This window comes from Bombus vancouverensis, unplaced genomic scaffold (genome assembly GCF_051014615.1).
Source record: "Bombus vancouverensis nearcticus unplaced genomic scaffold, iyBomVanc1_principal scaffold0051, whole genome shotgun sequence".
NCBI classification, from domain to species: Eukaryota; Metazoa; Arthropoda; class Insecta; order Hymenoptera; family Apidae; genus Bombus; species Bombus vancouverensis.
The window spans coordinates 423,574-495,662 of NW_027468942.1; the positions used below are offsets into that span (position 1 = coordinate 423,574).

Sequence of the window (72,089 nt, forward strand, 5' to 3'; positions counted from 1 at the left end):
TGGTTTTAAATGTCTTATAGTAGACACCGAAAAGATTATTCAGTTGGATATCTGACTCAACATCAATATTTTACTAGGAGATAACATGTTAAGAACACGTTGGTGGATGGCATGGGAGATGATGAATGAAGACATACTTCTGTGAGATACATAAAATAGTAGTCAGAACGTATTTTGGCGCTTGGGGACAGCAACAGCTGGTGATACTGTCATACACCTCCATTTATAAACTTTCGAAAATCGATGTGACCTTCAAACTTTAGTGTATTCTGTTTCACAGCACAAAATGTTTCCGAAACGTACGTTTATTGTTACAATGAACTTGACTAATGGCTCTGAAATACTATCCTTGAAAAAACAATGGGGGAATTAGAGCAAAAAAAAGAAGGAAATAAACAAAGACCTTGTTGGTTCGTAAAAATAAAATATGCTACAGGAAAAACTTTTTCCAACTGATTGAGATGCGACAAGCTTTAAAAGCTATGACGCGAATCGAGCGTTTGTCTACAAGAGCGCATTTTCGGTGGATATATAGATATACATGTATATGTGACGAAATATACTAAAGCAATATTGACCCTTTGTCGCTGAAAGTATCAAACTACAAAACTTCCTTTCAAATTTTCAGAATAAGGAAATCAGGATCATGATAAATAATTGGAACATAATTAAAAATAATATATCTTCTCTATAAGATAATGAATACATTGGTTCATTTAATTTTTATGGATATTCAAACGCTTCTGTGAAATAAAACGTCAAGATTATAGAGTATAAAATTCATAGCTATGAAATAACTAAAACTCTGATGTATTATTAAAAATATACGTTAGGTTCTATGTAGTGATACATACAAAGATTACATGTACAAACCCATAATTAACACAATGCTACCGCAACCATTCTGCAATCTACCTTGCCCAAAACACTCTTCCAGTCACCTCCAAACTCTTCAATTCTCTCCACCTAACCACCCACAAACCATTCACAAACATGCAATTCTCGACAAAAGAAGAACTTGTCGTCAGTTGTCCTTAACATCTCGTTCATTCATTTGGTCCCTATCCCCCTATTTCCTCCCACTGCGATGATCGCACTACATTTTTCCACGTCTCTATTCTATTCTCTGGATGACCTGAATTCTCGAGCAGTCGAGTGACGATTGATCTGTACAATTGATCGATTTCTGTTTACTACAGCCATGCAGGAAATTTCGTCTTGGAAAGCGATGTTGTGATTTCGAATGCTTGGACCATGTAAAAAACATTACCGGAACCGGTGAAATTTATGTCCTTGAGGATGAGAAATCCTCCAGCTCCTCGACTCACCAACAAACGTGATGAGCTCAATGGTGCTGTTGCGGCTATTTGAATTTTTCAACAAGGATCCAGATGGCGCCGTGGACGAAATTCAATCATTATAAACGTCAACGATCAACATCAGCCATCAGGCAATTTCATATTGGTGACTTATTTCTTCTGTGTTATTTCTTCTAATTTTATTGTTAGTTCTTCCATTTGTATTCCAAAAGATTGAACTCTTTTTACGTGCGTGTGTGTTTTTCTTTTTTTTGTAACTCGTCGAGTTGCAATTCTAATTTTTGCACTTCCTCCTTCATGTCCTCTATGTGCTTCTCGAACTCTTGTGTCGTCCTGTCTTTGTCGGAACATTCTACTTGAAGATCAGCGAGTTGATGCTCGGGATCGTAATTCAATTTTTGGTCATTTTATTGCTGTCATTTTATCAACTTCTTTCTTCTTCTTTCTTTTTTTTTTTTTTTTTTGAACTTAAAATCTTGATTTAAGGTTTGTGTTTCACTATATGATTTATTATTATTAACTAGTTCAACATTATTTTCAGTAGATTTTTTTTTCGCGTGATTTTTATACTTATTTAAATAGTTTAACATGAGCAAATGCATCGTACGTCAGATATACCATTTTTAATAAATTGTCGCCTTTACAACTCGAGTTACCTCTGAACGAGTCGCATGATTGATCAATAAGCCATGAGTAATTATGCAAATTCAGTATTTTTTTCATCTATCTATCTGAATATTATAACAAAGACTTTACATTGAATATTTTATTAAAATTGTAAGTTTTTCATAAACGCTTCAAAATCCACAGTCTATTGATCAACTCCTCTATCCTTTCTCTTTCTCCTCACTAAAATAGATAAATTCCTAATGTAGTTTGTGGATAATATTTTTTTTTTTTTTTTTTTCTAAAGCAAATCACATTTATCATCTGATATATTTTTTGAAATAATTTCTGTCTGTACATTTTCTTCTTTCCCCTTACTCCTCTTTCTCTTTCTAATGAATTCTTTTTATTCCGTAAAATAGTTTTTGTATATTCAATTTTGTTAAGTGCAATCCTTATTTCTGATAACTTACTTTTATTAGATAATTCTTGTGAATCTTCTACTACATCTTCCATATCATTTTGAGTGCGGCTTCTACCTTCAGTAAATTTAATATCTTGAACCGTATCATTAATTTCAATAGCTCTTTCGGTATCAAGTAAATCGCACTTATTATTTAATATACCTTTTGAATTGACTTCTGTCTCTGTAGTTTCTTCTTTTGTATCTTCTTCGAGTTTTCTTCGTTCTTCTAATCCACCCTTCTCATTTTCTAGGATCTTCCTTGTTGTTACGCCGCCTAAAACATCTGCACGCCAGCCCGCGCCAGCTCGCGCCACCGGACAACAACCAGCCTGCGTAACGTCACTTCGACCCTCAATAAACCTAAGGACCCACCATAACTTTCACTTCCCTGTATTGTTTCGCCATGTGTCTTCAATCCGTTTGTCTTGAAGAATTTCTAAAGCTTAAAAATATTCTCGAAACACAGTCGGTTTTTAGAGAGGTCTTTGGGTTTATTAGGCGTACTTAAAACACGGAGAAAGCGGGTATGCACCCATTAGGAAAATCCGAATAGCCCTCTAATAAAACAAGCTATGTTTTCCTCACGCACACAGTCATCTATCCACCACGATGGTAGGAGACTTCCTACTCATCCCTTCGAGCAGTAGTGCAGGTCATGACCAATCGACACCGCGGTTCGTTACCCTCACTTTTCCTAACGAAAGTGGGAACAACGAATCCGCGTTCTTTAGGCACAGGGGCACACCCACACCGAACTTTTCTTCCGTATTAGAAAAAGAGCGACAGACAGTCTAAAAACTAACGCCTAACGCGGCAGTCTACACATAGCGCGAGAGTCGCATACTTCACGAAAATCTTTTGTCGGTTCTCGGTGTTGTCGAACATACATCTTCTCTCCTAAATATATTATAGTGCTAAGTCCATTAATACATTAATTTCCATTATAAGAGCCCTGCTCTAGCGTACATATCTATCACATCTTCGTGCGACAAGTTGTTAACTATTTATTTCTCTACGTCAGTGTAATCTAAGTGTTGGAAATATATAATTTATAATTCAGTGAATCACAGTGTTATACAAACTCAATCACCCCTATTATCTCAACGGAAATCAGTCGCTGCTTTAATAGTCTCCTTTAACAGTTTTCTTAACTTGATTTCGTTCTGCTTCTGCATAGCGTCTAGTATGGCCCGAATACTTGGATCCACACCAGTAGCCATAGCCAAGCCGGTGAAAATGATCCTTTGTTCCGTGGTATATATAGGGTAAAACGAATGGTAGACCGCAGCATAGTGGTTTCCAACGATCCACACTTGTTCTAATTCCTCACTCAACGTCTTTCGTGTCCATTGACGTAGAAAAAGGTAAGTTATTGTAATATCGGAATATATTAAAGGTGTAATTTTGTCCGATTAATTATAATTTATTAATAATGGATTGAAAATACAGATATTAGTTAGACAGAGAAACGATGTTTGATTAACAGGAAAACTAAATGCAACGCTCGTATTTTTTATATTTGGTAACTCTCTCTCTCTCTCTCTCTCTCTCTCTCTCTCTCTCTCTCTCTCACTGGCAACTCTAACACTCGACAATTCTAACGACTCTATGCTTCGACGTCTCGATCAACTCTGACCCTCGCCAATGCATTCCTGCTCGGTCGTGCTCGCTCTTGCTCTCGTCCTCTCTCACACACACACACACACACACGCACGCACACACGCACACGCACACGCACACGCACACACTTTCTGGCTCACATGCTCTGGCCTCTCGATTGCCACTCCTTGAAATATGAAACCGTACTTCTGTTTTGACGCTGTTTATCTTTTCTCGCGTCACTGTTACTAGGCGCTCTTGGATGTAAACAAACTACAAAAAGACGACGTACACGGTGTTTTCTAATTTCAGCCGATCTTCAATCAAAGCTATTCTACGATATTACAGAATTATATTTCCCCCTTTTTAATTAATTATATGTCGGAGAAGCAGGGGGGATAGGGTTGTCGGTATTTGAGGAGTCTTCGTTGAAGGTAGCCATCGTTGCGGTGTAACGAAGATACGATTTATTGACACAGGTATGAATAACACAGGTTTGACAATCTACCACGGCGGTGAGACGTCCGCGGCACTAGTGACAGTGGTCTCCGGTTCAATAACGAATCCGCGGCCAACGGGATGACAGATGGGCGTTCTCGCTGAATCTAAGTCTGACTCGTAAAAATAATTGCTGAGCGTAAAGACGTTACTCTTTGGTCGACGGGAGCGCGTCAAAGAATGCCCGTCCCGTCCCGATGATGCCACAGAGGAAAACTATAATGGGGTGTGTCTAAGGACACGAGATCATCGGATTCGTCGAGGAAAGCCTTCGTTTAGGAAGTAAGGGAAATTGACGTTGCTGCTAATTGGTCAATCTCCATATCGGTGGTTAGAAAAAGATGCTAGCCGCCCTCGAGGGAAAGTTGCTAGTGGGAGACGCCGCTCGTTGAAAAATATGTCTCCCCTATCTTCCCGTAGTTAGGACAAAGACTGTTTGTCTGTTTGAAGGACTTTAGTTAACTAAACCTTAAGATTTATAACGGGCCCTCGGGCTAGCCGAACATGTACTGTGGAGACGCATCGACATCTGGCAATCATCTTACTCGAAGAATAGGCTCTGCGTGTGGCGAGCCACGGGACAGAAACCGTTGGAATGTTTACTGTCGCGTGTCGCCACGAATATTTCTTTTAAGGAGAGCTATAGAATTACTCCATACCTTTGTTAGGCAAAGCGTTCATCCCTTGACCGCGGCTACGTTGGGCGACAGACTGTCACCTCGAGCCAAAGCTCACCGTCACTAATCTCGAACAATTACAATCGGATTGAATAACTACAATAGTTTAGTTACAGTTATAGTGGCCTTTAGATTGCAATGTTGCGGGGCTATCCCAAGGTTCCGGTGTCCTTTCATCTCCGACATATATTTAACTATATATATTAACTATATATTTTCCCTAGGAACAGTAAGATTTTAACGATACAACTTTATTAAGAGATCTTAATGTCATAAACGGTATCGAAACTTCGTAATTAATATTGTTAAGGAAGAAAATATTGGTAATCTCCTCGAACGACGAGCGCTTGATATTCACAATTAGAACTCGATATCTTAGCTTCTTATAATATCCTAATAAAATGTTATTTATCGATTACAATTGTCCTGTCGTATTTTATTGTGTTTGCTTTATAAATGTGAACTTTATTCAAAAAGAGTTCATCGATATAACGGTATTGAAGAGAACTACTCGAGAAACTATATCTAGCCCTTGGATGGAGGGATTGCTTGCTTCTTACAATCGAATAATTGGAGTGTAACTAGAAACACGAACGGTAGTTTAGCAATGGAGAAGAACTTTAGAACGACAGCAATTTTCTTCTTGTTTCTTTGAGAAAGGCACCGTTCATTTTATGTTTGCGAGAATGGGGTTGTTGGACGAATTTGATTAAAAAGGAAAGATCTTTAACAAATATTCTTCCCATTGATACATTCCTATATTTTTGATTTAATTATTTGAAAATGCAATTTTGCATATACCTATGTGCTATTATATACTATAATCGCAGGCGTTTCTTTAAAATGATGTACTATTGAAACAAGGCAAAGTATCGTCGAATTCTTCTAGATTCAATTTCTCAAAAGAATGGCTCTATTGATTAACCAAACATAGTTCCCATAAGCATATACGTACTTCTCAGAAAAGATAGTTATATCTAGATCAATATTACTCCCCACAGTGACCTATATGTCAAAGAAAAAAAAGACACATCAAGTATTAAATCATACTACTATTACGTCCACTATCTCTACAAATCCTCCACTCTTGGAAAAGTCTATCTTATTCAAACGTAACGTAACTCAAATTAAATCTTTTCCATCATCATAAATACGAAACATTTATAAAATTATCATCTTCGATTATTTACTCAACATCTAGCTAACAAAATCTTCTCCATCGCCGTACCCCTTAATCCTGACCGCGTACAATTAACGTATGAATAGTTAATTTATTGAAATTTAAACGACCATTTTACGCTACTTGTACTCGAATGATTTTAGGATCTTGCTGTATCTCTTGCACAGTGTTATACTGACAGGCGAGAAACATAGAAACGTAACTTCCGATCCACTGATTTACCCTAAACAGACGATGATAGGTTATACGGTGCACGCAATACAGAAGCGTTTCCGATGCAATTCGAAGGTGCGTTGTTACAATGGAGTTCATCGATCCATAATGACTATTTCCCCGCCAACTACAGCCTGTAATAACGGAATAGCCAATAAAGTATATCCTGTCGATTTAATCGTTACCCCCACGGTGCACCGCGCGCACGGAGATCGGATCGGTGATTTTCACGTGATGTTTCGCAAATCGTGAGGCGCTCGCGTGATTCGCGCGTTTTAAGCGTTCCCGCTCTTCCCGTCCGATAGAAAGAGAAAGGGAACAGGGGTGGAAGGAAGAGGGAAGATACGTGATGCGGGTTCAACCTGCCGCGGGAACCTTTAAAGAAGGTCGGTGCAACGGGGGAGATGTAATTTTAATAAGTTGGAGAACAAGTCATTGTAAAAGATGGATATTCAGATGTTGGAGATGCAGCAGATTTACGACTCGCTGGAATTAAGTTAGTTAAGGTGTTGAAAACCTAACGTCTTTTTAAAGGCGTTTGCCGCGTTTCTTTTCAAATCAAAATACATACATACGATACGTACAATGTATGCGCCTAAAGTTTTAAAGTTAATTTCTATTCAAGGAATGGACTGTTTTATTATAGGTTTAGGAAATTGAAAAGAAGCAATTGCTTGTTTCTAAGGAAGAATCGCGAGAAGTACAGTTAGAAACTGTATTGTGAATCACTTTTCCTGGTTTCCGTAACGAGGAAGTGAAAAAAAAAAACGCAGACAAGTCAGCGTTTACCGTAGCTAAATGGAAGATACGCAGGTACGAGTCGTTACAGTTTTGTCGTTGCAACGATTCCCGCTGCGTAATTTGATAATGAACAGTTGAAAAATAGCAGCGTTGTGTCCGTACTCCTTAATATCCCATTATATGGAAGTTAACGACCGGAAAATACACCGCTCAACTACTTGAAGGAAGTAGCTCATGAGCAAGTCTTTTGTATCCTCGCAATGGTATAATTCCTGTAACGTCTCGTTCTCGGAGGATTTATTTCGTTGATTTGTACTTGTTTATTGCTTTTGTGTTTTCATGAATGGAGCATGTCGCATGCGAATCGTAATATGGTTTTAATGGCGTTTCGACTTCAATGATATCAGCGGCTGATTGCGCTTCCCGTAAGAAGCTTCCAATCATTATGTATTTTAGGAACAACAAATAAGGATATTTAGAGAACGAATTAATTATTCAATTGTTCGCGCAAGAAATACCTGTCTCTTTTTCGAAAGTTATAAATGCTGTTTTCAAAGAGTTCCTTAGCTCACCATAAACCAGATAAGAATCTTTGGTTCCGTCTAGAAAAAGAAACCTTCAGATCAAACCGAAAGGGGTTCGGATTATATTTTCTAATCGTATTTGTATATTTCTTTTTACGGTCAGCTTGTCATCCACGTACAATCGAACAGAGAGTCCATTAATTATTTCCCTTCGACTTGTTTCAGGGGGAGCATCTCTGAAGCCATGCCGGCTGACGAGTTCGCTGGAAATCGAAACAGAAGCAAACCAAGACTGCAACCACCTTAACGAACCGCTATTATCACTGGCAAGGTCATCGGGCAGATCTAATCATGCTCACGCCGACCATGCTTCCTGTGCACTCGTTCCTCTTTCTTAACGACGTCAACCAGAAGATCGGGTGCTAAGAAATTCGAAATCGAGTTGATTGAAAATCTCAAGGAATATTAAAAAAAATACGAATAAACAATTTGATATAGAAATCATCCATTTTGGGCAAAGAAAAGAAACAATCAGAAAAAGGAATAACCACAGAAGCTCTGAATTTCATTGCTTCCTAATGGTACTTCCTTGGATATTTTTACATTCTGGAGGCGTGAACGAACTCTGAAAAACAGAAACGACTTCTATCGGATGATCGAAAGAACTACCTGGACACTGAGTATAATTATTCACACGTGCGGATGCCATTTCCGGCATGTTTCTCCATGAAGAAGGTCAGCTTCAGTTTTTGCCACTTGTAGATAGAAGTTGAAGTGGCGGACGTCTTAACGAGGTTGCTAGAATGTCAAAGAAATAGATGAGGGAAATATTATGAAGATATATTTATGAATATCTAATTGAGCATTTAATTAAGAACTTAATCGAAAGACCAAAATAAGTTGGTTCTTGAGACCAAGTACCTATCTAAGTATAATAGTCTTTTGTACTTACGGTTTAGTAAGAGGACTCGAGTAAAACGATTACTCGTTAAAAGGAACAATAGAATAATCATGCCTCCGCAGACGGTGGTCTCTGCTTTCATGCCTCATCGCGGAGAATCTCAGCGAAAAAAGTGTCCCGAAGCGTGAGCTGAAAGGTGGCTATCTAGGCTGCCTAGTGAATGCCGTCGCCATGGTGGAGCTGGCGTGTAGCAACTCCCTAAGTCCAGGAACCTAATCCTGCGTCAGAAAGACAAAATTCGCTACGGAGAAAAGTAAACAAAAATATATATATAGGGAAGAAGCGACAAAGATTAAAGATCGTTAAGAATTACAGGTAATTTAATGATAAAAGGGAGAAAGAATTGTGTAAAAATTCTACTGGAAAAGAAAAGAAAGATTAAGCCTCCAACGAGAAAGACGTGCTCAGAAGCGAGTCCTGCGTAGCGCCATGTAGAGGAGCAGGAAGAAAATATTGGTAATCTCATCGAACGACGAGCGCTTGATATTCACAATTAGAACTCGATATTTTAGCTTCTTATAATATCCTAATAAACTGTCATTTATCGATTACAATTGTCCTGTCGTATTTTATTGTGTTTGCTTTATAAATGTGAACTTTATTCAAAAAGAGTTCATCGATATAACGGTATTGAAGAGAACTACTCGAGAAACTATATAGAGGATTTAATTAATGTGTGGATCAACGTATGTATCACTATATGTAACAATAATATTGACTGTATATGTACGTGTGTAATAAAAGATTTCCGGTTTACAATGTTTACGATACTGATATAAAAATACCATATAGAGGATTTAATTAACGTGTATATCTACGTATATATCATTATATGTAACAGTAACATTATGTGCATATGCGTATAATATTGGTTAAATGTTAAATGTTAATATTGGTTAAATGCGTTAAAGTGAAATGTTATTTACCTATTCAAGATAGCAAAGTAGACATACCATATAGAGGATTTACTACTGTTAACACTTGGTATTCTCGTATTCAAAGTATTTAACCAAATAATTTGGGAATCCAGCGGACGAGCTTGTATTTAATATGATTATATTTAATATAACAACTTTACTCAATATACGCGTAGGATTTTAAATGTCATGAGGGTTGCAGCGGACTCAATTTTAATGTACCTCGATATCTTAGCTTCTTATAATATCCTAATAAAATGTCATTTATCGATTACAATTGTCCTGTCGTATTTTATAGTGTTTGCTTTATAAATGTAAACTTTATTCAAAAAGAGTTCATCGATGATTATCCATTACAGGTTGTTAATAAACCTGAATTATGCACAAAGGAATTGCCGTTAATAACTTAAGATTCTCTGCCCGTCGTACAGGGTACACATAGTAATTATTCTCGACGATCGTAACGTTTAAGTCCAATTCGAGCTTATAGTCCCATGCGAGTTAAACAACGACAATAGTTTGAATTTCTATTTGTTCGTTTGTCGTCTGTTTATACCCGGAGCACCTGCTGTAAACCAATACAAAATTTATTAGATCTATAAATAACACATATAAAACTTATTAATTTATAATTAATATAAAATAGGAGAGCACGAAACTTCCTATTTTATGGATATGTTAAATCTTTGTAAAAAATACCATATCATTAGTATCATTTTAATCGTTCTAAAGGATTTAGCCGCATAAAGCTGAGACCCTTGGAAGAATCGATGTTCACGCGTGACAAATTGAAATTGTGCGAAGGTTCCGGTACGAACATCACAAGCCGAACATCGATACCAGGGGCACAGGCACATGTTCTGGGTTCATTATATATTTATAAAAGGCTGACGATTCAGTAGATGGTCCGGGTAAATTTAAATTGTAAATGAACGCATTGCTGGTTTCAAGTAAAAGCCTGGATAAGAGCGGATATGGTATGAGAGTCTGTCGTGGAAAGGGGAACAGGCCGCTTTTATTTGTAAAGTTTGAATCTCCTCGATATTGAAGATGTTGAAGCTGCAAGTATGTATTTCATTTTAATCCATTCGAGACCGAGATTTAATTGTAAAACGATACCTAGGTGTCGGTACGATCTGAATGTTTAGTTGGAATGATTCTGTGTTTTACTCTCTCCAGGGTATCCTTTTCATACTTTGATTTTAAATCGATGACAGTCTTAAATAGTATGCCTCATATTTTTAAAATATAAAATTATATACTATGTTATTCTATAACGTATTATGTACAGTTATATATATATATATATATATATATATATATATATATATATATATAATAATTCTATATTGAAAAAAATATGAAATTAACATGATACATACATTACTACATAAGTTATATATAAAATATGTATATTATACCCTTGCCTACTGACTGATATGAATTTCTTTCGGTCTCGAATGCGTTAAAAGAGAGCGCAAAGAAGTCGAAATTACTTATTGTAATTAGTAAAACGACCTGAGAGGCAGACAGATACAAGAAAGAAGGAATATTATATTAGCGGCATTATCATGTTTTTGCTCTCTTTAATTCTTTCATCGAGACAGACAATCTACAGGTATTAATCGACCAATTTCTCCAAGCTGATAACTTCGAATTGATGTTTATATATAAGAAGTGTTATGTGTTAATCTGTCTAAATATATATATATATATATCTGTCATATATATATATATATATATATATATATATATCTGTCATATATATATATATATATATATATATATATATATGAAATATAGTGGGATCATCGCAGTGGGAGGAAATATATATATATATATATATATGTACTACTTACTCAAACTATGGATCACATAACCTATACGAAAAAAAAAAAAAATTATTGTACACTATAAAGCAAGAGGTTAAATCTTTAATCTGTTAAGAATTAAATTTTTTATTGTAACTGCGAAAATTATAAAAGTACCAAGCGAAGCAAGTACGGAATATATGCGGAGTATGAATCGCTCAACGAACCAAAGAGCGGCTCAGTGACAAAATTAGTAAAGTAAAGACCACAAATATTACAACATTATATTCTACCACAAAATAATTCTCTATACAAAAAAGGTACACAACGAATCGATTTTTCATAACGATAAGAGTCAACAGAACCAATCAAGACCAGGCGAGACTCTCATAAGACAACGATATCAGAGGGATCAAATCAGCGACTTCAATCTATGTTACAGAGTATAGTTATCAAGAAAAATTGCTCTTTTCATGAAAAGTATGGTAATGATACTCTTATAATACATTGTATATCTGGCAGTCGGATGTGCCCGTGGCCATCGGAAATGTAAAGACGACGCTTTTAGAAAGTGATAGCGCCATCGCGTTTTAAAAACGCGTTAGAAGAAGGACGGTTTCGCTATCCAAGGCGAATCGAAAAGTGTGCGTGTTGCGAGAATCAGAGTTGATCGAGACGTCGAAGCATAGAGTCGTTAGAATTGAGTTGCGAGTGTTGTCGAGTGTTAGAGTTGCTAGTGAGAGAGAGAGAGAGAGAGAGAGAGAGAGAGAGTTACCAAATAGTTGTCAAGTTATTTGTTGTAAATACGAGCGTTGCATTTAGTTTTCCTGTTAATCAAACATCGTTTCTCTGTCTAACTAATATCTGTATTTTCAATCCATTATTAATAAATTATAATTAATCGGACAAAATTACACCTTTAATATATTCCGATATTACATTATCGCGATGTAATATTTATCATGCTTATTTTGTACGTAAAACGAATCGTTGGAATATTCCCGAAGCTAACGAAGCATTTCCCAAAAGTTAAACCGAAGAAATTAACGCGAATAGTTAAGTGAAATTTTTCCATTAACTTGCTGACCAACCGGCAAATAAAAATCATAAAAATTGTTTCAATGTGTTGAGGTCACGCATAACTTCTTTTTTCATTGACGATTACCAAACAGGTAAAATTTCGAAATTGTACGAAGGCCACGTGACCAGATCGTATTGGAATTTGAAGTGCATGGAAAAAGACAACTCGAAGTACAAACCTTGAGCTGTACTACTCGAAGTACAAACGTGAACTAATGGATGCAGAAAAGCAATTAACGCCAAACATCCGAACAGCATCTTGGAGCCCGTCATTGTTCTGAAATAAAAGAAGTGACGAATTAAAAAGACGCAGAACTAATAATAATAAAGGAAACTTAGTTCGTATTATAAATTGAATTTACATCAGAAAAGAAACACGATCAAGCGAAACAGATCGTAGAAATGACAAATATCATCGATATACGTTTCAGTGTAATTTCACTTTTGAAAATTATTTAGTTTAATACGATCGTATTCATCGCTCTGAAACTTTCATTGTGCTGCAATTTGTGCTGCGTCTTTTTAATTTCTCTATCTTTCTGTGTTTTCGGAAAAATTACTTGAAAGATTAAGAATTGCTTGCCTTATTTTATTTTCGATTAGTTAGGATTTGATTATTCCAGGTAAGCTTTATTATTTATAACAGGTTTTATCACTTGTTTATTATTTAGGAGTTTGTTATTTTAGGATTAGTACCTTTTAGGATTTCTTATCCTTCGAGTTTCTGTTTCAGATATCTAGGTCTATTTCAAGATGTTTTATTACATTAGGATTATTTATTCGATTAAGATAATTTAAGAGTTTCACAATGTACAAAGAAATAATCGCGTGAAATTTAGATTTATGCTTTAAACGTATTAAACACGCGGTAATTTCAATGTCTATAGCCTCGAACGTGTTCTGATTAGTTGTGTCATTGTCTGTGACATTGAAATCACAAAAATCCATTGCAAGTGTGCTGTCATGCAATGTGGATGTAATTGGGTTTTTTGGGTATTTCCTGTATCATCTGATTTGTACAGTACTATTTTAACGCAAGGACAGGAAAGTTATTATATATTTCCCGTCCATTATTTGAATCGTTGTGAAGTGTAACGAATTATATTCGATTCGAGGAGATGTTAATGAATTACCCATTTCATATGTAATTACATGGAAATAAAAATCATTGCAAAAATAATTGATCTAATGACAACGGAATTTCCAATATTTTTTTGTTTCGTCACGTCTTTTTCATAATATATCTTTTATAGGTACGTGATTTATTAATCGTTCGAATGGAAATAATTATTCGTATAATATTCAAATGATTCTAGCCATAAAATAAATTAAAACGATACCTGTCAATGATATGCAATCTGCGTATGACGTCAACCTCGATCTATGCTTATACAAGAAATTTTATCAATCAATGACTAGATATACAATAATCAAATATTATAAAATTTCCTGAAAACCTTTAGGTGTTAATATTAAGGTGTTAATATCTTTAATATTTGCAAGTTATTGTTTAGCGCTAATTAGTTAGAATGTAACAAGTGGTGTACCACAATTGAGATAATTAATCCACACGAACAATCTTATTTAGATCTTTTTAATTTTTTAATTCTCTTTTGCTCTAATACTTCGTAAAATTAATCTTCATTAGCTACTACACTTCATAGAATAACAAGAGATAATTTTTCTTATATAACGTTTCATTCATAAAATCTATCATTAAAGTACATCTTCATAAAAATATCATTCCATACTAACGGTATATTTGGTGTCATACGAGATAATAGTTACCAGTGATGACATATGTAACTTTATAAAATATATCTCGTTTTATTATATATTAAAAGAATGTACTCATTGCTGCTATATTTCAGATGAAAAAAGGAGGCAATGATTTTACAGTAAAATCGTTCGTTTACAACTGATTCATTTACATTTCATGATAATACTGTGCATTCTGAATATGCTATGATTTGGTTTAAAATAATAAATAGTCCATTCTTGCATCCTACTGCTCCAGCTTTACTTGTATTTTCGATATTGGTATAAATAGAAAGACAATTAATGTCGTTCGAGTCTATTTTCGGATCATTTATATTACGTTTAATCCATATAGTTATTATATGAGACATAGTATCGTAAAATTTGGAAGAATAAAACGTTCGTACAGGATGTACATTTTATAAGAACTCCAACAAATCTGCGTGTGCACCTAAAATACAAACTGATAGTGATTGTTCATAAGTTTATATACATTATCTAATGTCAATCGAAGGTATCAATTCTTTTTCTCCATAAGAGTACTTTTTCATTTATATGTGTTCAAAAATACATGTGTTCAACCGTGAAGCATATGTCACCTACAACGAAAAAGAGTTTTCCTATACTTAATATTTCCTTTATATACCTATGAAAGTCTATTCTTCGCGTAGTATGAAATTATGAATAAATCTGGAATATTGTTCAATCTGAAAAGAAAAATAACTTATTGACATCATTCATTGATACGAGATTCAGAATGTTTGTTTTGTCTTCAGAGAAAGAAGGCAGCCCTTTCTTTTAATGTGAAATAGAAAGCGAAAATTTGAAAACAGATTTTTTGGAAATTTACTTGCAAATATCGTTTTCAATATCGTGATTTTCTTCCCAATGGTACTGTACTTTCAAATTTTCCAGTATCCCTCTAAAAACAAAAAGTCGAACCTCGTTATTATTAACGTAGGCACTACAAGGAAGAGAAGTATTAGAAAGCAGCTCCTTTTTATTATGGATTTCTTTATAATCATGTAAATAAGAAATTCCGGAAATTTTTTCCTCAAGAATTTAATTCTTGTGTTTTGATTGATAATTATTACACTGCATACTAACTTTTCGCATACTGTTCGCGTCTAACAATTTCCTAATAATAACTACTTCAAAATTACATATGTTCTTGCACGAATTCAAAAGTACGTATGATACAATTACAATTGATTCTAAAATAATAATTATTTAAAGATATTAAGATACTAATTAAACGTTTCACTATATTTCAAAATCTGGAACAACAAATTTTTATTTATAAAAAATGAAACACTCTTTATATATTCTTTGTCATGATGCTATTTCTTATTACCATGTCGACATTTTTTAAAATTCATTTTGTTATCTCTACGCAATATGAAAATTCATATACTGCTTAATATTTTTTACATATTATCCATCCACCGCATGATATCTCCTGAAAAATCAAAATATTAATGTTATATTATTACAATGCTTCTTAAATTTCAATTTTTGACAAATTTGAAATCCAATATATTTTGCACAATTATTATTTATCAAAAAATTCTAAGTTAGTAACTTTCTTTTCAAATGGCAAATAACATATACTTTGACTTACCTGTAAGTTTTTGTTCCTAATCATCATTTCCTCTTATAGAACATCATTATTGATCTTATAATTACTACCGGTGTCATAGATATTGTAGTGGCTACAACTGAATTAATAGAAAATGATAAATAACTGTGTATAACACTAACACATAACTGTGTATAACAATGACACATAACTTTTACTTACATATCAGTCGATAAGGGATTACTGTGATATCCTGTTGATGTTTCTTAAGGCACTTGATTAGGTGTGATACGGTATCATTCCTTATGGTATACTGTAGATAAGTATTTTAGAAAATGACAAGAATAAATCTAAATTATTCAGAGGTTCCAGTTTCGGCTTAGACATAAATACAGGACCATTTGCAAAGAAGGAAGGGTGCGTTTCTACAGCCTCGTTATAGTAACGAATACCAATATATAGTAATGAATACCAATCTCTGAATTACTGGTTACTAAACATAAATATCCTATAAAATTTAATATATTTCTTTAATTTTTAATACATACATGAGTTAGTAGTTCTAAATTATGAATCATCCTACCTGTGATATTACACTTTTCCTTATAATATCATCACTCAAGTGAACAACATTAAGATCATGTAAACCATGTCATCCTATCTTACTGTGAAGATACTTAGTTATGTTATCTAACATTATAAAAATATCATCAAATTCAAGTCCTTTTATTCACATCACATGGCCACGACGATCTGGTTCTTCGTTATATAATGTTCTAAAATTTGTCGTATATATAGGATGTACAAACCGTGATATCAAGGTATCAGTTCTTCCTTCCCAAGGGACAGTTTCGTTAAAATTCTGATAGAATTAAAAATTAATTATTAATATTCTAACAATCATATATGTTAAATACATTATAGTCAACGATATATACCTGAGCGAATGTAGGGGTGATTCCTTGATAATTATAAATGTCATCAGCCCACATCATTGTGCCACTTCTTTGTACTCCAGCCTCTGGATTAACAGCCTAAACAAACATACAAAATTTTATAGAAGCTGTACAAAATATAGTATATATGCGCAATATTGAAGCGTTCAAGGGGATATAAAGGTAATGTACATCACATACACGTGTACTCTCATGCAACAAAATACAATTAGATTTAATAGTATAAGCTCTTTTATTCATCATAATAGATTGGAAATTTAAGTGTCTTACGAGGGTGAGTAAAAAGTTACCCGCTCTGTCGGTGTAGAATTTATTTTAAGCAATTGTCAAAAAAGACATACATCATTTTTTGACATAATCACTCAATTTCTGTATACACTTTGTCCATTTGCTGAAGGACCTTCGTATTTTCTCGTTAAAAAATGTTTTGGGCTGAGCTGCGAACCACGAATGCATCGTCGTCTTCACCTTTTCATCAGCTTTCTCGGCATCCATCTCGCACAAACTTTTTAAAACCCAAATCTGTCGTGCACTATTGCATAAGCAGAGCCGTGGCTGATTTGCAAATGATTTGCCACATTATCCAGCGTCACTCGTCTATTCCATAGAGCATAAGTTCATGAGCACGTTCAATGTTGTCATCGTGGATGTGGACGGGCGTCCAGCTGTTTTTTCATAACACTTGTGCGATCTTCTTTGAACTTTTGTGCCCATTCAAACACACTTCGTGACAAAACACTTTCTCCATAATGTGCATTAAATCTTTGATAAATATAGGCATCAAACAAAACCTCCGACCGCAAGAAACGAATCACAGCATCCTGCACCGTTTTCCTGCAAATCGCCATTGCAAAGCGCTATTACTCGCGCAACGGTCACAAACGAATCGACGTAACACAATGAAACCTACGCAGCAGCACTGAACAGATATTGACGTCATACGAAGATTGCAGATGGATCAATACGGTCGACAGAAGTTTTAACTATCTGGAGTGCGGATAAATTTTTACCGAGAGTCGTATAGGAATCTATAATCTGTAAGTACACCTTTGGCTGAATGGAAATTTCTCTTACATATAGTCAAAAATGCAGAAACAGTGTATTGAATTGGAAAGTGATAAAAAATAAGTGAAGTTTCAAGGTTGCATGTGATTGCATGAGTACACAGGACGTTTTTAGCGAATAAAAAATAATTTTGAAAGACACGAGACTTATCTTGTATTTTATGCACTCTCTGTGTCCGAATTTCCAGAAGCTCTCTATCTTATGAAGTGTTTTAGATTAGCCGGAAAATTTTGTATGTACATACAAGAAGTATACGATCTAAGTGGAATATTCCATTATTCTCTTGATACAACAGAAACGAAATTTACAGAACTTCTCAGAAAGTTGGTTTATTATTACCAAATTAATAGAATTAATATACGTTTATCATCTTTACATACCTAAGTCGTGGAGGTTTATCGTGCGTAAAAAATTAGTGTCGTTTCAAAGTTACATTTCGTACATTTTAAGCCTATAATTTGTAACGTACAAAACAATGTAAGTTTGAGCTGTTTCTTATCTCCACAATAAGAAAATCCAACTTTACGTTTTTTACACAATGATATTTATGGAACAGTAATATCATATTATTGCATCGCTTGGAGAATGAAGTCAAGGTACGATGTGACCCTAGTGTAAACGCTGGGATACCCAGCTGTGCCGCACTTATAAGCATAAGACACAATACCTATTAAATACGAGGTTCATTCATGTTGTATCAGCAGTGGTCCGCCGCGGTCAGCCTGAAAGGATCGTTAAATTTTTAATCAAAGATACTGAAATATATCGATCGAATTGTATTGAAATTATACTTATATACAGTAATAATCTTCTATTGATTTGTGTATTGAAATACTCCAATTTATAATGTACATGTTATATGTATTTTGAGCAAAACTAAGATTAGAAGGAAATTAGATTAAATACCACAATGAGGTGTGAGAAGTGGGCAAGATTATTAAATTGTGTTTATCTATTATTTCTAATGTTTAAGACGTCGATTTGATGTTAATTCGAATTAACGTGTCTTCAGATACCGTATAGTTTGTAGTAACTCTGTAACTTAATTACCGTACAAGAATCCTCTCCACCCTGAGCATGTTCGGCGCATATTATACCATCAGTGATATCAGGTGCATTAGGAAATTTGGAATAAGCTATTTTGCATTCGGCGTTCTTAATCACTGGCATTTGTACTTCCATTAATGCATTACGTCGTGGTCGTCCTACGAAGAAAATAAGAAAGATATTTAAGACTGGAACTGTTTAATTTTATTATAAAATTGATATCACTTACTATATCTTAATGCTCCCCATCCAGCAACAAGGGGGTTATAGCCGACGAAGTTGCTCTTTCGTAGGGGCTCTTTCGTACAAATGGGATATACGTACCCTGAAAAATAAAAGAATAAATGAAAATGCAGGAAACGAATGACCAAAAGTATGAGAAAGAATTGTACATGCTTTATGACACAATATATGTGTACAGTAAGAAATTTCAGGATATGATACTTCAGTAATACTCAATAGCATATATATATATATATATTTGAGGACTTACTCGAAAATGGCAATTCCTCCACCAATCTAAGAATGGCAATATTATGATTGTGTATGTTTTCTATTCCATCCATATGTGCACAATGTGCTGCGGTCAAAACATGCCTAGCCGATATCAGGGAACCTCCGCACTTCCATAGTGGTTTGTCTGGGTTTCGGGGATTACGAAAACCTAATGCAGCGATCCATGGCCAAGCGCCTAAAATGCAATAGTCATAGTTGTGAATATACATAATTTTTTCTCACATAACGAGTAACAACGATTATTACCTATTCGATATTCGATCATACAGCAGACGATAAGTACATACGTACAAATACTCTGAAATACAGATTTGATAAAGACAGAAATTAAATTTTTATTCCAGTGGAATGCAAATTATCAAATAATTCTATATAATTTCTATTTGAACTATACTGAACTATAAAGTTCAAACGTGTAATTTCTGCCCTAACAGTTTTTGATCTCTATCCATATTATTACTCCTATATCAATTCTTTATTTCAAGCAAAAAGATACTCTTCCTAACATGAAGTAAAAGAAAGAAATAATTCAAGTTAATAAGTAAAGTTACTACCGATGAAATCATAGCATTATTATTTAGTCTAATTGAAATGTACATTGATGTGCTGTTTAATGCCTTTAAAGTTCATTCTTTGCAGTAAATGGCTTATTATTAATCGGAAAGAAAGACATAAAACGTACCAAGTTCAGCTGGTTTACCATCGACCAGCCTGGTATGAGAGACGTTGCTAAAACCACAGTATGGTGGTCGCAAAGCCTTATACTTGTACACAGTTTTTATTAAAATTTCTCTCTTCTCTTTGTTTGGATCGTTCGGACAGCAAACGATCGTAACATTGCCCTGGTATCTGCACACTGATCGTCTATAAAAATCGGTGGCTGTACGGTACTGTATCTGCCATATTTCTTGCAGAGGTTTACATTTTCTGTAGTCAAGGCACCTGCCTTCTTGATTGTCCGGTGTGGTACATTCTGGATCAAACAATTTTAAAACATTTATACAGTTCAAAGATGCGTAAGAAAGCGACACCGATTACTCAACTTTCGAAGTAAAAAGCCGATCAAGTCCACCGGATTGCCCTACAGACACGTATTAATCCGTAAGAGTTAGTCATCATGTTGATAATAATTATCTAAAGAAACTTTTCACGTGAAAATATAAAATTTTAATTGATTAGATATTGTGTTAGCCATACTTAAGAAAGAAAATGAAAATGAATGAAATGAAAGAAAAGGACTACCTTCAACCTCATTTTTTAAATAAACACTTTGTCAGTTTTGCGGTAAATAAATTCTTAGGAATTCAGGACAGTTTTTAGTGAATCATTTTGTTTCGACCGTTCGCGGAGAGACGCGATCGCGAGATAGCACGTCAACGAGAGTTGTAAGTTCCCGTTACGATTAAATAATCGACGCCACGAACTGATCGATCCCCTTATTTCGATTATGATAATAAGGGTAGTTCAATGAAATTCCACAGAATTAACACAAATAAATTAATGTTTATTTCAACAACTTATTAACTAGAAAGATATAAAAGGAACAAAAAAAATGTAACTGCGTTTTGGTTGATAAGTAATGCGCGACATACCACATGTGTTGACGGTTCGACTTCTCGAAAAGTTCTGAACGCCTTTCGATTTTTTTCGTTTTTTCTGGAAGGCGACCCCCACTACGTTCGGATCACGCCACATTCTTTTACTGCGAGGTAAAATACGGGCCACGAGTCGACGTTTCTGGAAGTCGCCCTGCTTAATGAACCACGCGCTTGCCACTACAATGTTTGTTTGCCGGGCAGACGCGACGATCCGTCTGCGACATTATAGTGGCGCTATCGATAGTTAAGAATATGACCTATGGTAAGCCGCATGGCGTAACATTCTCCCCCCGTTGAGAGGGTACCGATCAAACTAGCGAGGTGTGGCTGAAATTCCCATCTTATTTCGTCTCGGTGGCTAGTTGTTCGGGTTTCTCGAGATCGGGTTGAATTGGCAGTGGGACAAGCCTTTTGACGCCCCGATCCAAAATGCTCTTTGCCGTCTGAACTGTAGCTGTCCGGATGACACCATCGGCGCCTGGATGAACCTTGATAACTCGGCCCAGAGGCCAATGCATGGAGGGAACGTTGTCCTCTCTGAGGATGACGATTGTGCCCTTTTGGATGCTGTGTCCACCCTTGCTCCATTTATTGCGGTTGGTTAGCTCGTTCAAATACTCCTTATGCCAGCGGTTCCAAAAATGTTGTTTAAGCTGTTGGATATGCTGCCATTTGGAGAGTCGGTTCGATGGAATGTCTCTGAAATCTCGATCACGTAAGCACATTAATGAATCGCCAATGAGGAAATGTCCGGGAGTGAGGGCTAGGAGATCATTTGGATCGGTGGAGATAGGAGTTAGCGGGCGGGAATTGAGGACTGCTTCTATTTCTATGATAAGAGTATTACGGTGTTAAGCTCATATGTTTCTGTTTCTCCACTCGCGCTGCGCCATAATATCCTTTGATATTTCCGATCCTCTGGTCGTACGAGGAATTGCCGATACATTTTCTCGATGTCGCCAGTCAGTACGTACTGATGAGCGCGGAATCTAATTAATATACAAAATAAATTGTGAATTGATTCGAGAATATAGGATTTCCCCATTTTCATGATTATCGTGATTTTTGTATAAATATATTTTTTAACATACTAATAATTAGGTACTTATAAATTAGTATTATCAATTATTTTGCATTTATAATTCCGCCTCTAGTATAAGTATTAATTGAAAACTAACTTTATGTTTCAAAAAGTACTAGCAATGTCGTTGAGTAACAAGCCACTGATGCTAACACAAATAGCATTGTCGTAATTAAATATTTCTAAATATTCATTTTTCATTTTGGACCTGTAGAAACAATTTATTATATATACTATTAGCTAAGTAATTGCATATTTAATTAAGTCGAAATATAAAACTTAGTTATTTTAATAATTTAAAAATAAAAAACTGACAAACATTTCAATTTAATTTATGGTTGGAACAAAAGACAGTTATTTTTCATTAATTGAAATATTGCAATGCAGAGTACTTTCCAAAATACGCCGAGAGTATTCCTGATGGTGAAACGAGCGTTGCTTCATCGAACGCAGCTAAAGAAAACAACATCTATGTAGTTGGTGGTACGATGCCTGAAATAGAGGGCGATAAATTGTACAATACCTGTACTATTTGGGGTCCCGATGGAACTTTGATAGCAAGACACCGAAAGGTAAGTAATATATTCCTTTATGGCTTTGAATTTGAAAATATCGGGGTGAAGAAAGTGACTCTATCTAGGAATAATTTAGGAATATACATATGTACATACGTATACTATAACCAATTCTATAATTTACGGTTTATAAAATACGTTATGATACGGGAAACGCCCATTTTTGTTGTAATGTGTTTGTTGTTGTATAAATTTTTCACATACTTAAAATATTATTATACTTATTTTTTCTCCTTTTTAAACATTATTAAATGATAAGATTTTTTAATAAAAGAAAGTGATAAAAACGCTGTCAGTTATTAAATAAAAAATAATTAAAGTTTAGGAGTTGGTAACTTTGATATTAAATTACAAAAGTTGCAGCAATATAATTAGCGACCACATTTTTATGTTATTAGGTACATCTATTCGACATCGACATTCCTAATAAGATTACTTTTCGAGAGAGTGATTCACTCAGTCCTGGTAACTCCCTAACGACGTTCGATGTGAAGGGCTGCAAAATAGGTATTGGCATTTGCTATGATATTAGATTCGAGGAAATGGCACGCATTTATCGGAACAAAGGTACAGTAACTTAATCGATCAATACTTAACTAGCAAAAAATTAAATATCTTTCTTAAATATATTCTATATAAAATTAATATAATCTGTAACTCTGTATAAAAAGAAGCTTAATTTAAAAAACCAGTATATTTGCTGAAAATGAAACAAATAAAAGAATTAAAAGCACAATAAGAGGACTGTCCTCGCATATTCAGAAATGATGGAATGTGAACCGTGCAACTACGAAGTTAATTGGTATTCGGTGGCTTCATATTTCCTGCTTCTCTGGGTTAGGTTGCCAAATGCTGATATATCCAGCGGCATTCAATATGACCACTGGACCACTGCACTGGTCATTACTTCAGCGTTTCAGAGCGAATGATAATCAATTATACGTTGCCTGCATATCACCGGCTCGTGTTCCTTAAGCAAGTTACGTCGCATGGGGACATACACAGTTGACCAATCCCTGAGGAAAGATTCTTTACGATTTGGAAACTCAAGAGAATATGGCAGTCACCGATATCGGTAATTTACAGCTTAAAATTAAAAGCGAGAGATCCATGATGTAATTAATTTTTAGTCTCGTTAATTTATCGATTTAGCCATCTTCCTTTGTATTTGTTGAATTTATTAGTAAGCATTACTTATTACTTCGTATGTTTCTTTTTTCTATCAGATCTAAAAGTTGTTGAGGAAGTAAGGGCTCGGATACCTACATTTTCTCAGAGACGTACAGATTTGTACGACACTGTCTGTAAGAAGGAGTAACTCTACACTAAAACAGAAAATGTTTTTTTATAATATTTCTACTACGATATCCTTTTTTTGTGAATTATTACTAATTTCTTATCATTTGTACTAAATGAATGACTCAATTAAGAAAACTAAAACGTTATAAATAATAATCTGTATATCTTGTGTATCAACATGTAATTGGATATTATAATAATATAGGAATGCTATAATAATATAGGATAATAATATAGGAGAATAATAATATAGAAAAAAATACATGCTTTTAAACACCTTTAATATCGATCACATAAATTGTTATAATTCACAATGATTACGCATACATAAAAGACCCCTTGATAGTAAAATTTACGATCAAAAGGCAATTACGTATCGTTTAACAACATTTAATTTATAACACCTTTTAAACATTTAGACAGATTAACACATAACACTTCTTATATATAAACATCAATTCGAAGTTATCAGCTTGGAGAAATTGGTCGATTAATACCTGTAGATTGTCTGTCTCGATGAAAGAATTAAAGAGAGCAAAAACATGATAATGCCGCTAATATAATATTCCTTCTTTCTTGTATCTGTCTGCCTCTCAGGTCGTTTTACTAATTACAATAAGTAATTTCGACTTCTTTGCGCTCTCTTTTAACGCATTCGAGACCGAAAGAAATTCATATCAGTCAGTAGGCAAGGGTATAATATACATATTTTATATATAACTTATGTAGTAATGTATATATCATGTTAATTTCATATTTTTTTCAATATAGAATTATTATATATATATGTCGGAGAAGCAGGGGGGATAGGGTTGTCGGTGTTTGAGGAGTCTTCATTGAAGGTAGCCATCGTTGCGGTGTAACGAAGATACGATTTATTGACACAGGTATGAATAACACAGGTTTGACAATTTATCACGGCGGTGAGACGTCCGCGACACTAGTGACAGTGATCCCAGGTTCAATAACGAATCCGCGGTCAACGGGATGACAGATAGGCGTTCTCGCTGAATCTAAGTCTGACTCGTAAACGATAATTGCTGAGCGTAAAGACGTTACTCTTTGGTCGACGGGAGCGCGTAAAAGAATGCGCGTCCCGTCCCGATGATTCCACAGAGGAAAAACTATACTGGGGTGTGTCTAAGGACACGAGATCATCGGATTCGTCGAGGAAAGCCTTCGTTTAGGAAGTAAGGGAAATTGACGTTGCTGCTAATTGGTCAATCTCCATATCGGTGGTTAGAAAAAGATGCTAGCCGCCCTCGAGGGAAAGTTGCTAGTGGGAGACGCCGCTCGTTGAAAAATATGTCTCCCCTATCTTCCCGTAGTTAGGACAAAGACTGTTTGTTTGAAGGACTTTAGTTAACTAAACCTTAAGATTTATAACGGGCCCTCGGGCTAGCCGAACATGTACTGTGGAGACGCATCGACATCTGGCAATCATCTTACTCGAAGAATAGGGTCTGCGTGTGGCGAGCCACGGGACAGAAACCGTTGGAATGTTTACTGTCGCGTGTCGCCACGAATATTTCTTTTAAGGAGAGCTATAGAATTATTCCATATGTTTGTTGGGCAAAGCGTTCATCCCTTGACCGCGGCTACGTTCGGCGACTGACTGTCGCCTCGAGCCCAAGCTCATTATCACAACTCTCCAACAATTACAATCGGATTGAATAACTACAATTGTTCAATTACAGACTCCGGTGTTCTTTCATCTCCGACATATATATATTTTTTACATTTGTAGTTGCGCACAGATTTTATTAAAGAAAAGTGTTAACAATGTGTTTTCATGATTTATTTCTCGCGACTGACTTCCATTAATCCCTAATATTCCTGTCGCTATACGCGTGTAAATCTAACATGGCTGCTCATAAATGTCATCAGTAAAGTTATAGTGACGGGTCTTTAGTTTTGCTTAATATCGAAGTAATTTTCCGTCTGCCGCTCGTTTTTCCTTATTCTACCGCAATTAGAACATTTATTTATTAATATTGCTTTAAAGTGACAAAAGTATTGTTCGTGTGAATATACGTATATATATATATATATATATATATATATATATATATTATGTTGCGTGTCATTTTAATATGGCTAATGTTTTGTAATTCTTCGATTGCGTTATTTATTGTTTTGAGTAGTTTATTTTATAGAGTATTCGATAATATAAATATATATATATATATATATATATATATATATATATATATATATATATATATATATATATATACGTATTCATATGCATATTTCTCTTGGCAGTGTAGTATTCATATGAAATGAAATGTCAATTATTTATTTATCCTTTACCGGAATGTAGGCTATTTTTAAGTATGTATCTTAGATTATCGGTTTGATAGAATTCGCACACATATATATATTTCTGACAATGTAACCTTCATTTCTTTAATAATACAATATTGTATGTTTTATGTATTCGTTAAACTATTAGTTTTTGACTTCATGTATACTTATATTTCATAAATTGATAATATTGTATTTATTGCATAGTATTGGAAGCACTGTCTCTAATATTTACTAGGTTATTACATGTTCGGCATATATGTTTATACTTATATGTAACTCTCCAAATTGATTGATTGAAATATATTTATATATATATATATATTCCTGGCGTTTCAATTATTTTCCCCTTTTGTAGTTATTCTTATTTCCTGGTTTATTTAGAATTGTGTGTATATGTATTTTGTTTATTGGTTGGATCCGTTAATCGCCCTCGTTTTGTTAATCCTTCCTTTCGTTTTATTATTATTCGCGTGTTTTGTATAGAATGGTTTTCTTGTTCTTGTTACGGCGCGTGCGGAGCGCGGGACGTGACATCCTCGCCCTTGGAGTTCAAATTTCCAAAGGAAATTTGACTGATGGTATCTCTGAGTTCGCTCAAGGCGGACGTAGATGTCGTTGGTAGTTGAGTGACTACCGGTGTTATCGATATCCCTTGAGGTTGTGCTGTTTGATCATCGATATTTCGTCTTCTTTTGAGGTATAGTAGCGGGTGGGTGACTGAGCCGCATATTGTTCCTAATAGGGCGATTTTCCAAATATTGCTGCACTGACAGTTCCAAATTCCATAAAACCAGTCCATAAGCTTGATACGGTATTTTTCGCTATTGTCGTTAATGTGTTTTGTCCATCATTGCCAGGATGTTTACTGTTCCAGGGACGATTGTTTTTCCTGTTGCTCCTCTGGCCAATGCGTTCAAGACTGCAGATTTTCTGCCGGGAACATGACGTGGTCCCGTAGTGCATCGAGGTCTTTTGGGTATACATTCCGCTTGTGGCCAACGACGATGGTGCTGAATATCGCCACGTTTGGCGCACGTCCGGGCGGAGTTCCTGTGGTGCGATTCCTTTGCCAAACGGGTAGTTCCGAGTAGCATTTTGTTGTATGTCGTACCTTTACTTGTACCGGAATGCATTTGACTATATGGACCGCTTCTCCTGCGATCAAAGCCATGTGTCCTGGGTTTTGGTTATGGTGTATGCAAATTCGTCGGGCGGTAAGTTTGCCAAGCTTAAAGCGTTCTCTATTAGTTTCTTCTGTGTGGTGTATCTTTGTGTCAGTGTATCATGGTATAATGTTTTCATTTCTCGAGTTTATCAGAAATAGGAATAACCTTTTATAGAAAAAGAAAATTTTATATTTATATATATTTGTTAAGGAAATTCGAGGATATGGGAATACAAATTATTGCCTACATTTCCCACACAACAGTTATACATCTATATTACTCTCTGAAGAAGTGAATGTTATAAATATCGCCTACTTTACAACATGCGTGTATATATATATAGTGGTGAACATAAGTGAAAATTATATGCATAGTTATAAATGTTGTTTGTTTACAGGTGGATAGCATCAGTGTTTGGTTTCGTGAGTGGCGTACAAATACTTTACAGTTCCACTGTGTGGATGGCTATTCATGTTCTTCCATCCGTCGTTCAAAAAATGGTTGATGAGTTCGCCATCAGTTCTGTACACACATATAAAAATAGTTAATGTATATATGTAGTATCGTGAGTGAGAGGCCTGGGAGTTGGCGGGTGAACCGCGTGGAATGTCGCGAGAGCCGAGGCGTTTGTTTTTGATCGCGTAGTTTTGGAAAGAGGAGACCTACGTGATCTTGGCCACGAGCGGTTGCCAAGGGACGGGAAAAAAGGAATCAACAAACAGAGTTTGCGAGTGGCGTTGCCGAGAGAGTGTTGATTGCATTTTGTGAAAGTCGAGTCGTTATCTAATTATTTAGTTGTGCTGTTTTCTGTACGTTTGGTGTGAATAGTTCAGGTTGAACAACGATCGTCTTTTTCTGTCCGATTAACATCTGTATCATCCATTCCTTGTAAATATATTATATCACGATATTACATATATATATTATTTATTTTTTTTTTATATATATAATTTTCGTTTGGATCTGTTCCTTTGTACGAATACTGTATCCCTGTATATAATATAATATATATAATATGTTATAATTATGTTAGTTGTTATTTATTATATATATTTTCCTTAACTCTCTCCCCCATTTTCTTGTGTTTTTTTTTTTATTAGTACCTAACATTGCTATTATGATGCTGTATTGTATTGCATTGGCTGTTATTTGTATGTGCGCGCGACAAATTTTTCAACATGGTCGCTCGCGTGTCTCTTTGGTATGGCGTTGGTTTAATGTCAACAGTAACGTGTTGTTGAAATAACTAATTAATTGTTAATCACTATAATTTTATTTAGTAGTGTTTTGTAATATTGTTTTGTGTTTCGTGATATTGTGTGTGTCAATACCGTGTGCTACTTTAATGCGATAGCATGGATTGTATTGTTACCGAATTTCAATAGTCATTGTTTCGATTATACGTGACTTGCATTTATGTAAGTCTCGTTTAATTTAGTTAATGTTTTGTGTATTGTGTTACCAGTTATTTCGTGTAGCATAACTTTATTCCTTTGCACCGAGTTCAGTCATGTCTTGTCGTTAATATTTAGTTAGTCTATCTTGATTAATATATATATTTAACAAATATTTAAGAAACAATGGCGGGTATAGTGGAATCGTTGGACGAAGAAATGGTTTTGACATTGTCGGAAAAGCTTAAAGCATGGGATGCGAACTTTCGCGATATGAGTGCAAAACTCGCCGAATTACAAAGCGGCTTATTCGAACTTAAAACAAGAACCTAAAACACCCGTATCGCCGCCGACAACGCAACAAGAGACGGTCCAGCCGAGTGGACATACCCAGCCAATTAAGCTAAAAGATGCGATCGAATCGGTGCCAGTGTTTGACGGATATCGACCATCGGTATTCCACTTTTTAAGAGCTTGTGAGCGCGCGCGAAATATGATTCCCAGATATCAAGAACCTCAATTGGTAAAATTGTTAGTAAATAAGCTCCGTGGACACGCGCTCCTCGCCATCGAAGACACAGAATTAATGAGTCTAAACGGTTTCGGAAACAAATTAAAGGATCTATTCGGCCCAAAGAAATCTCTTAACGAATATAAAGAGGAATTAGGAACGATATTTCAACGACCCGGGGAAGACATATTACATTATATGGATCGCGTTAGAAATCTTAGATTGGCAATAATGGACGGAGAAAGAGGCGACTACGGCATCATATCCCCCGATATCCAAGATACTATAGATTGGGAAACGAAAGAAGCTTTCGTTAAAGGACTTCCGAACGAGGTATATGTGCGAGTAAAAATAGCAGGGTACCATACTTTAGAAGATGCGTATCGTCAAGCCGTCAAAGCAACACACGAATTGAAACAAATAACCGATAGAACGCGACCCCAACGACCGACACCCTCGAACTATTACAGACGCGACAACGCACATCCTTCGAACACTAACAACAATATCAGGAACAACCGCCAAGATCGAAGATCGCTACCTCCATCGCAGAATTTTTTGAATTCTACAAGACAAAATATCACGTGTAACTATTGCAAAAAACCCGGGCATCTAGTGAAAGACAGTTACAAATTTAAAGCCCGAGTAGATGCCGGATTAATCGTACCCTATGCTTCGAGACCATCGGGAAACCAAACACGTCCTTCGGGAGAATGGAGCGAGCCACGAAGGAACGATACGCCGAATCGCCCAAGAGTACAGGCGGCAACCAGGCGACCGGCGCCGACGGCAACAAACACAACAAGGACAGCCACCCCCGCGAGATCGACTCCACCACCCATAACGAGAGACAGAGCGAACGCAATGCCGACCATAAGATCGAACGAACAACCACTAAATATTGTGGGGGAGTCATCCCACAACCAAACGAGGTCACAGACAGAGAATCCAGAATCTCAAGGCAAAAGGAAAAGAGTGAAGCACAAGCAACCGGCGAAGGAAAATCATCAGGAGTTGAATTCAGATTCGGAAGGCGACCTCTCCGAATTATTTCAATAAAATTTAACGATTCCCCAACGACCCCAACTGCACGAATAGTTTCCCCAAATCTAAAGACTAAGACGAGTTTATTATTAGACTCTGGATCGGAAATCAACATTATCAAGAAACCTGCTATACTCGATGCAGCCATCATCGACGAAAAGGAATCAATCGAAGTGCGAGGAATTACGGCAACGAGCCTGGTCTTCTTAGGGCAGACGGTAATACAGGTTGCGGGCCATCCGGTTGTTTTTCATGTAGTCGATGATTCATTGCTAATCGATCAAGACGGAATCCTACGATCCGAATTTTTTGCAGGTTGTAAGGCTCGTTTAGATTATGAGGGAAAACATATCAGATGGGGAAATATTTATATTCCCTTCGATACTAAAGAAAAAATAATTATACCGAAGCGAAGTTCAATAACGTGTTCGATTAATATCGCTAATCCAGAGATAAAAGAGGGATTTATTCCAAGAATCGAGCCGAACAAGGGAATCTATTTTGGTAATGCAGTTGTGAGGAATCATAAAGGAAAAGGTTACATAAGAGTAATAAATACTACTTCGAGAGATTACGTATTTACAACACCAACGATGGTAATTAAAGAATTTGAAAATCCCCCCGCCCCCCCGCTTCCTAGGACAGCGTGCAATACAGTTCTAAGATCGGAGGAAAGTAGATACGATAAAATAAATGAGTTACTACGACTCGAACATTTGAACGAAGAAGAAAAGGAAAATGCTAAAAAATTGATTCGTAATAATCAAGATAGGTTTCATATTCCAGGAGATACATTGGAAGCAACCGAAGTTCTGGAACATAGGATAATTACAACGGATAATATACCCATCAATACTAAACAGTATCGATATCCACCAATACATCGAGAAGAAATAAATCGACAGGTCCAAGAACTACTAGATACGGACGTAGTGGAACCATCAATATCTCCATATAACTCCCCGTTATGGATTGTGCCCAAAAACCCGATTCGCAAGGAAATAAGCGCTGGAGATTAGTCATCGATTATAGAAAATTGAACGATAAAACGATTGGCGATGCCTTCCCACTACCCAACATTACAGAAATATCGGATCAATTAGGAAGTGCAAAATATTTTTCCACGTTTGACTTGGCATCGGGCTTTCACCAGATCCGTATGTCACAGGAAGATGCCCACAAAACTGCATTTTCGACACCATACGGGCATTTTCAATTCGAAAGAATGCCCTTTGGATTAAAAGATGCCCCAGCAACATTTCAACGTTTGATGAATTCAATATTATCTGGTCTGCAAGGAGTAGAACTATTCGTCTATCTGGATGACATAGTGATTTATTCCACGTCTCTCCAAGAACACGAAATTAAATTTAATAAATTAATGGAAAGACTGAGGAAAGCTAAATTACGATTACAACCTGATAAGTGCGAATTTTTACGACACGAGGTGAATTATTTAGGACATGTAATTAGTGAGGATGGCGTGAAACCCGACCCAAAGAAAGTCGAAGCCGTATCAAAATTTCCACGACCAAAGAGGGCGAAAAATATCAAACAATTTCTGGGACTAGCAGGATATTACAGAAGATTTATACCCCGATTTCCCCAAGGTCGCGAAACCATTGACACAACTATTAAAGAAAGACACTCCCTTTAAATGGACAGAAAATCAAGAAAACGCATTCAATAATTTAAAGACAGCGTTAGTGACGAAACCCATCCTGCAATATCCAGACTTTTCTAAACCCTTTAACCTTACTACAGACGCATCAGGATATGCAATAAGCGGTGTACTGAGTCAAGGGCCAATCGGAAAGGATTTGCCGATTGCGTATGCCTCAAGGCTATTAAATCCCGCCGAACAAAACTACTCTACCATAGAAAAGGAGTGTCTGGCAATTGTTTACAGCGCAATGCACTTCCGACCGTATCTTTACGGAAGAAAGTTTACCATCGTAACCGATCATAAACCTTTAGTGTGGATGCATTCTATCAAAGATCCTACTTCAAGAATTTGGAAATGGAAATTAAAGTTATCGGACTTCGAATTTGATATTGTATACAAAGAAGGCAGGGCGAACGCAAACGCAGACGCATTATCTAGGAACCCTCCGGAAGTTTGTTTATCAATCAGAAAGAGAGAGGAAGTCTCACCAATTCGCTATCCTGTCTCAAAAAGATTCGAAATAGATACGTCAACCGAAGACTCTCCCATATTCGAAGCTAAACCACACGTCTTGCCTCAATCCAGTGATTCTAAAAATCAAGGAAAGGGTTTTACCCGAAAACATTTTACAATAGAAGAAACCCCCATAAAATATTTAAACCAAGCATTAGCAGAAATCGATGTAAGTACAGATAGAGAAATAACCAATCGAGAAAAAGAAGGCACGGATACAACAAGCGGAAAAGAGACCTCCACTGTAATTCCAGAACTAATTCAACAACGAGAAAAGGACACGAGACTTACGATAATTGCGGAACTAAGAATTTCAGAAACCCGAGACTCAATTGCGAGAGTAAATGACCATAAAGTAGTATTTATAGATATACATGGCAATCCGATAGATAAAGGAACCTTAGAAATGAAGGAAACGGGAAAATTACCTCGTTATGAAGATTTAATGTTAGAAAAAGCAAGATTGAATTACGATTCTGGAAAATACATTGTATTCCTACCGATAAAGGAAAATAGAAATATTCCAATAACACCAGAAAATTTATTAAACTCGCTAAGATCTCTATTAGACGCAGTAAATGAAAAACAGTTAACTTCGTTCAGCATTAGCAAAGGAAACTTGGAGGAAATACCCTGGCGATATACAATCAGAAAATTAAAGGAAATATTTATGGAAAAAACCTTATCCATCACCATTTGCACTGGAGAAGTAATTACTCCACTTGTGGAAGCGCGGAACAACATAATACGAGAAAAACATGAATCAAGCGTAGCAGGACACAAAGGAATTACCAAAACTTATCAAAGAATACGACAACACTACTATTGGGAAAATATGAAAAAGGAAATTCAAGATTACGTAAGAACATGTAAGGAATGTCAATTAAAGAAACTCACAAGAATAAAAGCAAAACAACCAATGGTACTTACAGACACACCAGGTAAAGCATTCGATAAAATTAGTATGGATATTGTAGGACCATTACCAAAAACTCAAAAGGGAAATGAATATATATTAACCATCCAAGATTTATTAACAAAATACTCAATTGGGATTCCACTAGGAGGAATCTCTTCAGCCGAGATAGCGGACGCTTTTGTAAAGCGATTTATTTGTCGTTTCGGATCACCGAGAGCTATTCTCACTGATCAAGGAACGAACTTTACATCCTCACAAATGAAGAAAGTAGCAAAGAGATTCCGCATCAAACAATACACCACGACGGCATATCATCCACAAAGTAACGGTTCAATCGAAAGACCTCACCACGTGCTGATAGAATATCTCAAATTATACATTGAAAATTCCAAAAATTCGGACGAATGGGTAGAATTAGCTATGTTTTCCTATAATACCTCTGTACACGAAGGAACGAAATTCTCCCCGCACGAATTAGTTTTTGGACATTTAGCCAGAGAACCTACTGGTGAAGTAATAATCGAAGAGAACATGGAACCAACTTACGCAGAATATCTCGAAGACCTGTTCGATAAAATTAACACCGTACAACGAATGGCAAGAGAAAATTTGATAAAATCCAAACTAAGATCAAAAGAATACTACGACCGACGAATCAACCCCCAAGATTTTAAAATAGGAGATTCGATATATTTACTAAAAGAACCCAGTAAAGGAAAATTCTCCGATCAATATACTGGACCATACAAAGTGCTAGAAATCTTGCAGAACCAAAACGTCAAGATCGAAGTAAAAGGGATTCCGCGAACGGTGCATTTAAACAAGTTAAAACTAGCGCATAATCGAAATAAGCAATGAATAAAGCGATTTCAGTGGGCAACGTAGTGCGGTGGTATATGTTATAGTGCTGTTCGTCGAATAATACAGATATCGAACACCTAAAAGGAAAAAGGAAAATTATTATACGTGTTTCAATTATTGCTTAAATATAAAACGTGTTAACTCAATGAACAATTAACTAGTGAAAGTGAAAGTTACCTTGTGAACAAGTGATCAACATACAAGAAAGTGTACGTGCAAGTATAGGTTATGGATCATTGTTCGTGGAACACAATGTATGACAGCTACCTAAAATAAGTGAATAAATTAGTTTCAATTGTCTCGGTGCAAAATACAAGGTTACTAAATGTTATAACTATATTATGGATAAATCAAAAGGAGGTGTAACACTGTTCGTCGAATAATACAGATAGCGAAAACCTAAAAAGAAAAAGGGAAAATTATTATGTGTACTCCAATTATTGTTTGAATATACAACATGTCGATTCAATAAATAATTAAAAGAGGGGAAGTGAAAGTTACCTTGTAAACAAGTAATCATCATACAAGAAGGTCTACATGCAAAATAGGTTATGGCTCCCTGCTTGCGGAACACCATGTACCAGCTGAAAATAAACGAACGAATTAACTTCAATTGCCTTAATGCAAAGAGCAGCATCGCTAAATGTTATAACGGTGCTGTGGAGGCGTGGCACTGTTCGTCGAATGACACAGATAGCGGAAACTTGGAAAAAGAAAAGAAGTTTATTACGAGTGTTCCAATTACTGTTTGAATGTAAAACGTGTTAGTTCAACGAATAACGAAAACAGTGAAAGTGCAACTTACCTCGTGAACAATCAATCACCATACAAGGAAGTGTACATGCATGGATTTCGCAGATTAACAAGAAGAAATAAAATAGCTGATAAATATAGAAAGTGGTTAGAAAATAATTAAGATAGATTAATTGAGAGTTAGTAATAAATATAACCGGAGTAAAAGGATATTTTATTATGTATTAATCTACGTAGTATTGTTATATTATTATATCTAACATGTAGAAATGGATTTTGTACGCATATATGTATATAATTCCAATCCAAGTAGTATTCATAATATTTATTTTCACTGATAACAAGTACGTAAAACCTAAAATAAAACAAAGGTTTTAACAATAAAAAAAAACAAAAAAAAAAGAAAAGGGGAAGAAGAAAAAAAAAGAAGAAAAAAAAAGGAAAGAAAAAAAATATAATATACATAAATATAAAATTTTCTTTTTCTATAAAAGGTTATTCCTATTTCTGATAAACTCGAGAAATGAAAACATTATACCATGATACACTGACGCAAAGATACACCACACAGAAGAAACTAATAGAGAACGCTTTAAGCTTGGCAAACTTACCGCCCGACGAATTTGCATACACCATAACCAAAACCCAGGACACATGGCTTTGATTGTTATTTAATAAGGTTTTGGGTTTATAAAATAACGATTCACTTAGATTCGTTTTCTCCAATATATTTCAGTCTTATAACACGTCTTACCACACAGGAATCTCCAGGTCAATAGAACAACGTGGTCGACTTCTAAGACAAAAGAGCGTCGTTAGAAGTCGTACCAACTTAGCTTGTAGTAAGCAGCGATCGTACCAACTTAACATTTCTCAACACTCCCCTTTGATCGCTAGTTTCTACAAGCCCCATAGCTTTGGTAAATTGCTGAGTCTTAATCCTATTTAGGCCTTTGGTGAGAATGTCAGCCACATTCTCAGGACTAGGTACATAAGTATAATCTAGTATCCCCCTCGATACGCAGTTCTTAACGTAAAAGTAACGCACTTGGACGTGCTTAGAACTCTCAGCAACTATTTCGTCCTTTGACCATGAAATAGCTCCGATATTATCGCAGAATATCTTGCAGGGGCGAGGGCAATATGACAGTTGACCCAATTCCTTTAACAGTAAAGAAATCCACACTGTTTCCCTTGCTGCTTCCTGCATTGCCACAAATTCCGCTTCGCACGTCGATTGAGCTATAATCGGTTGTTTTTTGGATAGCCAGGATATCGCACCACCAGCGAGTATGAACACATACCCGCTCCTGGATTTCCTGTCTACCGTACAACCCGCAAAATCCGAGTCGCAAAACACCTTCAGAGGTTGCCCGGTCCTTTGGTATACTAACTTCAAGTCTTTGGTCTTTAGTAAATATCTGAATACCCGCTTCACTGCTTTCCAATCGGATACAGTCGGATTCGCGCATCTTTGGCTTAGTTTCCCTATTGCACACGCAACATCAGGACGACTTACAGTAGCTACATACATTATGTGCCCCACAGCTTGTTCATATAATTTACTGTCGAAAGGCTCATCACGTTCAATATCAAAACCAGCCTCACATTCTCTAGCTAGCGGTGTCGACACTCCCACCACCCCAACCTCACTGGTAATGTCAAACAGATCCAGCATTTGACCTATCTGTACAGATTGATCGAATACTACAGTGGTGCTGTTTGGCTTACTCAGGTGGATGGACAGAAATTGAGTGTCTACACCTAGCATTCTAACATCTAATTTGTCCTTAATCCTAGTTTTGAATATCTCAATCCACTCATTCGTCCCAAACACAAGGATGTCGTCCACATACACAGCTACAATAAATTTTTTAGACGCATCCACATACACACATGGACCACTCACGCATGGGTTCAGACTCATACCTCTTAAAATGCTATCGATGTGTCTAAACCACATTCTTCCAGCTTGCTTCAGTCCATACAGGCTCTTTTTGAGCTTACACACAAATTTAGTTCTGTCTTTACCTGGAACTCTAAAGAGTTCTGGTTGCTCCATGTATGTAATATCGTGATGTAATATGTTTACAAAAAGTGGACAATAGAGATGTTAATCAGACAGAAAAGACGATTGTGGCTTAACTTGAACTATTCATACTAAACGTACAGAACACAGCGCAATCCACACTCTCTCGGCAACGCCACTCGCAACCTCCGTCTCCGCTCGACTCGCACTCGGCTTCTCCGCTCGCACTCTGTTTCTCGACTCGCACACTGTTTCTCGACTCGCACTCTGCTCCGCGACTAACACTCTCTGGCCGTTGTCCCATTCTATTGCCCTTTTCCTAGACCCACCGCACACGTGTTCTGCAGACGCTCGTGGCCAGGGTCACGTAGGTCTTTTCCACGAAACTATGCACTTGAAAAGACCGATGACACATTGATGGGCCCGACGGCGCCTCGGCTCTCGCGACACTGTTCATAGTTCGTCCGATATTTCCCAGGCCTTTCGTCCACGATACTACATGTATATATCCTCATCCAGAAGGCTGTTGAGATACCCACATTCCACATCGATGTGCCCGTAAACCCACTCATTTTCCGCACATAGAGCAAGCAGAATTCTTAGAGTTTTGCGTTTTACTATTGGACTAAAGGTTTCTGAATAATCTACTCCAGGCCTCTGCCAGAATCCCCGAGCTACTAGCCTAGCCTTATACCTATCAGGGTCTCTCTTTATCACAAGCACCCACTTACAGTCTATAACGTTTTTATTTAAGGGTCTTTGCACAATGTCCCACACATCTTTACTTTTTAGATTGTCTAGTTCCTTCCTTATTGCATCAGTCCATTTTTGAGCGTCTGGCCCCCTCAGGGCTTCATACACATTCACAGGTACACACACGTTTTGAGCTTTACAAACAGTCGCAGTGTGAGCACAACAATCACATATTCTTGGTTTGTGTAGTCTTGCCGACCTCCTCGGCACAAACGGTACACTCACAGTATTCACTGGATTGTCCTCACACGTTAAACTGTCCATAAAGTAGTCGGTTTCCCCTTCGTCGTTTTCTCCGTCACTCTGTGTCTCGACGTCAGTTTGACCGGCTTCTCCCCTATGTTCAAAGGTTTCTACATCCCATATCCATTCCGAGGACTTATCCTTTATATGGTTCGTTTCCGCCTTAGCGCTCTTGTAGGGAAACGTGTTCTCCTCGAACCTGACATGACAGGATATTATCACCTTTTGGATCTTCGGTAGGTAAATTCTATAACCTTTGACCTGTCTGTCATATCTCACAAATATCCCCTCATCCGCTCTGCTCTCGAATTTTCCTCCGCTTGGACTCTTTAGATACCAGACTCTGCATCCAAACACTCTCAGTCTGTTTATCTCCCCTTGGAGGTCACATCCCTTACCCTTCCATAATTCCAGTGGGATCTTGTCTCCGATGGCAGCGGATGGGCATAGGTTTTTTATGTGGCATGCCGTGTTCACAGCCTCCCCCCACAGATAGTCAGGGAGTCCAGATTGGATGAGTAAACATCTGGACATCTCGACCAGGGTTCTGTTCGCTCGTTCGGAGACCCCATTTTGTTCAGGGTTTCTAGGAACAGTTTTCCTGTGTAAGATGCCTTTCTCCTTCAGGTAGTTCTCGAAGTTTTCTCCTGTGTACTCACCCCCGTTATCTGTTTGAAGGGCACTTATCTTGGATTGGTGTAAAGCCTCCACCTCCGCCTGGTACTCCTTGAAGCACTTGAGTACTTCATTCTTCCTACTGATGATTCTGACGTGCATGAAACGAGAAAAATCATCTATGAACGTTACGAAATAATTACCTCCGCCCAGCGACTTGCATTGCGTTCTGCCACTAATATCGCTGTGAACTATTTCTAAAGGACGTTGACACATGTGGTGGGCTGTCTTCGGAAATGGTACTTTTGTCATTTTCCCTTTCACGCAGACCCCGCATGGTTCCTCATGTATCCTAGAGCCCTCCTTCACGTTCCTCACAGGGATCTTTCTCATCGCGTCCCCATGTAGATGACCTAACCTCTCATGCCATGACACGATACCTTTGTACGCCTTAGCTTCAATAACCTCGGCGTGGTCGTCATCATTTCCAGGTTCCTCTTGATCGTTCTCCATGGAAACGTTTGCTACATGCCTCTCAGGTGGTATTGTCTCTAGGTAGTACACGTTGTCTCCTACCTTTGAGTTAAATACCACATCCCCATCATCATGTGTGCCGACGGCCTCATCCTTCGTACACACTGTGGTGACGCCTTTCACTGCCAATTGCCTGATCGAGATTAGATTTACATCTAATTCAGGCACCCACAGGGCGTTCGACAAGGATAGACTCCACCCGCCACAGGCTTTGGTCATCTTCACGACGATCGTGCTTTTTCCCTTGACTTCCAGGTAGCCCTTACCAATCCGGATCTGTCCAGTCGCAGGCACGAAGTCCACGAACCGATACCTATCCGGGGTCATATGGTTTGAGGCTCCCGAGTCAAGATAGCTGATCCTGTCCCTTTCCACGTGGTTGATAGATGATAAAGCCAGTGTGGAGATAAGTCCCTTGGATCTCGGTTTATCTTCCGATCCTTTCTCCACTTTGTTTTCTGGGTCTTTCTCTTCCTTGTCTTCTTTTCCCTCATGGCAGTTGTACGATATGTGGCCTCGTTTTCCACATTTATAGCATTTTTTATCCTTTGGGTTTTTGTGCTTTTTCTTAGCGCCATCTTGATTTTGTTGGGGCTTGGTCTTCGATTGTTTGCAAGCCGCCATTGCACTGTTCTTCTCGGAGGGACCCATGGCCGCTTCCATTCTCCTTTCCTCAAGTAGGAGATCGGATTTCACGACCCTCGAGGTTAGTTTCTTATCGAGTCTTACCGTCCTAAGATATGTCGTGTAGTTTGGGTCCGCCACGAGGCCGGCTAAGATGAAACACGCCATCATGTGGTCTTCGATTCTTAAACCTGCGTTGGAAATTTTTTCGCACAGATTGTATATCTTTCCGCAGTATTTTGCGACGTCCATATCGGGGTTTTTTCTATGGTACCCAGTTCCCGTATGCATAGGACAGTGTCCATCGACGTGGACCTTCCATGGACGTCCTCTAGCGCCTTCCAACAATCCCTCGCTGTCTTCAAGGATTTAATTTCTCCGATATATTCGGAGCGAATATGTCGGAAAAGATATGCACGTGCCATGTTATCCTTCCTCATGCATTCTGGGTCCAGCCTTTGCGCTTCCGTAAATCCTGGTTCTATTGCCTCCCAGCAACCCAGGAAAATTAGCGAGGCTTCCGTCATTGTCTTCCAATACTCGTAATTCCCCTTTCTTAGGACCGGCTTCATATCGCTGTCCACATCACTTACTTTGTCGTGATCGGCCATGGCGTGGTCTCTTCTCGGATTGTCTTAGAAAACACAAAAAACTCAAAAAAATAATACCGTTTTTCCCCGCAGTTTACTGCTCTGGGCCCATAACCTGTTATTTAATAAGGTTTTAGGTTTATAAAATAACGATTCACTTAGATTCGTTTTCTCCAATATATTTCAGCCTTATAACACGTCTTACCACACAGGAATCTCCAAGTCAATAGAACAACGTGGTCGACTTCTAAGACAAAAGAGCGTCGTTAGAAGTCGTACCAACTTAGCTTGTAGTAAGCAGCGATCATACCAACTTAACATTTCTCAACATTGATCGCAGGAGAAGCGGTCCATATAGTCAAATGCATTCCGGTACAAGTAAAGGTACGACATACAACAAAATGCTACTCGGAACCTCAATCACCCCTATTATCTCAACGGAAATCAGGGGATCGATCAATTCGTGGTGTCGATTGTTATAATCGTAACGGGGATTTACGACCCCCGTTGACGTCTCTCCACGCGATTACGTCTCCCCGCGATTGGTCGAAGAAACAAGCCGGATATATATATATTTTAGCGTTGCTGGATTGGATAGGAATGTGAGATTTTTCGTTGTTTTATATAAATTTATTTTTACGTTTGACTGCTTCTTCTCTTTTAATTTCGCTGTAATAGTTTGCTGTTAGAACCGAAACTCAATTCATTTACTACGATGGATTCTCTTACCACGATTTTCTTGCCTTTTGAGTTTAATAATCGAGGATGATTCTAACGATCCTCTCTGTGTGGGACTCGTGTGATTTCGCAAGCCTTGCCCATAGACGGGTAGTATTTTACCAACAGTGGGAGGAGGAATGCGAGGATCGACGGGTGTTTTTTTGATAATCGAAAACACCGTTTGCACAAGCCAACACAGCGAACGATCCTTTGCTTAAATTTCCGAAGGGAAATTGTTCTGCTATTTCTCTCTTACAATCGCATGCACGATGGCAAGAATATCAATTATTAGCAATGCCGGTATTGCTCTTAATTTTCGATTGACCCCGACGATGTATTTAATAGTCCTTTCTGTGCGGGATTTGTGTGATTTCGCTAGCCTTGCCCAAAGACGGGCAATATTTTGCCAACAATGGGAGGAGGAATGCGAAGATCAGTGGGTGTTTCAGTAGCTGAAAACACCGTTCGCACAAGCCGACACAGCGGACAACTCCTTTGTTTAAAGTTTAAACAATGATTCTATCTTCAAAACTGTTCACGAAAATAAAACGAGACCGATGATAGGAAGTTCTAATTCGATTCTCGAGGGCAACGAAATTATCAGAGAAAAAGGAAATTCTCAAAATTAATTTTCTTACCTTGAGGAGTAGGCGCTGTCTGGCGCCATTACCTCAGCTGCTCCAGTGGTCGTCGAAGTTTTTGCTGGGTTTATTACTTGAACTCGAATATAGTTTACTATCAACTTTTACTTTATTTATCTATTTCGATACAGACAGAACAATTTACTAACTGGATTAATACCGCAATTACAATGCGCGTTCAAAGATAAAATTTTCTTTTTACTTAGTCGCGGCTCTCTTTTCTTGACCGAAAAACTAAAGACCCCGAAGCGCAAAATACTATACAAAATTTCTAAAGATGAGCGCAATAACGAACGTAGTAACAATGAGCTCAAAGAGTGAACAAAATAATTATGAACCGTAACAACGAAGATCGCAATAATAATGAACAAAGAATAATGAACGGTAATAACAATGATCACTATAATAATGAGCGAAGAATAATGAGCGTAATAAGAATGTTTACCAGAATAATAATGAGCAAAGAATAATGAACGAAGAATAATGTAATAAGAATGTTCACCAGAATAATAATGAGCAAAGAATAATGAACGAAGAATAATGAACGTAATAAGAATGTTCACCGGAATAATAATGAGCAATGAACGTAATAAGAATGTTCACCAGAATAATAACGAGCAATGGACGTAATAAGAATGTTCACCGGAATAATAATGAGCAATGGACGTAATAAGAATGTTCACCGGAATAATAATAATGAGCCCTGCTCTACATTGCTTTGCTTATTTATAATGCCATCCCCCACGGGGTGGTGGTCCGCTGGGGGTACGCTTATGATTGTTTTTGCGATTTTGATGTTTTTCCCTTTCTTGTTGTTTCCCTAGGGTTCGGAGATCGACGTTCGAACAATGTTTGCGGAGGCATTTCCATCAGAGGTTCCTTAATATTATTATTTTTTTTCTTCTAAATGTCTTTTGTTTTTATGTATGATATATATATATATATATATATATATATATATATATTTATATATTTTTTAAATGTGATATCTATTTTATGGTTGTTAAATATATGTATTTTAATTTTATATTTCCCCCTTTTTAATTGATTATATATATATATATATATATATATATATATATATATATATATATTCCTGGCGTTTCAATTATTTTCCCCTTTTGTAATTATTCTTATTTCCTGGTTTATTTAGAATTGTGTGTATATGTATTTTGTTTATTGGTTGGATCCGTTAATCGCCCTCGTTTTGTTAATCCTTCCTTTCGTTTCGTAGTGCCGTGTGTTCGTTTGTGCATTCAAATACTTATTCGCCTGTTTTGTATAGAATGGTTTTCTTGTTCTTGTTACGGCGCGTGCGGAGCGCGGGACGTGACCACTGGAAATGTAACGCACTACCGTTTAAGCGTCGAAACAAGCAAAATAGCTCGCAAATCGCGAAGATTTCGTCGATTTCGATGAAATCTAGCCGTCATTTCCTTCCCGTTGGAGATAATTCAACGTTTAAGCGCTCGTTGAACTCCATTTTACACTGCAAATGCAATGCACTACCGTTTAAGCGTCGAAACAAGCAAAATAGCTCGAAAATCGCGAAGATTTCGTCGATTTCGATGAAATCTAGCCGTCATTTCCTTCCCGTTGGAGTTATTTAGACGTTTAAGCGCTCGTTGAACTCCATTTTACACTGCAAATGCAATGCACCACCATTTAAGCGTCGAATCAAGCAAAATTGCTCACAAATCGCGAAGATTTCGTCGATTTTGATGAAATCTAGCCGTCATTTCCATCCCGTTGGAGATAATTCAACGTTTAAGCGCTCGTTGAACTCCATTTTACACTGCAAATGCAATGTACTCCCGTTTAAGCGTCGAAACAAGCAAAATAGCTCGCAAATCGCGAAGATTTCGTCGATTTTGACGAAAACTAACTGTCATTTCCTTCCCGTTGGAGATAATTCAACGTTTAAGTGCTCGTTGAACTCCATTTTACACTGCAAATGCAATGTACTACCGTTTAAGCGTCGAAACAAGCAAAATAGCTCGCAAATCGCGAAGACTTCGTCGATTTCGATGAAATCTAGCCGTCATTTCCTTCCCGTTGGAGATAATTCAACGTTTAAGTGCTCGTTGAACTCCATTTTACACTGCAAATGCAATGTACTACCGTTTAAGCGTCGAAAGAAGCAAAATTGCTCGCAAATCGCGAAGATTTCGTCGATTTTGATGAAATCTAGCCGTCATTTCCATCCCGTTGGAGATAATTCAACGTTTAAGCGCTCGTTGAACTCCATTTTACACGCCAAGTGTAATGCACTACCGTTTCAGCGTCGAAACAAGCGAAACTGGTCGCAAATCGCGATGATTTCGTCGATTTTGATGAAATCTAGCCGTCATTTCCATCCCGTTGGAGATAATTCAACGTTTAAGCGCTCGTTGAACTCCATTTTACACTGCAAATGCAATGCACCACCATTTAAGCGTCGAATCAAGCAAAATTGCTCGCAAATCGCGATGATTTCGTCGATTTTGATGAAATCTAGCCGTCATTTCCATCCCGTTGGAGATAATTCAACGTTTAAGCGCTCGTTGACCTCCATTTTACACTGCAAATGCAATGTACTACCGTTTAAGCGTCGAAACAAGCAAAATAGCTCGCAAATCGCGAAGACTTCGTCGATTTCGATGAAATCTAGCCGTCATTTCCTTCCCGTTGGAGATAATTCAACGTTTAAGTGCTCGTGGAACTCCATTTTACACTGCAAATGCAATGTACTACCGTTTAAGCGTCGAAAGAAGCAAAATTGCTCGCAAATCGCGAAGATTTCGTCGATTTTGATGAAATCTAGCCGTCATTTCCATCCCGTTGGAGATAATTCAACGTTTAAGCGCTCGTTGAACTCCATTTTACACTGCAAATGCAATGTACTACCGTTTAAGCGTCGAAACAAGCAAAATAGCTCGCAAATCGCGAAGATTTCGTCGATTTTGACGAAAACTAACTGTCATTTCCTTCCCGTTGGAGATAATTCAACGTTTAAGTGCTCGTTGAACTCCATTTTACACTGCAAATGCAATGCACTACCGTTTAAGCGTCGAAACAAGCAAAATAGCTCGAAGATCGCGAAGATTTGGTCGATTTCGATGAAATCTAGCCGTCATTTCCTTCCCGTTGGAGTTATTTAGACGTTTAAGCGCTCGTTGAACTCCATTTTACACTGCAAATGCAATGCACCACCATTTAAGCGTCGAATCAAGCAAAATTGCTCACAAATCGCGAAGATTTCGTCGATTTTGATGAAATCTAGCCGTCATTTCCATCCCGTTGGAGATAATTCAACGTTTAAGCGCTCGTTGAACTCCATTTTACACTGCAAATGCAATGTACTACCGTTTAAGCGTCGAAACAAGCAAAATTGCTCACAAATCGCGAAGATTTCGTCGATTTTGATGAAATCTAGCCGTCATTTCCTTCCCGTTGGAGTTATTTAGACGTTTAAGCGCTCGTTGAACTCCATTTTACACTGCAAATGCAATGCACCACCATTTAAGCGTCGAAACAAGCAAAATTGCTCACAAATCGCGAAGATTTCGTCGATTTTGATGAAATCTAGCCGTCATTTCCTTCCCGTTGGAGTTATTTAGACGTTTAACCGCTCATTTCACTCCATTTTACACGCCAAGTGTAATGCACTACCGTTTCAGCGTCGAAACAAGCGAAACTGGTCGCAAATCGCGATGATTTCGTCGATTTTGATGAAATCTAGCCGTCATTTCCATCCCGTTGGAGATAATTCAACGTTTAAGCGCTCGTTGAACTCCATTTTACACTGCAAATGCAATGCACCACCATTTAAGCGTCGAATTAAGCAAAATTGCTCGCAAATCGCGATGATTTCGTCGATTTTGATGAAATCTAGCCGTCATTTCCATCCCGTTGGAGATAATTCAACGTTTAAGCGCTCGTTGAACTCCATTTTACACTGCAAATGCAATGTACTACCGTTTAAGCGTCGAAACAAGCAAAATAGCTCGCAAATCGCGAAGACTTCGTCGATTTCGATGAAATCTAGCCGTCATTTCCTTCCCGTTGGAGATAATTCAACGTTTAAGTGCTCGTTGAACTCCATTTTACACTGCAAATGCAATGTACTACCGTTTAAGCGTCGAAAGAAGCAAAATTGCTCGCAAATCGCGAAGATTTCGTCGATTTTGATGAAATCTAGCCGTCATTTCCATCCCGTTGGAGATAATTCAACGTTTAAGCGCTCGTTGAACTCCATTTTACACTGCAAATGCAATGCACCACCATTTAAGCGTCGAATCAAGCAAAATTGCTCACAAATCGCGAAGATTTCGTCGATTTTGATGAAATCTAGCCGTCATTTCCATCCCGTTGGAGTTATTTAGACGTTTAACCGCTCATTTCACTCCATTTTACACGCCAAGTGTAATGCACTACCGTTTCAGCGTCGAAACAAGCGAAACTGGTCGCAAATCGCGATGATTTCGTCGATTTTGATGAAATCTAGCCGTCATTTCCATCCCTTTGGAGATAATTCAACGTTTATGCGCTCGTTGAACTCCATTTTACACTGCAAATGCAATGCACCACCATTTAAGCGTCGAATCAAGCAAAATTGCTCGCAAATCGCGATGATTTCGTCGATTTTGATGAAATCTAGCCGTCATTTCCTTCCCGTTGGAGATAATTCAACGTTTAAGTGCTCGTTGAACTCCATTTTACACTGCAAATGCAATGCACCACCATTTAAGCGTCGAATCAAGCAAAATTGCTCACAAATCGCGAAGATTTCGTCGATTTTGATGAAATCTAGCCATCATTTCCTTCCCGTTGGAGATAATTCAACGTTTAAGCGCTCGTTGAACTCCATTTTACACTGCAAATGCAATGTACTACCGTTTAAGCGTCGAAACAAGCAAAATTGCTCACAAATCGCGAAGATTTCGTCGATTTTGATGAAATCTAGCCGTCATTTCCATCCCGTTGGAGATAATTCAACGTTTAAGCGCTCGTTGAACTCCATTTTACACTGCAAATGCAATGTACTACCGTTTAAGCGTCGAAACAAGCAAAATAGCTCGAAAATCGCGAAGATTTCGTCGATTTTGACGAAAACTAACTGTCATTTCCTTCCCGTTGGAGATAATTCAACGTTTAAGTGCTCGTTGAACTCCATTTTACACTGCAAATGCAATGCACTACCGTTTAAGCGTCGAAACAAGCAAAATAGCTCGAAAATCGCGAAGATTTCGTCGATTTCGATGAAATCTAGCCGTCATTTCCATCCCGTTGGAGATAATTCAACGTTTAAGCGCTCGTTGAACTCCATTTTACACTGCAAATGCAATGCACCACCATTTAAGCGTCGAATCAAGCAAAATTGCTCACAAATCGCGAAGATTTCGTCGATTTTGATGAAATCTAGCCGTCATTTCCATCCCGTTGGAGATAATTCAACGTTTAAGCGCTCGTTGAACTCCATTTTACACTGCAAATGCAATGTACTACCGTTTAAGCGTCGAAACAAGCAAAATTGCTCACAAATCGCGAAGTTTTCGTCGATTTTGATGAAATCTAGCCGTCATTTCCTTCCCGTTGGAGTTATTTAGACGTTTAAGCGCTCGTTGAACTCCATTTTACACTGCAAATGCAATGCACCACCATTTAAGCGTCGAATCAAGCAAAATTGCTCACAAATCGCGAAGATTTCGTCGATTTTGATGAAATCTAGCCGTCATTTCCATCCCGTTGGAGTTATTTAGACGTTTAACCGCTCATTTCACTCCATTTTACACGCCAAGTGTAATGCACTACCGTTTCAGCGTCGAAACAAGCGAAACTGGTCGCAAATCGCGATGATTTCGTCGATTTTGATGAAATCTAGCCGTCATTTCCATCCCTTTGGAGATAATTCAACGTTTATGCGCTCGTTGAACTCCATTTTACACTGCAAATGCAATGCACCACCATTTAAGCGTCGAATCAAGCAAAATTGCTCGCAAATCGCGATGATTTCGTCGATTTTGATGAAATCTAGCCGTCATTTCCTTCCCGTTGGAGATAATTCAACGTTTAAGTGCTCGTTGAACTCCATTTTACACTGCAAATGCAATGCACCACCATTTAAGCGTCGAATCAAGCAAAATTGCTCACAAATCGCGAAGATTTCGTCGATTTTGATGAAATCTAGCCATCATTTCCTTCCCGTTGGAGATAATTCAACGTTTAAGCGCTCGTTGAACTCCATTTTACACTGCAAATGCAATGTACTACCGTTTAAGCGTCGAAACAAGCAAAATTGCTCACAAATCGCGAAGATTTCGTCGATTTTGATGAAATCTAGCCGTCATTTCCATCCCGTTGGAGATAATTCAACGTTTAAGCGCTCGTTGAACTCCATTTTACACTGCAAATGCAATGTACTACCGTTTAAGCGTCGAAACAAGCAAAATAGCTCGAAAATCGCGAAGATTTCGTCGATTTTGACGAAAACTAACTGTCATTTCCTTCCCGTTGGAGATAATTCAACGTTTAAGTGCTCGTTGAACTCCATTTTACACTGCAAATGCAATGCACTACCGTTTAAGCGTCGAAACAAGCAAAATAGCTCGAAAATCGCGAAGATTTCGTCGATTTCGATGAAATCTAGCCGTCATTTCCATCCCGTTGGAGATAATTCAACGTTTAAGCGCTCGTTGAACTCCATTTTACACTGCAAATGCAATGCACTACCGTTTAAGCGTCGAAACAAGCAAAATAGCTCGAAAATCGCGAAGATTTCGTCGATTTCGATGAAATCTAGCCGTCATTTCCATCCCGTTGGAGATAATTCAACGTTTAAGCGCTCGTTGAACTCCATTTTACACTGCAAATGCAATGCACCACCATTTAAGCGTCGAATCAAGCAAAATTGCTCACAAATCGCGAAGATTTCGTCGATTTTGATGAAATCTAGCCGTCATTTCCATCCCGTTGGAGATAATTCAACGTTTAAGCGCTCGTTGAACTCCATTTTACACTGCAAATGCAATGTACTACCGTTTAAGCGTCGAAACAAGCAAAATTGCTCACAAATCGCGAAGATTTCGTCGATTTCGATGAAATCTAGCCGTCATTTCCTTCCCGTTGGAGATAATTCAACGTTTAAGCGCTCGTTGAACTCCATTTTACACTGCAAATGCAATGCACCACCATTTAAGCGTCGAATCAAGCAAAATTGCTCACAAATCGCGAAGATTTCGTCGATTTTGATGAAATCTAGCCATCATTTCCTTCCCGTTGGAGATAATTCAACGTTTAAGCGCTCGTTGAACTCCATTTTACACTGCAAATGCAATGTACTACCGTTTAAGCGTCGAAACAAGCAAAATTGCTCACAAATCGCGAAGATTTCGTCGATTTTGATGAAATCTAGCCGTCATTTCCATCCCGTTGGAGATAATTCAACGTTTAAGCGCTCGTTGAACTCCATTTTACACTGCAAATGCAATGTACTACCGTTTAAGCGTCGAAACAAGCAAAATTGCTCACAAATCGCGAAGATTTCGTCGATTTTGATGAAATCTAGCCGTCATTTCCATCCCGTTGGAGATAATTCAACGTTTTAGCGCTCGTTGAACTCCATTTTACACTGCAAATGCAATGTACTACCGTTTAAGCGTCGAAACAAGCAAAATAGCTCGAAAATCGCGAAGATTTCGTCGATTTTGACGAAAACTAACTGTCATTTCCTTCCCGTTGGAGATAATTCAACGTTTAAGTGCTCGTTGAACTCCATTTTACACTGCAAATGCAATGCACTACCGTTTAAGCGTCGAAACAAGCAAAATAGCTCGAAAATCGCGAAGATTTCGTCGATTTCGATGAAATCTAGCCGTCATTTCCATCCCGTTGGAGATAATTCAACGTTTAAGCGCTCGTTGAACTCCATTTTACACTGCAAATGCAATGCACCACCATTTAAGCGTCGAATCAAGCAAAATTGCTCACAAATCGCGAAGATTTCGTCGATTTTGATGAAATCTAGCCGTCATTTCCATCCCGTTGGAGATAATTCAACGTTTAAGCGCTCGTTGAACTCCATTTTACACTGCAAATGCAATGCACTACCGTTTAAGCGTCGAAACAAGCAAAATAGCTCGAAAATCGCGAAGATTTCGTCGATTTCGATGAAATCTAGCCGTCATTTCCTTCCCGTTGGAGATAATTCAACGTTTAAGCGCTCGTTGAACTCCATTTTACACTGCAAATGCAATGCACCACCATTTAAGCGTCGAATCAAGCAAAATTGCTCACAAATCGCGAAGATTTCGTCGATTTTGATGAAATCTAGCCATCATTTCCTTCCCGTTGGAGATAATTCAACGTTTAAGCGCTCGTTGAACTCCATTTTACACTGCAAATGCAATGTACTACCGTTTAAGCGTCGAAACAAGCAAAATTGCTCACAAATCGCGAAGATTTCGTCGATTTTGATGAAATCTAGCCGTCATTTCCATCCCGTTGGAGATAATTCAACGTTTAAGCGCTCGTTGAACTCCATTTTACACTGCAAATGCAATGTACTACCGTTTAAGCGTCGAAACAAGCAAAATTGCTCACAAATCGCGAAGATTTCGTCGATTTTGATGAAATCTAGCCGTCATTTCCATCCCGTTGGAGATAATTCAACGTTTTAGCGCTCGTTGAACTCCATTTTACACTGCAAATGCAATGTACTACCGTTTAAGCGTCGAAACAAGCAAAATAGCTCGAAAATCGCGAAGATTTCGTCGATTTTGACGAAAACTAACTGTCATTTCCTTCCCGTTGGAGATAATTCAACGTTTAAGTGCTCGTTGAACTCCATTTTACACTGCAAATGCAATGCACTACCGTTTAAGCGTCGAAACAAGCAAAATAGCTCGAAAATCGCGAAGATTTCGTCGATTTCGATGAAATCTAGCCGTCATTTCCATCCCGTTGGAGATAATTCAACGTTTAAGCGCTCGTTGAACTCCATTTTACACTGCAAATGCAATGCACCACCATTTAAGCGTCGAATCAAGCAAAATTGCTCACAAATCGCGAAGATTTCGTCGATTTTGATGAAATCTAGCCGTCATTTCCATCCCGTTGGAGATAATTCAACGTTTAAGCGCTCGTTGAACTCCATTTTACACTGCAAATGCAATGTACTACCGTTTAAGCGTCGAAACAAGCAAAATAGCTCGAAAATCGCGAAGATTTCGTCGATTTCGATGAAATCTAGCCGTCATTTCCTTCCCGTTGGAGTTATTTAGACGTTTAAGCGCTCGTTGAACTCCATTTTACACTGCAAATGCAATGCACCACCATTTAAGCGTCGAATCAAGCAAAATTGCTCACAAATCGCGAAGATTTCGTCGATTTTGATGAAATCTAGCCGTCATTTCCATCCCGTTGGAGTTATTTAGACGTTTAACCGCTCATTTCACTCCATTTTACACGCCAAGTGTAATGCACTACCGTTTCAGCGTCGAAACAAGCGAAACTGGTCGCAAATCGCGATGATTTCGTCGATTTTGATGAAATCTAGCCGTCATTTCCATCCCTTTGGAGATAATTCAACGTTTATGCGCTCGTTGAACTCCATTTTACACTGCAAATGCAATGCACCACCATTTAAGCGTCGAATCAAGCAAAATTGCTCGCAAATCGCGATGATTTCGTCGATTTTGATGAAATCTAGCCGTCATTTCCTTCCCGTTGGAGATAATTCAACGTTTAAGTGCTCGTTGAACTCCATTTTACACTGCAAATGCAATGCACCACCATTTAAGCGTCGAATCAAGCAAAATTGCTCACAAATCGCGAAGATTTCGTCGATTTTGATGAAATCTAGCCATCATTTCCTTCCCGTTGGAGATAATTCAACGTTTAAGCGCTCGTTGAACTCCATTTTACACTGCAAATGCAATGTACTACCGTTTAAGCGTCGAAACAAGCAAAATTGCTCACAAATCGCGAAGATTTCGTCGATTTTGATGAAATCTAGCCGTCATTTCCATCCCGTTGGAGATAATTCAACGTTTAAGCGCTCGTTGAACTCCATTTTACACTGCAAATGCAATGTACTACCGTTTAAGCGTCGAAACAAGCAAAATAGCTCGAAAATCGCGAAGATTTCGTCGATTTTGACGAAAACTAACTGTCATTTCCTTCCCGTTGGAGATAATTCAACGTTTAAGTGCTCGTTGAACTCCATTTTACACTGCAAATGCAATGCACTACCGTTTAAGCGTCGAAACAAGCAAAATAGCTCGAAAATCGCGAAGATTTCGTCGATTTCGATGAAATCTAGCCGTCATTTCCATCCCGTTGGAGATAATTCAACGTTTAAGCGCTCGTTGAACTCCATTTTACACTGCAAATGCAATGCACCACCATTTAAGCGTCGAATCAAGCAAAATTGCTCACAAATCGCGAAGATTTCGTCGATTTTGATGAAATCTAGCCGTCATTTCCATCCCGTTGGAGATAATTCAACGTTTAAGCGCTCGTTGAACTCCATTTTACACTGCAAATGCAATGTACTACCGTTTAAGCGTCGAAACAAGCAAAATTGCTCACAAATCGCGAAGTTTTCGTCGATTTTGATGAAATCTAGCCGTCATTTCCTTCCCGTTGGAGTTATTTAGACGTTTAAGCGCTCGTTGAACTCCATTTTACACTGCAAATGCAATGCACCACCATTTAAGCGTCGAATCAAGCAAAATTGCTCACAAATCGCGAAGATTTCGTCGATTTTGATGAAATCTAGCCGTCATTTCCATCCCGTTGGAGTTATTTAGACGTTTAACCGCTCATTTCACTCCATTTTACACGCCAAGTGTAATGCACTACCGTTTCAGCGTCGAAACAAGCGAAACTGGTCGCAAATCGCGATGATTTCGTCGATTTTGATGAAATCTAGCCGTCATTTCCATCCCTTTGGAGATAATTCAACGTTTATGCGCTCGTTGAACTCCATTTTACACTGCAAATGCAATGCACCACCATTTAAGCGTCGAATCAAGCAAAATTGCTCGCAAATCGCGATGATTTCGTCGATTTTGATGAAATCTAGCCGTCATTTCCTTCCCGTTGGAGATAATTCAACGTTTAAGTGCTCGTTGAACTCCATTTTACACTGCAAATGCAATGCACCACCATTTAAGCGTCGAATCAAGCAAAATTGCTCACAAATCGCGAAGATTTCGTCGATTTTGATGAAATCTAGCCATCATTTCCTTCCCGTTGGAGATAATTCAACGTTTAAGCGCTCGTTGAACTCCATTTTACACTGCAAATGCAATGTACTACCGTTTAAGCGTCCGAAACAAGCAAAATTGCTCCCAAATCGCGAAGATTTCGTCGATTTTGATGAAATCTAGCCGTCATTTCCATCCCGTTGGAGATAATTCAACGTTTAAGCGCTCGTTGAACTCCATTTTACACTGCAAATGCAATGTACTACCGTTTAAGCGTCGAAACAAGCAAAATAGCTCGAAATCGCGAAGATTTCGTCGATTTTGACGAAAACTAACTGTCATTTCCTTCCCGTTGGAGATAATTCAACGTTTAAGTGCTCGTTGAACTCCATTTTACACTGCAAATGCAATGCACTACCGTTTAAGCGTCGAAACAAGCAAAATAGCTCGAAAATCGCGAAGATTTCGTCGATTCGATGAAATCTAGCCGTCATTTCCATCCCGTTGGAGATAATTCAACGTTTAAGCGCTCGTTGAACTCCATTTTACACTGCAAATGCAATGCACCACCATTTAAGCGTCGAATCAAGCAAAATTGCTCACAAATCGCGAAGATTTCGTCGATTTTGATGAAATCTAGCCGTCATTTCCATCCCGTTGGAGATAATTCAACGTTTTAAGCGCTCGTTGAACTCCATTTTACACTGCAAATGCAATGTACTACCGTTTAAGCGTCGAAACAAGCAAAATTGCTCACAAATCGCGAAGATTTTCGTCGATTTTGATGAAATCTAGCCGTCATTTCCTTCCCGTTGGAGTTATTTAGACGTTTAAGCGCTCGTTGAACTCCATTTTACACTGCAAATGCAATGCACCACCATTTAAGCTTCGAATCAAGCAAATTGCTCACAAATCGCGAAGATTTCGTCGATTTTGATGAAATCTAGCCGTCATTTCCTTCCGTTGGAGATATTCAACGTTTAAGTGCTCGTTGAACTCCATTTACACTGCAAATGCAATGCACCACCATTTAAGCGTCGAATCAAGCAAAATTGCTCACAAATCGCGAAGATTTCGTCGATTTTTGATGAAATCTAGCCGTCATTTCCATCCCCGTTGGAGATAATTCAACGTTTAAGCGCTCGTTGAACTCCATTTTACACTGCAAATGCAATGTACTACCGTTTAAGCGTCGAAACAAGCAAAATAGCTCGAAAATCGCGAAGATTTCGTCGATTTTGACGAAAACTAACTGTCATTTCCTTCCCGTTGGAGATAATTCAACGTTTAAGTGCTCGTTGAACTCCCATTTTACACTGCAAATGCAATGCACTACCGTTTAAGCGTCGAAACAAGCAAAATAGCTCGAAAATCGCGAAGATTTCGTCCGATTTCGATGAAATCTAGCCGTCATTTCCTTCCCGTTGGAGATAATTCAACGTTATTTAAGCGCTCGTTGAACTCCATTTTACACTGCAAATGCAATGCACCACCATTTAAGCGTCGAATCAAGCAAAATTGCTCACAAATCGCGAAGATTTCGTCGATTTTGATGAAATCTAGCCATCATTTCCTTCCCGTTGGAGATAATTCAACGTTTAAGCGCTCGTTGAACTCCATTTTACACTGCAAATGCAATGTACTACCGTTTAAGCGTCGAAACAAGCAAAATTGCTCACAAATCGCGAAGATTTCGTCGATTTTGATGAAATCTAGCCGTCATTTCCATCCCGTTGGAGATAATTCAACGTTTAAGCGCTCGTTGAACTCCATTTTACACTGCAAATGCAATGTACTACCGTTTAAGCGTCGAAACAAGCAAAATTGCTCACAAATCGCGAAGATTTCGTCGATTTTGATGAAATCTAGCCGTCATTTCCATCCCGTTGGAGATAATTCAACGTTTTAGCGCTCGTTGAACTCCATTTTACACTGCAAATGCAATGTACTACCGTTTAAGCGTCGAAACAAGCAAATAGCTCGAAAATCGCGAAGATTTCGTCGATTTTGACGAAACTAACTGTCATTTCCTTCCCGTTGGAGATAATTCAACGTTTAAGTGCTCGTTGAACTCCATTTTACACTGCAAATGCAATGCACTACCGTTTAAGCGTCGAAACAAGCAAAATAGCTCGAAAATCGCGAAGATTTCGTCGATTTCGATGAAATCTAGCCGTCATTTCCATCCCGTTGGAGATAATCAACGTTTAAGCGCTCGTTGAACTCCATTTTACACTGCAAATGCAATGCACCACCATTAAGCGTCGAATCAAGCAAAATTGCTCACAAATCGCGAAGATTTCGTCGATTTTGATGAAATCTAGCCGTCATTTCCATCCCGTTGGAGATAATTCAACGTTTAAGCGCTCGTTGAACTCCATTTTACACTGCAAATGCAATGCACTACCGTTTAAGCGTCGAAACAAGCAAAATAGCTCGAAAATCGCGAAGATTTCGTCGATTTCGATGAAATCTAGCCGTCATTCCTTCCCGTTGGAGATAATTCAACGTTTAAGCGCTCGTTGAACTCCATTTTACACTGCAAATGCAATGCACCACCATTTAAGCGTCGAATCAAGCAAAATTGCTCACAAATCGCGAAGATTTCGTCGATTTTGATGAAATCTAGCCATCATTTCCTTCCCGTTGGAGATAATTCAACGTTTAAGCGCTCGTTGAACTCCATTTTACACTGCAAATGCAATGTACTACCGTTTAAGCGTCGAAACAAGCAAAATTGCTCACAAATCGCGAAGATTTCGTCGATTTTGATGAAATCTAGCCGTCATTTCCATCCCGTTGGAGATAATTCAACGTTTAAGCGCTCGTTGAACTCCATTTTACACTGCAAATGCAATGTACTACCGTTTAAGCGTCGAAACAAGCAAAATTGCTCACAAATCGCGAAGATTTCGTCGATTTTGATGAAATCTAGCCGTCATTTCCATCCCGTTGGAGATAATTCAACGTTTTAGCGCTCGTTGAACTCCATTTTACACTGCAAATGCAATGTACTACCGTTTAAGCGTCGAAACAAGCAAAATAGCTCGAAAATCGCGAAGATTTCGTCGATTTTGACGAAAACTAACTGTCATTTCCTTCCCGTTGGAGATAATTCAACGTTTAAGTGCTCGTTGAACTCCATTTTACACTGCAAATGCAATGCACTACCGTTTAAGCGTCGAAACAAGCAAAATAGCTCGAAAATCGCGAAGATTTCGTCGATTTCGATGAAATCTAGCCGTCATTTCCATCCCGTTGGAGATAATTCAACGTTTAAGCGCTCGTTGAACTCCATTTTACACTGCAAATGCAATGCACCACCATTTAAGCGTCGAATCAAGCAAAATTGCTCACAAATCGCGAAGATTTCGTCGATTTTGATGAAATCTAGCCGTCATTTCCATCCCGTTGGAGATAATTCAACGTTTAAGCGCTCGTTGAACTCCATTTTACACTGCAAATGCAATGTACTACCGTTTAAGCGTCGAAACAAGCAAAATAGCTCGAAAATCGCGAAGATTTCGTCGATTTCGATGAAATCTAGCCGTCATTTCCTTCCCGTTGGAGTTATTTAGACGTTTAAGCGCTCGTTGAACTCCATTTTACACTGCAAATGCAATGCACCACCATTTAAACGTCGAATCAAGCAAAATTGCTCACAAATCGCGAAGATTTCGTCGATTTTGATGAAATCTAGCCGTCATTTCCATCCCGTTGGAGATAATTCAACGTTTAAGCGCTCGTTGAACTCCATTTTACACTGCAAATGCAATGTACTACAGTTTAAGCGTCGAAACAAGCAAAATAGCTCGCAAATCGCGAAGATTTGGTCGATTTTGACGAAAACTAACTGTCATTTCCTTCCCGTTGGGGATAATTCAACGTTTAAGTGCTCGTTGAACTCCGTTTTACACTGCAAATGCAATGCACTACCGTTTAAGCGTCGAAACAAGCAAAATAGCTCGAAAATCGCGAAGATTTCGTCGATTTCGATGAAATCTAGCCGTCATTTCCTTCCCGTTGGAGTTATTTAGACGTTTAAGCGCTCGTTGAACTCCATTTTGCACTGCAAATGCAATGCACCACCATTTAAGCGTCGAATCAAGCAAAATTGCTCACAAATCGCGAAGATTTCGTCGATTTTGATGAAATCTAGCCGTCATTTCCTTCCCGTTGGAGTTATTTAGACGTTTAACCGCTCATTTCACTCCATTTTACACGCCAAGTGTAATGCACTACCGTTTCAGCGTCGAAACAAGCGAAACTGGTCGCAAATCGCGATGATTTCGTCGATTTTGATGAAATCTAGCCGTCATTTCCATCCCGTTGGAGATAATTCAACGTTTAAGCGCTCGTTGAACTCCATTTTACACTGCAAATGCAATGCACCACCATTTAAGCGTCGAATCAAGCAAAATTGCTCACAAATCGCGAAGATTTCGTCGATTTTGATGAAATCTAGCCGTCATTTCCTTCCCGTTGGAGTTATTTAGACGTTTAAGCGCTCGTTGAACTCCATTTTACACTGCAAATGCAATGCACCACCATTTAAGCGTCGAATCAAGCAAAATTGCTCACAAATCGCGAAGATTTCGTCGATTTTGATGAAATCTAGCCGTCATTTCCTTCCCGTTGGAGTTATTTAGACGTTTAACCGCTCATTTCACTCCATTTTACACGCCAAGTGTAATGCACTACCGTTTCAGCGTCGAAACAAGCGAAACTGGTCGCAAATCGCGATGATTTCGTCGATTTTGATGAAATCTAGCCGTCATTTCCATCCCGTTGGAGATAATTCAACGTTTAAGCGCTCGTTGAACTCCATTTTACACTGCAAATGCAATGCACCACCATTTAAGCGTCGAAACAAGCGAAACTGGTCGCAAATCGCGAAGATTTGGTCGATTTTGACGAAAACTAACTGTCATTTCCTTCCCGTTGGGGATAATTCAACGTTTAAGTGCTCGTTGAACTCCGTTTTACACTGCAAATGCAATGCACTACCGTTTAAGCGTCGAAACAAGCAAAATAGCTCGAAAATCGCGAAGATTTCGTCGATTTCGATGAAATCTAGCCGTCATTTCCTTCCCGTTGGAGTTATTTAGACGTTTAAGCGCTCGTTGAACTCCATTTTGCACTGCAAATGCAATGCACCACCATTTAAGCGTCGAATCAAGCAAAATTGCTCACAAATCGCGAAGATTTCGTCGATTTTGATGAAATCTAGCCGTCATTTCCTTCCCGTTGGAGTTATTTAGACGTTTAACCGCTCATTTCACTCCATTTTACACGCCAAGTGTAATGCACTACCGTTTCAGCGTCGAAACAAGCGAAACTGGTCGCAAATCGCGATGATTTCGTCGATTTTGATGAAATCTAGCCGTCATTTCCATCCCGTTGGAGATAATTCAACGTTTAAGCGCTCGTTGAACTCCATTTTACACTGCAAATGCAATGCACCACCATTTAAGCGTCGAAACAAGCGAAACTGGTCGCAAATCGCGAAGATTTGGTCGATTTTGACGAAAACTAACTGTCATTTCCTTCCCGTTGGGGATAATTCAACGTTTAAGTGCTCGTTGAACTCCGTTTTACACTGCAAATGCAATGCACTACCGTTTAAGCGTCGAAACAAGCAAAATAGCTCGAAAATCGCGAAGATTTCGTCGATTTCGATGAAATCTAGCCGTCATTTCCTTCCCGTTGGAGTTATTTAGACGTTTAAGCGCTCGTTGAACTCCATTTTGCACTGCAAATGCAATGCACCACCATTTAAGCGTCGAATCAAGCAAAATTGCTCACAAATCGCGAAGATTTCGTCGATTTTGTTGAAATCTAGCCGTAATTCCTTCCCGTTGGAGTTATTTAGACGTTTAAGCGCTCGTTGAACTCCATTTTACACTGCAAATGCAATGCACCACCATTTAAGCGTCGAATCAAGCAAAATTGCTCACAAATCGCGAAGATTTCGTCGATTTTGATGAAATCTAGCCGTCATTTCCTTCCCGTTGGAGTTATTTAGACGTTTAACCGCTCATTTCACTCCATTTTACACGCCAAGTGTAATGCACTACCGTTTCAGCGTCGAAACAAGCGAAACTGGTCGCAAATCGCGATGATTTCGTCGATTTTGATGAAATCTAGCCGTCATTTCCATCCCGTTGGAGATAATTCAACGTTTAAGCGCTCGTTGAACTCCATTTTACACTGCAAATGCAATGCACCACCATTTAAGCGTCGAATCAAGCAAAATTGCTCGCAAATCGCGATGATTTCGTCGATTTTGATGAAATCTAGCCGTCATTTCCATCCCGTTGGAGATAATTCAACGTTTAAGCGCTCGTTGAACTCCATTTACACTGCAAATGCAATGTACTACCGTTTAAGCGTCGAAACAAGCAAAATAGCTCGCAAATCGCGAAGATTTCGTCGATTTTGACGAAAACTAACTGTCATTTCCTTCCCGTTGGAGATAATTCAACGTTTAAGTGCTCGTTGAACTCCATTTTACACTGCAAATGCAATGCACTACCGTTTAAGCGTCGAAACAAGCAAAATAGCTCGAAAATCGCGAAGATTTCGTCGATTTTGATGAAATCTAGCCGTCATTTCCATCCCGTTGGAGATAATTCAACATTTAAACGCTCGTTGAACTCCATTTTACACTGCAAATGCAATGTACTACCGTTTCAGCGTCGAAACAAGCGAAACTGGTCGCAAATCGCGAAGATTTCGTCGATTTCGATGAAATCTAGCCGTCATTTCCTTCCCGTTGGAGATATTTCGACGTTTAAGCGCTCGTTGAACTCCATTTTACACTGCAAATGCAATGTACTACCGTTTAAGCGTCGAAACACGCAAAATAGATCGCAAATCGCGATGATTTCGTCGATTTTGACGAAAAGTAGCCGTCATTCCCTTCCCGTTAGAGATATTTCGACGTTTAAGCGCTCGCTGATGTCACGTCCAGCGCTCCGCACGAGCCGTAACAAGAACAAGAAAACCATTCTATACAAAACGCGCGAATAAGGATTTGAATGCACAAACTAACACACGGCGCTACGAAACTAAAGGAAGGAGTAACGAAGCGTGGGCGACTAATAGATCCAACCAATAAACAAAATACATATACACACAACTCTAAATAAACCTACCAATAACCGACTTGCAATTTGAAAAACTTATGGTTCAATATAATATAAATCCAACCAGTATAAAATAAAATAAATAGAACCAGCTAATGGATTGAACGAGTTACGAACCAAACAAATAAACCAGGAAATAAGAATAACTACATAAGGGGAAATAATTGAAACGCCAGGAATACATGTATATATATATATTTTAATCAATCAACTTGGAGAGTTACATATAAGTATAAACATATATGCCAGACGTGTAATAAACTAGTAAATATTAGAGGCAGTGCTTCCAATACTATGCAACAAATACAATATTATCAATTTATGAAATATAAGTATATATGAAGTCAAAAACTAACAGTCTAACGAATACATAAAACATACAATATTGTATTATTATAGAAATAAAGGTTACATTGTCAGAAATGTATATATATGTGTGCGCATTAAATCAAATAGTAATGTAAGATATATACTTAAAACTAGCCTACATTCCGGTAAAGAGTTATAAAATAAGAACTACATTACTGTTTAGGAAATTCGAGGATTTGGGAATACAAATTATTGACTATATTTCCCACACAACAGTTATACATCTATATTACTTTCTGAAGAACATCTTGCACGCACGCTGGTCGCCAACCGACTACCCTAGATTCTTCTAACATCTGGCAACAGTCTTTTGTCTCCACTAAGACCTTGACGCCCTCTAACCCTTACACACGCACTCTCATGTACAGTGTAAATGTATCACTTCCCTAACACGCCTCCTTACATTTATACTGTACACTTAATTTTATTTACATACTTGTCGAATTAACAAAATATTTAACATTTATCGCTTTATTTACATTTCTCTTATTTTACATTCATCCATGACCTAAACCTTTCAAATTTCTCTCTACACAGTGCCTTCGTAAAAATATCGGCAGTATTTTCTTCTGTACTTACTTTTATTATGTTTATCTTATTTTCCTTTACGTACTCGTGAACGTAGTGGTAATGAACTTCAATGTGTTTAGTATTTTTTGTAGAAGTTCCGTATTTTGCTATACTCATTACTCCAGAGTTATCCTCATAGATTTTTACAGGGTTATCGTCTACATTTACATCGAAGATTTTCATTAGTTCTCTGATAGTCATTACTTCGCTCACCGCTTCCGATAGAGCTACATACTCTGCATACGTCGAGGCTTTTGTCACACACCTTTGTTTTTTAGACTTCCATCCAATTACATTTCCATACAATCCAATTACATACCCAGAAGTCGATTTCCTATCTATATGATCTCCTGCCCAATCAGCGTCCACATAACAATCTATCGTTTCGCACTTTTCATTTCTTTTATAATGTAGCCCTAAATCTCTAGTCCGGTACAAATATTTCAATATTCGCAAGGCATATTTAAAATGTGTCTCGTTACAACAATCTTGAAATCTACTCAGATAATTCACACTATAACTTATATCGGGTCTGGTATTTACACTAATATACAGCAATGCGCCAATTAAATTCTTGTATCCAATGTCCTCTCTATTTATCTCAGCTTTTTCAATTTTTAAGTTGGTCTCCATAGGTGTACAGTACAATTTGCTATTATGTAATTTATATTTGTTTGCTAATGATTCTATGTATTTCTTTTGGCTTAATCTCATTTCATTTTTTAAATAATCATACTCTATATTTATTCCAAGATATTCTTTTACTTCACCTAAATCTTTCATTTCAAATTTATCAGTTAATAATTTTTTTTTACACTTTGTATCTTCCCTTTGTTTTTACTACAAATCAACAAATCGTCTACGTATATTAACAAATAAACAACATTTTCTCCCTCTCCATAAGTATATAGGCACAGCTCTATATTGTTCTTTTGAAAACCTAATCTCGTCACATACTTATCAAAACACTCATACCAGTCCCTCGGACTTTCTTTTAACCCATAAAGCGCTTTCGATAATTTACAAACTCTATTCGTTCCGTCCGCATATCCCTTTGGTTGATTTACATATACCTCCGAGGTTACTTCACCATTTAAAAAGGCAGTTTCTACATCCATTTGCTCAATTATTAATCCATTTTGACAACAATATGATAGCAATATCTTAAAGGTCTGATTACTCGCCACTGGAGAATATATGTCATCGGCTACGTTTCTTTGTTGAAATCCCCTTACCACTAATCTAGCCTTATACCTGTCCTCTGATTTTTTCGTGTAAACCCATTTTACATCTAATACTTCTTTGCCTTTTACCCTTTCTACCAATTTCCAAGTTTTATTCTTATAGAGACATTCTATTTCCTTATCCATAGCCTGTTTCCAAACTTCATTATTTTCGCAACAAATCGCCTCCTCAAATGTACGAGGGATATCTACTTTACAATAATTTGCATGAATCTCGCAAATATTTTCCTTTTCTGGATACCTTACTGGAGTTTTCTTAATACGTGTAGATCTCCTAGGAGTGTTTGAGCTTTCAATACTACTATTATTTTCATCTTTCCTACCTTCTAACTCTTCCTTATCCATACCATCCAATGAATAGTTATCTTCGCTATCATTTCTATCTGCCTCTAATGAATTTTCCTCAAAACCGATACATTTAGTGTCTGTCTCAATGACCTCTACATGTCTAGCTATTGTTACTTTCCCACCTAATAAGACTCTGTATCCTACTTCACTATATCCTAATAGAATTCCCATATCTGCCTTCTTGTCCCATTTGGAAACTCTTTTTTGTTCTGGCCTTCTTACAAAAACTTTACTTCCATATAGATGTAGATTTTTAACACTTGGTTTTTTCCCGAAGAATATTTCAAAAGGTGTCTTTCTTTCTATAGTATTCGCTAATATTCGATTTTTCAAGTATACTGCTGTATAAACTATTTCCGGCCAGTACCTTTTATGTACTTTCGCTTCCGCTAACAAGCAACGCGCCATGTCCATCACTGCTCTATTATACCTTTCCGCTGTCCCGTTTAATTCATGTACGTATGTTAGGCAATTATTTATTCTTATACCTTTATCCCTAGCAAATTTATAAATTCGATTATTTAAATATTCTTTACCATTATCGCATCTTAATATTTTTAACCTCTTGCCCGTTAAATTTTCGGCTTCATTTACGAACTGTACGAAAGAATCAAAGACCTCATCTTTTGATTTTATACAATAGATCCTAGCTATTTTACTATAATCATCGATAAATGAAATGAAATATTTTTCTCCATTGAATCCGGTAGTCTTAAAGGGACCACATACGTCCGTATGAATAATTTCCATTACTTCCTTAGCCTTAGTTCGATTATTTTTGAAAGGTAAGTTATGCATTTTGCTTTCTATACACACCCTACATTTCAAAAGTTCCTTTTCAAATTCATTCGGTATGCCAGTCACTAGCTGCTCTTTACCCAAAATCTCTAAATATTTAAAATTTACGTGTCCTAGCATCCTATGCCATCTTTCCTTTTTACTCATACCACTACGTTCGGCGCTGTTTACTAAGTGCTTCTTCCCTTTCAATATACTTTTTATTCTATATGTCCCATTCTCTTTGAACGCTACAGCTGTAAGTATATTATCCTCATCTATTACTTTCGCAATATTTCCTTTGGAAATAACCGTATTCTTATTGTCTGTTAGTTTACCTAACCTAATCAAATTTGCGGACATTTCTTTCGCGTAAAATACTTTCCTCATATTTATTTTATTTTGTTTTCCGAATGCTTCAAAATAACTTATAACATTCCCAACTCTTGTCGCTTTTATCGGTCTATTATCGCCTAAATATATATTTACCGGTTCTTTTAGGTCGATAGATTTATCGAAATAATTTATATTATTAATTATGTGATCGGTACAACCGCTATCTAATAGCCATACTATTTCGTTCTTACTTATTTCATTCGTCTCACTGCTGTTTGCTGCGTGCGCCGTTGCTGTCCATATGCCTGCTCTTGAGTTTCCATGCTCGCCCGTGCCGGTTGCTGATTGACGATGAAAGTTTCCACGTCCTCTGCTCGTATTGCCTTTGTTCCCTCTTCCTCTGTTTCGACCACGTGTTGGCCCATGCCAATAGCCGTTACTGCTTCCCGCTTGGACGCCATTTTGACACTCTCTCGCAAAGTGTCCTAATCTTCCACATCTGAAGCATCCTTCCTTTTTTGCAGAAAAGGCGTTGGTTTGCCTTTCTCCTCGATTGGATTTATTTTTCTTCTCTGCTATCTCTATTTTATTTTTTACATACGCTACCGTTTGATCCTCTTCTTTCAATGCGTCTATTATGTCCGCTATGTAGCTGTATTCTTCGGGTAACGTATTCAGCATGTAATTTCAGCTTTTCCCTCTCACTTACTTGTGCGCCCGCACTTTTTAATTCATTGATTAATTTTTCAAAGTCGTTAAAGAATGATGCTGAATCACTGTAGTTCTCCAGTCTTATGTTTTCCAATCTCCTTCTGCATACGATCTGCAGTGCCGTCGACTCTTTCAAGTACATTTCATCGAACCTTTTTATTATATCATACGCCGTTTTTCCTTCCCTAACATACTCCAATTGTCTGTTCGATATTGCACTATAAATTATATTAATCGCCTTCAAATCCTTTTCGTCCCAGTCTTCATCGTCTCTTTCGTTCTTCATTCTAGTTGTAACAACCTCGCATTCCTTATATTTGAGAAACATCGTGATTCTTTGCTTCCACATTCCATAATCCTCGCCGTCGAATATAGGTATCATGATTTCCGATCTCTCCATTTTAATTGATTCTTCTTTTTTTTTCTTTTCTTACTCAAGCGTTCGAAGTATATTTTTTCCTCTGAAAGTTTTTTTTTCATTACTGAAAACTCACTCGCAAGATCGTAACCACGCACTAAATATCTTGTAAAGCTAGTAACCACGCTCTGCTACCAGGTTAAGGAAATTCGAGGATTTGGGAATACAAATTATTGACTATATTTCCCACACAACAGTTATACATCTATATTACTCTCTGAAGAACGTCTTGCACGCACGCTGGTCGCCAACCGACTACCCTAGATTCTTCTAACATCTGGCAACAGTCTTTTGTCTCCACTAAGACCTTGACGCCCTCTAACCCTTACACACACACTCTCATGTACAGTGTAAATGTATCACTTCCCTAACAATTACGAAACATGCATGTCTATATATAAATATATAAATAATCCATATTCTAAACTAAACCACTAATAATAATCTACAAAAGAAATAGAACACACAACGCAACACTTGGGACTAAGCGACAACCTGTCGATAGGCCAAACGCTCAAAATAATTAACACCGCAACGACTTGAGGAATTGCGTACAGAAATTCTATCATCAAACACAAATATGTAAACACACATTAAACACACAATAATCTAGAAACAAAACCTTCAATACTATGTTGTCACAATACAAGATATATATGTATATATGAAATCAAATAATTGACACATAACCTCAAATACACAACATTACATCTCTAAAGAATCTAAATGAAAATCACATTGCCAGAAGTATATACATATATACGTGTGCGTGTGCGTGTTCTATCTTATTAAATGAAGTTAATATAAAATAAATAATTAACATTTCATTTCGTATGAATACTACACTGCCAGAAGAAATATGCATATGAATACATATTTATATATATGTGTGTGTGTGTATGTTTTACACTATCGAACACACTATAAAATAAACTACTCAAAACAATAAATAACGCTATCGAAGAATTAAAAAACATTAGTCATATTAATATGACACACAACATAAATATATATATATATGTCGGAGATGAAAGGACACCGGAACCTTCGGATAGCCCCGCAACATTGCAATCTAAAGTCTACTATAACTGTAACTAAACTATTGTAGTTATTCAATCCGATTGTAATTGTTCGAGATTAGTGACGGTGAGCTTTGGCTCGAGGCGACAGTCTGTCGCCCAACGTAGCCGCGGTCAAGGGATGAACGCTTTGCCTAACAAAGGTATGGAGTAATTCTATAGCTCTCCTTAAAAGAAATATTCGTGGCGACACGCGACAGTAAACATTCCAACGGTTTCTGTCCCGTGGCTCGCCACACGCAGACCCTATTCTTCGAGTAAGATGATTGCCAGATGTCGATGCGTCTCCGCAGTACATGTTCGGCTAGCCCGAGGGCCCGTTATAAATCTTAAGGTTTAGTCAACTAAAGTCCTTCAAACAGACAAACAGTCTTTGTCCCAACTACGGGAAGATAGGAGAGACATATTTTTCAACGAGCGGCGTCTCCCACTAGCAACTTTCCCTCGAGGGCGGCTAGCATCTTTTTCTAACCACCGATATGGAGATTGACCAGTTAGCAGCAACGTCAATTTCCCTTACTTCCTAAACGAAGGCTTTCCTCGACGAATCCGATGATCTCGTGTCCTTAGACACACCCCATTATAGTTTTCCTCTGTGGCATCATCGGGACGGAAATTCATTCTTTCTTGCGATCTCATCGACGAAAAGAGTAACCCCATACGTCCAGTGAATATTACGCGTTTTATTAACAAAGAGTCCGACTTAGATTTTGTGAGCCCGTACATCTACTATCCCGTTGACCGCGGATTCGTTATTGCACTTAGGATCATTGTCATTAGTTTCTCGAGTATCTAATTACCACGGTTACTTGTCCGATTCTATAATAATCGCAGTTGCACTAGTCAATGTCTTCTCTATTGCACAACGACAATGTGTAATCCAAATGAAGATTCGTTTCACGCCCCTAACCCTAATTCTAATGTAAACCCGACATTTATAATGTAAAAAATGTATATGTAATACAAAAAGAATGCAGAATATAGGTACTAATGTTTAATCTGATTTTCTGTAATTTTGACAGTTTTGTAATCTTTTATTTTTATATTTTTATATTTTCTATATCTTTGTGCTCTTGTATTTTTCATACAATTCTATATTCAAGTAACAGTATAAAAAGGATACGAAAAGTATGGAATGGCAATGCATGTAACGGTACGTGAATGTTACGCGTGCGCAAGATAACCAGGAGAGGTTGTATAGGAATCAAGAGGTCGTTGGACAAAGAGAACGTTTTTTAGCATTACCTTATGTTTAAGACATTCATATATTCTGCAGATATTAGTTCCTATCAGTATACCCACGTCGTTATTAACAAGATGTTTATGTATTTCCATTATCTTTGTTCTAAAATTCACTGTTATTTTGGGAATTTGTTAAAAAATCTCTTAATCCTTTTAGGAGATGTATCACTCTAAACTGAGATCTAAACTCAGATCACAGGTTTTTTTTTATTTTATAGATTAGATTCACAATTTGTCCAGTTTGGACATTTGGTAGAATTTTTTAGCTGTTAGATTATTATGTGGGTAGCTACCCCCAGTGGGATACCATCTTCGTGTTTGTTTGGTTGTGTCCTTTGTGAGGTCTGCTGGGTATTTCCCTTTCAGCCTTCTATCCATGTTTGAGGTGTTGATCGTTTCCGCAGCTAGCCAGTTTGGCTGTGTTCCTATTCTTTCTTTGTATTTTTCTGCGTGTCTGCTAATTTTCTCTTTGACCATTGGTATTCCCAGGTCCTTCCGTATGCCTTCGCTTCTAACGTACCATGGGGCGTTTACTATTGTTCTAAGAATTTTAGCTTGTACTGTCTCTATTTTGTTTATATGGCTCATTGCCGCTGCCCCCCATAGTGGTATTCCGTACGTCCAGATTGGTTTTATGATCGTTTTGTATATTTTTAATTTATTTTCTATGCTTAATTTGGATTTTCGACTTGTTAGCCAATGCATTTGTCTCCTTGTTGTCTGTATTTTGTCTATTATTGATTTAGTATGCTGTTTCTATGTGAGTTGTGTTTCTAGGTGGTCTAGTCCTAGGTATTTGACTTGCCTTGTTTGCGGTATGTGCGTGCCGTTCAGTAGGATGTTTGATGGTGTCTGTTTTCGCAGTGTGAGTGTAATATGGTTGCATTTATCGGGGTTTGCTTTTATTTGTTTATCTTGCAGCCACTTTTCTATTTTTGTGATATGTTCTTGTAGTAATTTGACTGCTGTTTCTGGGTTAGTGTGCCTGACTAGTACAGCTGTGTCGTCCGTGAGTGTCAGTATTTTGCTATTGGTAGTTGTTGGTATGTTTTGTGTATAGTATTGATCCTAAGACGCTTCCTCGCGGAACCCCTGCCTTTATGTCTTTAACTTCAGAGTATGTGTCCTTGATTTTTATTACGAAGGTTCTGCTGCTTAAGTAAGATTTTATTAATTGGTATATTTGCTCCGGAAATTGTTTCCTGATTGTTTGTAGTAGGCTTTCGTGGTTTATTTTGTCAAATGCTTTATCTATGTCCATAGAGAGGGCTGTACAGTATTGTTTGTTTTCTAATGCTAGTATTATTTCTTTAATGAGCCTGTGCATTTGCTCTATAGTGGAGTGTATGTTTCTGAATCGAAATTGGTGATCTGGTATTAATTTTTCCTTCTATATTTGTTAGGGAAGTGATACATTTACACTGTACATGAGAGTGTGTGTGTAAGGGTTAGAGGGCGTCAAGGACTCAGTGGAAACAAAAGACTGTTGCCAGATGTTAGAAGAAAAACAATAGACAACGTTAGATCAGAAGGACGGTTTCAAGGTGGGACGACCGAAAGGTCAGAGTGTGCGAGTCGAAAAGTGTGTGTGTTGCGAGAGACAGAGCTAATCGAGTCGTCGAAGAGTAGAGTCGTTAGAGTTAATCGAGACACCGAAGAGTAGAGTCGGTTGGCAACCAGCGTGCGTGCAAGACGTTCTTAGAGAGGAATATAGATGTATAACTGTTGTATGGGAAATATAGCCAATAATTTGTATTCCCAAATCCTCGAATTTCCTTAACAATATTATTGGTTTTATGCGGTTGCATATTATTTCCTCTAGTATTTTGGAAAACACAGGAAGTAGTGATATTGGTCTGTAAGATGCAGTTTGGTGTGGTTCTTTGCCTGGTTTAGGTAACATTATCTCCTGTGCTAGTTTCCACAGTTTAGGAAAGTATTGGATTCTTAGTATTGCATTGAATATTATTGTCATTAGTGTTATCGCTTTTGGCGGAAGGTTTTTCAAGATTTTACCATTGATTAGGTCGATTCGTGGTGCTTTATTGTTTTTTGTTTTCTCGATTATGTTTCTAATTTCTTGTGCTGTTGTTTTAGGTATGGTATAGTGGTTGTCAGTTGAGGTACTAGTGGTAAACGCATCCTCGTCCGTATGACATTTGGGGTTGCTGTTGTTGATATTATGTGGTATAAATGTGTTTCAAAGGTGGTTGGAAAATTCTTCAGCTTGCTCTTCGTTGCTTCTTGCCCATGTGTTGTCTGCCGTCCTGATTGCTGGGACTAGTTTTATTGGTTTCTTTTTTTTTCGTGGCTTTCCATAGGGAGTAGTTGGAGTTCTCGTGAGCAGAGAGTGACTCTATGAATTTTGTGAATTCGTTATTGTTGTGCACTTTTATTTTGTTTTTTATTTCCTTTGCAAGTTTGTTTAGGTGATTTTTGTTTTCTCGTGTTCTATGTTTTTGCCATTTTGCTTTCGCTTTTCTTTTTTCTCTAATTTTTTCAAGTATGTCTAATGGAATTATTTTTGTTTGTCTGTTGGTTGGTTCAGGTATAGTGGTTGTCCATGATGCTTCTTGGATAGTTTCTGTCAATGGTGTTACTGCCTGTTCGACGTGTTCGGGTGTTTCCAATGGGATGCTGCAACTGGTTTTGCTCTCGATTATTTCTTTAAAAATTTGCCATTTGGTTGTTCTGTTGCATAGTGTCCCTGGATTGCTATAAAGTATTAATTTGTTTCTGTAAGCAATTGGGCTGTATGCAATGGAGCTGGGTGTTATTTTTAGTTTATTTGCGTTTAGTCCCTTTGTAACTGCAAAATCGAGTAGGCCAGGTATTTTGCTCAGGTCTGTCGGCCAGTATGTCTTCCTGTGGATAATATATTGAGGTTGTTGTTAATGTATTTTTCCAGGGTTCTACCTCGAGGTGTGGTAATTCTTGATCCCCATAGCGTGGGTTTGCATTGTAGTCTCCCGTTGCGATATACTTGTCACCTAAGTGTTGAAAGTACTCTTCCCACGTTTGTGATGTCATTTTGTGTCGCGGTGGTACATATACTGCTGACAACTGTAAATGGTTGCTGCTAGTTTGTACAGTAACGGTGGTTGCTTGTATATATTCCTTACTAGCTTGGCTGTGTTAGTGGTGTTTAATGTCGTTTCTTATTATTACTGCGGTCCCTCCGTGTGATTTTCCTGAAGGATGCTTGGTATCATATATTGTGTAGTACGGTATTTTTATGTAACTTTTTATAGTGAAGTGTGTTTCCGATACGAGTAGTATGTCGATATTATTATTATACAGGAATGTTTTAGTTTCTAGGGCCCTTTGTTGTAGTCCGTTAGAGTTCCAGGCTGCTATTTTAAGCATGTCCATTTTTATTTTTTACTTAGCAAGTTTGTGAGTAGTTGTAACATGACTGTTGTTTGTTGTACTTGTTGCCTTAGTATTGTGTTTTTCTCACTTACCATTTTTCTTAATATCTCTGTACCTTTAATGGATTGTCTGAGCATTTCTTTGATTTCTGTATCGTCTTCGGTGTTGTTGCTTTGATTCTGTTTGTTTGTGGGCGTTGTTTGTCTAATGTTTTGGGTTACTTGCGCGTAGCTGCGGTTTCCTTGGGGATCGGTGTTTCCGTTTATAGCTTTTGGTTCATTTTGTGCTTTCAATGTTACTTAATTATCCGTTATACTTTGTTGTGGTTGGTAGTTGTTGATTGATCTATTGCCAAGTGGTGGAAACTGTTTACGTTGTGATTGTTTTCTGATTTCGCATCCTTTATAGCTGGCTGGGTGGTTTCCATTACAGTTGTAACATTTTACTTCATTTATTTTCCCTACGTATGGACAATGTGTTGTTAAATGCTTCGTATCGTATCTTGTCATATTGTTTATTGCTCTTGTTTGATGACCAATTTTTGCTAATTCGTCACTTAATTTTTTTTGTGTTAGTTTTTGAATGTAGTCCTCTTATAACTATTTCGTAGCTCCTTTCCGTTTTCAGCTGGTATGTGTGGTACACAGCGTTTTTTCTTTTAATTCTTTTATCACTTTCCTATAATTTTCTGGGGTGTTTATTTGAATTTTTACTTGTTCTAATTTTGTTTGTTTTATTGTGTAGTTTTCCTTCCCAGCTATATCGTTTAGTGGATCAATAAGCGGGTCTATTATCTGGGCGTCGACAAATATTGGTGGTGGTTTTGTAGTTTGCGTTGATTTAGTTGTGTTTTTGGTTGTTGGGTCGTCTATTTCTTCCGTAAGTGAGCTGAAGGAGTTTCTTAATGGTAATTCTTGCAGCCATCGCTGCTTTTCTGTATCTGAATTTCCTGTTATTTTTCGTTTCTTGTTATAACTTGCCACCTTCCAGCCTTCATCCTGTTGGGTTAATTCGTTATTGGTAATATTCTCTTCATTGTTTGGTATTGTTTCCATATCAACTTCGTTTGTAGCTGAGCATTCCTGTTCTTCGTTTATTGGTTGGCTTGGTTTTGATATGTTTGTTGTTTTATTTATGTAGTATTGTTCGTCTTTGTTAATTATTTTTATCGGTGGGATGTGCTTTTTCATTTTAGTTTTGCTTGTAGTCTTCTTATAGCTCACTGCAGTTCTTTCTTCCCCCTTCCCTCCCTCTTCCGTTCGTAACTTTCTCTTCCCCACTTGCCGCACTTTTTCTGAAGCACTGTTTTACACGTCCGTTTGGCTCGGTTGCTC

The 72,089-nt window shown here is 37.8% G+C and overlaps 1 protein-coding gene across 1 annotated transcript; it reads left to right on the plus strand.

The window, feature by feature from the left end:
- Window positions 1-22,604: 22,604 nt before the first annotated feature.
- Window positions 22,605-24,349, plus strand: LOC143304718 (omega-amidase NIT2-A-like). Its single transcript, XM_076627243.1, has 4 exons — window positions 22,605-22,764; window positions 23,166-23,334; window positions 23,609-23,842; window positions 23,994-24,349. Exons 1-3 carry the CDS (start codon window positions 22,681-22,683, stop codon window positions 23,740-23,742), a joined length of 387 nt encoding a protein of 128 aa, XP_076483358.1. The 5' UTR covers window positions 22,605-22,680; the 3' UTR covers window positions 23,743-23,842; window positions 23,994-24,349.
- Window positions 24,350-72,089: the final 47,740 nt, after the last annotated feature.

Bases quoted from the DNA above. Each gene is read 5' to 3' on its own strand.
- LOC143304718 (XM_076627243.1), top strand. From the start codon at position 22,681: ATGCCTGAAATAGAGGGCGATAAATTGTACAATACCTGTACTATTTGG. The intron at 22,765-23,165 runs GTAAGTAATATA...TTATGTTATTAG, and splicing joins TGATAGCAAGACACCGAAAG to GTACATCTATTCGACATCGA. The intron at 23,335-23,608 runs GTACAGTAACTT...TCTCTGGGTTAG, and splicing joins ACGCATTTATCGGAACAAAG to GTTGCCAAATGCTGATATAT.